The sequence below is a fragment of the Chlorocebus sabaeus genome, chromosome X, assembly GCF_047675955.1.
Source record: "Chlorocebus sabaeus isolate Y175 chromosome X, mChlSab1.0.hap1, whole genome shotgun sequence".
In the NCBI taxonomy this organism is placed as follows: Eukaryota; Metazoa; Chordata; class Mammalia; order Primates; family Cercopithecidae; genus Chlorocebus; species Chlorocebus sabaeus.
This window is the reverse complement of record NC_132933.1, coordinates 104,610,569-104,665,231: the sequence shown is the minus strand read 5'-3', so window position 1 is coordinate 104,665,231 and position 54,663 is coordinate 104,610,569. Positions and strand designations below refer to the sequence as shown.

The 54,663-nt window shown below is 45.7% G+C and overlaps 2 protein-coding genes and 1 pseudogene across 12 annotated transcripts; 2 read left to right on the top strand and 1 right to left on the bottom strand.

Moving 5' to 3' along the window:
• The first annotated feature begins 12,136 nt into the window (after positions 1 to 12,136).
• On the top strand, positions 12,137 to 20,683 carry LOC140710786 (putative protein SSX6). Of its 5 annotated transcripts, none has more exons than XM_073013246.1 (7): positions 12,137 to 12,780; positions 13,219 to 13,333; positions 14,005 to 14,100; positions 15,944 to 15,993; positions 18,015 to 18,150; positions 19,694 to 19,766; positions 20,537 to 20,683. In XM_073013246.1, the coding sequence occupies exons 1-7, from the start codon at positions 12,712 to 12,714 to the stop codon at positions 20,640 to 20,642; spliced, it is 645 nt and encodes a 214-aa protein (XP_072869347.1). In that variant the 5' UTR covers positions 12,137 to 12,711; the 3' UTR covers positions 20,643 to 20,683. The 5 variants fall into 5 exon arrangements, with proteins under 5 accessions (XP_072869347.1, XP_072869346.1, XP_072869345.1 ...); XM_073013245.1 differs by having other exon boundaries at positions 19,694 to 19,848; positions 20,542 to 20,683; XM_073013244.1 differs by lacking the exon at positions 19,694 to 19,766 and adding an exon at positions 12,941 to 13,075 and having other exon boundaries at positions 20,542 to 20,683.
• Positions 20,684 to 31,391: 10,708 nt separating this feature from the next.
• Positions 31,392 to 46,768, bottom strand: LOC103247830 (putative protein SSX6). 7 transcript variants are annotated; one of them, XM_073013238.1, is made up of 7 exons: positions 46,700 to 46,768; positions 46,155 to 46,269; positions 37,974 to 38,069; positions 36,082 to 36,131; positions 33,925 to 34,060; positions 32,227 to 32,381; positions 31,392 to 31,533 (listed from the first exon to the last, which is right to left on the bottom strand). In XM_073013238.1, the coding sequence occupies exons 1-7, from the start codon at positions 46,766 to 46,768 to the stop codon at positions 31,474 to 31,476; spliced, it is 681 nt and encodes a 226-aa protein (XP_072869339.1). In that variant the 3' UTR covers positions 31,392 to 31,473. The 7 variants fall into 7 exon arrangements, with proteins under 7 accessions (XP_072869339.1, XP_072869340.1, XP_072869338.1 ...); XM_073013239.1 differs by having other exon boundaries at positions 31,392 to 31,538; positions 32,309 to 32,381; XM_073013237.1 differs by lacking the exons at positions 32,227 to 32,381; positions 46,155 to 46,269; positions 46,700 to 46,768 and adding exons at positions 38,745 to 38,859; positions 39,003 to 39,137; positions 39,298 to 40,003.
• A 175-nt stretch (positions 46,769 to 46,943) lies between these two features.
• On the top strand, positions 46,944 to 48,844 carry LOC140710709 (ornithine aminotransferase, mitochondrial-like; annotated as a pseudogene).
• Positions 48,845 to 54,663: the final 5,819 nt, after the last annotated feature.

Here is a 54,663-nt window from a genome sequence, read left to right as displayed (position 1 = left end):
GGCACTGGTGCCCAGGCTCAGCATCTTTTCCAGGTGGATGTTGCGATCTGCACTGCCTGCTGGTAGCGAAATTCAGATGCCACTATCTATCAAATCTTGAATAATTCATCAAGTGCTCTTCCTCCTTTGGCCCAGAAGTTCCCACAGCCCCATTGGTCCTTGGCCTCTGGGGCTAATTCCTTTCAGTCTGCAGAGCTGTAAAGCAAAGTAGCTTAGGCCATCTGCTCAGAAATCTGGGACACAGAGTCGTCCCCTGTGTCCTTTGAACCTGCTAATGCAGCTGGTACCTCCTGGTACCTGGGGGAAGAGGGTTGGACAAAACCACCTGCTGAGACACAAACAGCATAGGGAGGGGTCACTTTCTGAAGCCCAGTCCCAAGTGTATCAGATGTGGGTCCCTCATTCCTGCCCTGCAGATATGTCTGTTGCTCTTGGGCAGAGAAGGCAGTTTCTCTGCTTCCCTTAGCCCCTTCCCAGTCTTCCTGAGGCCTGTCCAGTGGGAGGGAAGCATTAGCCTGCAGTTCCTGACTTTTTGCCTTGTGAGGGCTCTCCGTGGATTCCATTAGGCATGTGAATTTGTCCTGGAGGAAGGACAGTGAGGGGTCTCAGTGGGACTGATGGCAGGGCAAGGGGTCATCTAGAGAGAGGCAAGAGTAGCCAGATCCCTGACTTAGATCCTCATTGATTCCACTCCAGTTTCACCTGTGAGTTGGGTGGGTGTGCCTCAGGCAGGCGACTCTCCATCCCTGTCTCACCAAGTGGCCCACTCTCTCTCTGCCTTTTATCTGCTCCTTCCTTCCTTCCTTCCTTCCTTCCTTCCTTCCTTCCTTCCTTCCTTTCTTTCTTTCTTTCTTTCTTTCTTTCTTTCTTTCTTTCTTTCTTTTCTTTCTCTTTCTCTCTTTCTCTTTCTTCTTCTTTTTTTTTTTTTTTTTGTTGTTGTTTTTGACAGTGTCTCACTCTCACCCAGGCTGGAGTCCAGTGGCGTGATCTTGACTCACTGCACTCGGCTCACTGAATTCCGCCTCCCAGGTTCAAGCAATTCTCCTGCCTCAGCCTCCCGAGTAGCTGGGATTATACACGTGTGCCACCATGCTTGGTTAAATTTTGTATTTTTCGTAGAGACGGGGTTTTACCATGTTGGCCAGCCTAGTCTTGAACTCCTGACCTCAGGTGATCCGCCTGCCTTGACCTCCCAAAGTTCTGGGATTACAGCCACCATGTCCGGTCCAGATGGTGTTTTTTTAACTAAAATACATGAGTTAAAAAAATTTTCCTCTAAATTAAATTTAGTTAATTATGGAAAAAAAAAAAAAAAAAAAAAAACCTTTACAATCTTTGTTTCCCAAAAGTGAAAAGCTTGTAGGTGTCAGTAGAGAAACATCTTTATGAAAACCTGCAGCATTGCAGGGGTTAGGGGTGATGGGGAGGGCTGAGCAGATGGGCCCTTTCCAGTTCAGGAACCTTGGTCCGGAGCAGAAATACATACAAGAAAGTATAAGTTGGCCAGGCTTGGTAGCTCACACCTGTATTCCCAACACTTTCAGAGGCTGAGGAGGGAAGATTCCTTGAGACCAGGAGTTGAGACCTGCATGGGCAACATAGCAAGACCCTGTCTCTACAAAAAATAAAAATGTATGTAAAGAAAAGGATGAAAGTCTAAGTTATTGAACCTTAAAACTGACAGATATATTTTTCTTTTACTTTTATTTTATTTTTTTCTGTGAGATGGAGGCTTGCTCTGTCACCCAAGCTGGAGTGCAGTGGCGTGATCTTGGCTCACTGCAACCTCCGCCTCCCAGGTTCAAGCAATTCTCCTACCTCAGCCTCCCGAGCAGCTGAGATTACAGGCGCCCTCCACCACACCCGGCTAATTTTTGTATTTTTAGTAGAGACGGGGTTTCAACATGTTGGCCAGGCTGGTCTCAAACTCCTGGCCTCAGGGGATCTGCCTGCCTCAGTCTCCCAAAGTGCTGGGATTACTGGTGTGAACCACTGTGCCCGGCATGACAGAGATATTTTGCTGATGTCATACTCAACAGCAATGGTTTACCTTGAGGAAGATAACACCATCTCCCACATCTTGGGTTTTCCCACTCTTTTTAGGTGATATAGTTGTGATTTGTGCAATATTTCATCAATGTAAAGTTTCCTTTTTTTTTTTTTTTTGAGACAGGATCTTGCTTTGTTGCCTAGGCTGGCGTGTAGTGGTGCAATCTCGGCTCACTGCAGCCTTCGCTTCCCGGGTTCAAGCGATTCTCCTGCCTCAGCCTCCCGAGTAGCTGGGACTACAGGCGTGTGCCACCACACCTGGCTAATTTTTGTATTTTTAGTAGAGACAGTGTTTCACCATGTTGGCCAGGCTGGTCTTGAACTCCTGACTTCAGGTGATCCGCCTGCCTCGACCTCCCAAAGTGCTGGGATTACAGGCTTGAGCCACTGTGCCTGGCCGAAGTTTACTTCTTAAAAAAAAATAACTGAGAATATACTATGGAGTGAAATAATTTGGGACTCAATGACCAATATTCTTGGGTAATCATGGGGAACCCCAGGAACCACATTATGCTGGCCTTTCTTTTGTTTTTTAAAGATGGGGTCTCGCCATGTTGGCCAAGCTGGTCTCGAACTCCTGGGCTCAAGTGATCTGCCCACCTCGGCCTCTCAAAGTGCTGGGGGATTACAAGTATGAGCCACCATGCCCAGCTAATGTTAGCCTTTTCATCCACCCATCCTTGGGTCAGAAGGTCCACAGCATCCCAAGGTAGGCCCTGCCCTCACACAGAGGTTTGTCGCCACCACCAGTGCAGAGGGTCTCTGATGTTCTCTGTGGAAAAGTGCTGCACACACAGACCTCCAACATTCTGGTTTCTCACACCACAGTCTGCAGCTCTGACAGTCAGCAAGTCCCTCCACACAGCTGGCCGCAGACTTTCCTGCCTGCAGATGTGTCCCTGTCATTTACACATGCTCTCTGTAGGCACTGGCATTTAGAATCTCCTATGGTGGAGAGCAGAGCTGTGGGGAAGGATCAGCCAGACAGGGTCTTTGTCCTTCCTCTATTATTTGTTGACTGTCTAAGTTTGGACAAATCTTAGCCTCTGAGTCTACATCTGTGGCATGGGGCAATAAGGCCATCTACATTGCATGTTTCTGGGGAGTATGTTTTACGACTCCCTGTGAACCTGGAACAGAGCAGACACAGAGTAAATGCATAGCATTATTCTCATCATGTTTGTGGTTTAATAACAACAGCTAATTGTTTTTTGATCACTCACAATGTGCCCAGCCCTATGCTAAGTGCTTTCAAAGCACACCTTAGAATAGCCCTGTGTGGGAAGTGCAATCATTACCTCATTTCAGAGGAGGGACTGGAGGGCCTGGGAGGTCAGGTGACCTGTCCAAGGTCATCAAGTGTTGGGGCTGGGAAGTGAACTCAAGTCTGTGTGACTACAGAGCTCATATCCCTCCAGTATTAGTCTGTTCTCACACTGCTCTAAGGACATACCTGAGATTGGATAATTTATAAAGGAAAGAGGTTTAATTGACTCACAGTTCCTCAGGGCTGGGGAGGCCTCACAATCATGGTGGAAGGGGAAGGAGAAGCAAAGTCACATCTTATATGGTGGCAGGCAAGAGAGCACGTGCAGGGGAACTCCCCTGTATAAAACCAGCAGAACTTGTGAGACTTATTCACTATCATGAGAACAGCACAGGAAAAACCCGCCCCCCTTGATTCAATTACCTCCCACCGGGTCCTTCCCATGACACATGGGGATTATGGGAGCTACAATTCAAGATGAGATTTGGGTGAGGACACAGCCAAACCACATCATTTCTCAATAGGCTGGACTGCTTACCACCCCATGTGACCTCAAAGAGCTCCAGTCACTCCTTTACAAATCCAATCACCCTAGAACTTTGGAACAAAATTTCTGACTTACTCCTTGTAATAGGCTAAATAATGACTCCCAAAGATATTAGGGTTTAATCCCCAGAATCTATAAATATTACCTTATTTGGAAAATTATTCTTAGCAGATGTGATTAAGTTAAGGATATTGAGATGCAGAGATTATCCTAGATTATCTAGACTATCTGGATGGATGTATTGGCCAGGGTTCTTCAGAGGACAGTGCCAATAGGATATATGTATATATAAAAGGAAGTTAATTAGGGAGAATTGGCTCACATGATTACAAGGTGAAGTCCCACGATAGGCCGTCTGCAAACTGGGGAAAGAGAGAAGCTAGTTGTGTGGCTCAGTCCAAATCCGAAAGCCTCAAAACTAGAGAAGCTGACAGTACAAGCCCTAGTCTGAGACCAAAGTTCCAAGAGCCCCTGAGAGGCTGCTGGTGCAAGTCCCAGAGTCCAAAGGTCAACAAACCTGAAGTCTGGTGTCCAGAGGCAGGAGGAGAGGAAGCAGAGAGGAAGAGAGAGAGCAAACAGACTCAGCAAGAAAGCTGCTGTTCTTCCACCTGTTTTGTTCTAACCATGCTGGCAGCCAATTGCATGGTGCCCATCCACACTGAGGGTGGATCTTCCTCTAACAAACAGTCAAACACTGACTCAAATGTCAATCTCCTCTGGCAACACCCTCACAGACACACCCAGGAACAATGCTTCACCAGCCATTTATGCAACCCTCAATCCAGTCAAGGTGACACCTAATATTAACCATGACAGTGAGCTCTAAATGTAATCACATGTATCCTTATTAAAAAAAAAGAGGCAGAGGGAGATTTGAAGAACTATACAGAGGAGAAGACAATGTGAAGATGGAGGAGAGTGAAATTTGGCCATCAAGACTGGAGTCATTGATATAGTTTGGATGTTTATCCCCTCCAAATCTCAGGCTGAAATGTGATTCTTGATGCTGGAGGTGGGACTTCGTAGGAGGTGCTTGGGTCATGGGGGCAGATCCCTCATGACTGGCTTCATGCCCTCCCCACGGTAATGAGTGAGTTCTCACTCTGTTAGTTCACATGAGACCTGGTTGTTTAAGACAGCATGGCATCTCTCTTGCTCCCTCTCTTTGCCATGTGACATGCCTCCTCCCCTTCACCTTTTACCATGATTGGAAGCTTCCTGAAGCCCTCACTAGAAGCAGATGCTGGTGCTATGCTTGCACAGTCTGCAGAACCGTGAGCATCAATAAACTTCTTTTCTTTATAAATTAACCAGTCTCAGTATTCCTTTATAACAATGCAAAACGGACTAATAGGGTAATGCCGCCAGAAGCCAAGGAATGCCAACAGCCATCAAAAGCTGGAAAAGGCAAGAAAGGATTCTCACCAGGCATATGGTGGCTCACACTTGTAATCCCAGCACTTTGGGAGGCCGAGGCAGGTGTATTGCCTGAGCTCAAGAGTTTGAGCAAATAATACTAAATAATATTAACCATGACAGTGGACTCTAAATGTAATCACATCTATCCTTATATTAATAAGGATTAATAAGGATTAATATTACCTGAGCTCAAGAGTTTGAGACCAGCCTGGGAAACATACCAAAAATACAAAAAAAATTAGCCTTGTGTGTTAGTGCATGTCTGCGGTCCCAGGTACTCAGGAGGCTGAGGTGGGAAAATCACTTCAGCCTGGGAGGCAGAGGTTGCAGCGAACCGAGATTGTGCCATTGCACTCTAACCTGGGTGACAGAGTGAGACCCCCATCTCAAAATAAAAAAAAAAAGAAGAAGAAGAAGAACGGATTCTTCCTAGAGCCTGAGAAGGGAGCATGGCCCTTCTGACATCTTGGTTTTGGCCTAGTAATACTGTTTTCAGACCTCTGACCTCGAGAACTCTGAGAAAATATGTGTGTTGTTTTCTGCCACCAAGTTTGCGGCAATTTGTTACAGCAGCCACCAGAAGTTCATACCAATTTTGGCACCTAGAGGGGAAGCGCTACTGTAGCAAATACCTAAAAATGTGAAAGTGGCTTTAAAATTGAATAATAGGTAGGTAGGGACCAGAAGAATGTTGAAGAACTTGATAGAAAAAGCCTCCATTTACATGAACAGACTGTTAGGAGAAATGTAAACATTGAAGGCAGTTCTGATGAGGACTCAGAAAGAAGTGAGGAACATGGGAGAGAAAGCCAATATCATCTTTGAGAATACATAGATCATCATAAGCAGAATGCCGGTAGAAATATAAATATTAAAGGTGCCGTTAGTGGCTGGATGCGGTGGCTCACGCCTATAATCCCAGCACTTTGGGAGGCCGAGGCGGGCGGATCACCTGAGATCGGGAGTTCGGGACCAGCCTGACTAACATGGAGAAACTCCGCCTCTACTAAAAATACAAAAAATTAGCCGGGCGTGGTGGTGCATGCCTGTAATCCCAGCTACTTAGGAGGCTGAGGCAGGAGAATCTCTTGAACCCGGGAGGCAGAGGTTGCGGTGAGCCGAGATCACGCCATTGAACTCCAGCCTGGGCAACAAGAGCGAAACTCCATCCCCCTCCCAAAAAAGGTGCCATTAGTAAAGGCTCAGAAGGAAATGAGGAGTATGTTATTGGAAACTAGAGGAAAGGCAATTCTAGTTACATACTGGTAGAAAACTTAATTGATTTATGTCCTCCAGTTATGTGGAAAGTAGAAATTGCAAGCAATGTGTGTTATTTATCTAAAACCCAAACAAACAAACAAAAAAAGACAGATCGTAAGCAATGTACTTGGATATTTACCTAAAGAGGTATTACAAGCAAAGTGTTAAGGGTATGGCCTGATTTCATCTTGCTGCTTTTAATAAAATGTGAGAGTAAAGAGATAAACGGAGGAAAGGACTGTTAAGCAAAAAGGATCCAGGACTTGATGATTTGGGAAATTCTCAGCCTATCAAGATTGCAAAAGACACTAAAATTAGGAGAGGCACTGTCAGGAAGGTATGCTCTAGAGAGAAAGTCAAGAATGGGGCCATGTTTGCTAGTGCTGAAGAGATTAGGCACGTGACTCAAGGAGCTCTTCCACTATGCTCCGCCATAGCTGGTAATAGAAATGATATTACCTGGGAAAGATCCACAAAGGACCTGCTGGTCTAAAGGTGTGAATCACTATGACATACATTCTGAGAGGAGGGCTATGGGACCAGAGGGGAGAGCTTCAAGCTACAGAGGATTTTTCTGAGTCCTTGAAGCCAAATGGAATTTGTCCTGCTAGATTTCAAAATGGTTGGAAGCAGCGACTCCTTCCTTTCTTCCATTTTCTCCCATTTGAAATGGAAACATCTGTAACTATTATCCTACACCTGTCCCGCCACTGTATTTTTGGAACAGATAACTTGTTTTCTAGTGTCACGAATTCACAGCAGGAGAATTTTGCCCCAGGATGTTTCATAACCAGAGTCTCATCCATATCTGTTTTAGATGAGGAGACTTGGTACTTCTGAACTGATCTTATTTGGATAAGATGTCGGACTTCAGCAAATGTTGTACGGTTTGAGACATTTGAGGATTTGGGGACGGGGTGCATGTATTTTGCATGTGGGAGAGATGTGAATCCTCGGGGACCAGAGGGCAAACTCTGGTAGACTGAACAATGTCCCTCCAAAAGATAGCCACATGGTAACCCCTGGAACCCGTGAGTGTTAACTTACAACAAAAAAAGTGATTATGTTGGTCAGGTGTGGTGGCTCGCACCTGTAATCCCAGCACTTTGGGAGGCCAAGGCGGGTGGGTCACGAGGTCAGGAGTCCAAGACCAGCCTGGCCAAGATGGTGAAACCCCATCTCTACTAAAAATACAAAAATTAGCTGGGCATGGTGGTGGGCGTCTGTAATCCCAGCTACTCAGGAGGCTGAGGCAGAGAATTGCTTGAACTCGGGGGGCAGAGGTTGCAGTGAGCCGAGATCACACCACTGCACTCCAGCCTGGGTGACAGAGTGAGACTCCGTCTCAAAAAAAAAAAAAAAAGTAATTATGTTAAAGATCCTGAGATGGGGGAGATTCTCCTGGATTATCTGGGTGGACCCTAAATGTAATAATGAGTGTCCTTATCAGATTGAGACAGGGAGATCTGACACAGACAGAAGAGAAGAAGGCAGTATGACTGCCATGGTTTGAATGTCCCCACCAAAACTTGTGCTGAAATGTAATTGCTATTGTAACACTATTAAGAGGTGGGGCTGTCGGGAAGTGATTAATGCCATTGTCATAAGAGTGGATTAGTTATCACGAGACTGGGTTTGTTATAAAAGGGAGTTTAGCCACATTTTCTCTGTCTGTCTCCTGCACTTGCTTTTACCTTTCATCCTTCCACCGTGGCACAACCCTCACCAGATGCCAGCGCCATGCTCTTGGACTCCCAGCCTCAAGAACTGTACACCAAATAAATGTCTCTCCTTTATAAATTACCCAGTTTGTGGTATTCCATTATAGTAACGAAACAAATGAAGGCAATGACCGTGGACATAGAGATTAGAGTGATGCAGCCATGTATTAGTCTGTTCTCACACTGCTATAAAGAACTGCCCGAGACTGGCCAATTTATAAAGGAAAGAGATTTAGTTGACTCACAGTTCTGCATGGCCTCATTGAAATTTTTCTTTCTTTCTTTGGCCTCAGGAAACAATCACGGCCAAAGGTGAAGAGGAAGCAAAGACTTTCTTCACATGGTGGCAGGAGACAGAAGTGCAAGCAGGGGAAATGCCAGATGCTTATAAAACCATCAGATCTCCTGAGAACTCACTGTCACAAGAACAGCATGGGGAAAACCGCTCCCATGGGGATTTTTAATCCGTGGGGATTGCAATTCGAGATGAGATTTGGGTGGGGACACAGAGCCAAACCATATCAAGCCACAAGCCAAGAAATGCTGGCAATCACCGGAAGCTGGAAGAGGCAAGGAACAGATTCTCTCCTAGAGCCTCTAGAAGAGTACAGCCCTGCTGACAACTTGATTTCAACTCAGTGAAACTGATTTCAGATTTCTGGCCTCCAGACTTGTGAGAGAATAAATTTATGTTGTTTATGCTACAAAGTTTGTGGTAATTTGTTACAGCAGCCAGAGGGAATTTGGGGTGGTTGTAAGGAGTGATGTAAATTATGTTAAAGAACCTTTGCAGTTGTAAGGTACATTCATTCATTCAACAAACAGTCGAGGCAATATAGAAGAGTAATTAAAAGCACAGACTTTGAGGCTGGGCGTGGGGTGGTTCACCCTTATAATCCCAGTGTTTTGGGAAGCCAAGGCAGGAGAATTGCTTGAGGCTAGGAGTTACTTCCAGATCAGCGGGGACAACACGGCAAGATCCCATCTCTTAAAAAAATTGCTTTAATTAAAAATAAATACATACATTTAAAATTGTATACATTTTAATGTATACATTAAAAATACATACATCCAAAGCACAGACTTTGGACTCCATTCACCTTGGGGGTGAATCCCAGCTCTGTCACCCACTGACTATGTGACCTCGAGCAGACTGCTTTATTCTCTGAGCCTCAGTCTCAACATCTGCACACTGGGGATGATAATAGTATTTAACTTAAGAGAAAGTTGTGAAAATTAATGGGAAGATGCACATAAAGGGCTTTGTGCTGGGCTCAAGGGCCATTGCCCTGTCCCTGCCTTAATAGAGCTCACTGTCATTTTGGGAGGATCTTAGAGAGATCAGGGCTGTAGATGGAAAGCCCAGAGAGGAACGGGGACGTGTTGGAGGTACCAGGGATGGGGGTAGGGGAAACTTCTTAGAGAAATTGACTTATGAGCTCCCTGAAGAACACAGTGGGCCCTAATTACATACTCTTTTTACTACTATTATTGCAAATATTATTAATATCAATAGGTAAAACATATTTCTGGTTCTTTGGTCTTCTAGAAAAAAAAATACAGAAGTGTTTTTTAGTTTAAATTTATTTTTAAAAACTTTTTTTTATAGAGGTGGGGGTCTCACTATGTAGCCCAGATTGTTCTGGAACTCCTGGCCTCAAGTGATCCTACTATCTCCTGCCTCAGCCCCTTAAAGTTTTGGGTTTACAGGCGTGAGCCACTGGGACTGGCTCATGGAAATGTTTCTTTCCCTCTCCCTCTCTCTCTGTCTTCTTTTTGTTTAGACAAGATCTTGCTCTGTGGCCCAGGTAGGCAACAGTGGCCGGATCATGGCTCACTGCAACCTCGTACTCCTGGGCTCAAGCAATCCTCCTACCTCAGCCTCCTGAGTAACTGGGACTACAGGCACACTACCTCGCTAATTTTATTTATTTATTTTTATTGTAGAGATAAAAGACAGGGTATCTCTCTGTTGCCCAGGCTGCGGTGCACTGCGTGATCGTGGCTCACTGCAACCTCTGCCTCCCGGGTTCAAGCGATCCACCAGCTGTGGCCTCCCAAAGTGCTGGGATTACAAGGGTGAGCCACTGCGCCCGGCCCAAGTTTCTTACGTTACTACAGAGTTCCTAGGAAAAATCCCATACATGAAAAAGTTAGAAACTGACAGGAAGGATTTGAGATGGCGACCTGCTTCGTATACACTGCTTATTAATACTGGATAACAAATGCACCGCGGGGAATGGTGGGGGAGATAGGAAAAATGGCAAGATAAAAGCAGCCCATGAGTACTCTGATTTTGAAAGAATCTAAAGAGAAAATCAGAGCATGCGTACTCTGAACTTGGAGTAGCCAATCCCAGGGGATGCTTTAGGCAGGAAAATCAGAGTCTCTGCCCTCGCTTTGAGAAGGTTCTGTCCCTGGAGCCTGAGCTGAGAGACCCCACATCAGCTTGGCTTGTCCCGCCTACTGTTCTGACTTCTAATTGGCCAGACGGAGTTCACTGACTGCCCTGATTGGTCCATCATCCTGGGGCAGTGACATCACAGAATATTTTCTCCTCCTCCAGCCACACTTTGTCGCCAACTGCTGCCGACCTCGCCACCACTGCTTTGTCTCTGAGGTAGGTTCTCTTGAAGGGACACCCCAGATGGGCCAATGGGGGCAGATAGAAAAGGAGGAAGCCTCCGCAGGGGCCTCAAGTGCTTGGGCTTCCGAAAATCTTGAGGACTGAAAGACAACTAATGCCTTTCAGGACGATCATCATGGAGGAGCCTCCCGCCTCGGCCTCGCGCCTGCAGGCCTGTGCCATCCCACCCCTAGAAATATTTTTTCATTTTTGTATTTTAATAGAGACGGGGATTCGTTATGTCGGCCAGGCTGGCCTCGACTGCCTGGGCTCAAGTAATCCTCCCGCCTCGGCCTTGGGACTACAGGCACGCACCACCTCGCCCCCACTAATATTTTTTTGTTTTTCATTTTTTAGTTCAGACGGTTTTGCTGTGTTGGCCAGGCTGGCCTAGACCGCCTGGGCTTAAGCAATCCTTCTGCCTCGGCCGCGGGACTACAGAAGGGCACCAGCCTGCCCACCCACGCTTTTTTTTTTTTTTTTTTTTTTAGTAGAAACCGGGTTTCACTATGTTGGCCAGGCTGGCCTCAACATCCTGGGCTCAAGCGATCCTCCCACTTTGGCCTCAGGACTACAGGTGTGTGCCATTCTGCCCCTGCTGGTTTGTTGTTGTTGTTGTTGTTTTTAGTAGAGACGGGGCTTCACTACATTGGCCGGGCTGGTCTTGACCTCCTGGGCTCAAGCGATCCTCCCACCTCGGCCTTGGAACTACAGGCAGGAGCCACCTCACCCATGCTATTATTTTGTTGTTATTGTTGTTGGTAGAAATGGGGTTTTGCTATGTTGGCCAGGCTGGCCTCGACCTCCTGGGCTCCAGAGAGCCTCTTGCCTCAGCCTTGGGACTACAGGCATGCACCACCCTGCCCCCACTAATATTTTTTATGTAATTTTTTTTTTTTTTTTTTTTTTTAGTAGAGAGTTTCGCTAGGTTGGCTAGGCTGGTATCGACCTCGTGGACTCAAGCCATCCGCCCCCCTTGGCCTGCCAAAGGGCTGAGATGTTACAGGCCTGCGCCACCACCCCCAGCTAATTTTCTGTGTGTTTTTCTTTTTTGTTTGTTTGTTTGTTTTTGTAGAGATGGGGGTTTTGCTGTGTTTCCCAGGCTGGTCTTGACCTCCTGGGCTCAAGTGATCTGCACACCTCGGCCTCCCAAAATGCTGGGATTACAGGCATGAGCCACCGAGCCTGGCCGATTGCTGCAAATTGAAATGCCCCCCATTCTCTCTAAGTGATGGAGGGCTCTTGTAGTCTCTGAGATTCTAGCTCTCTTCCTTCTAATAATTTACCAATAACCCAGTAATAGCCTCTAAATCCTTTCATATTAGCGATGCTCATTTCTCTTCAACAGAACAGAACCCCCCATCCCTCTGCCTGATCAGATCCATCACCAGAGAGACCATGTTACCTCTGGGACTCACTTCCCTCCCTTTATTTATTGACTGGGGGTGTCAGAACGCCCCCACTGGATACAATCACACAGTCACGTCCCTGCCTCCCCGACAAGGGTCTGTACATCTTTCAGGGTAAGCCTGGCCCCAGGGAAACTACTAACAACATTAGCCAATCCCGTCCCAAAGACTCAAGGCTGCTATGCCCATAGAACCTGTCATCCCCAATCAATACTTCTCCCAGAGACCCCTGGCTCCCTATTTTCATCTGACTTCTCCCCATGTCTTTACTCACGGACAGATAAGCCCCAGATGCAGAAATGCAACACCTGATTCCAGGTGACTGAGTGTGGCCGGCCTTCACTGATTTCTCCCTCCACAGGACTGGAAAGACTCAGGCTGTTTCTCTTGCAGGTCAGACTGCTCCCGGTGCCATGAATCGAGACGACGCCTTTGCAAAGAGACCCAGGGATGATGCTAAAACATCAGAGAGGAGAAGCAAGGTGAGGTGACCTGGAGGGGACAGAGCAGTGGTCCAGGGGACAGAGTAGGGTGACCAGGTTTCTGAGGAGGGGAGGACAGAGGTACTTGGGACAAGGAGCAGGGTCTCGGGGGAGATCTGGACCCTTGGGAGCCTCCCACCCTTGCTCTGTCATCACCTAGCATCCCTGGAGACAAGTCTGTGGCCGTGCACTACATTTGGTGACTCTCACTCCATTCTGCAAGGTGGGAAGAGAGCCAGCTAGCAGTATTAAAGCCCTACTGTGCGGCAGGGGAGAAGCTGGGGAAGGTTCCCATGTTGTCTCAGTTAGCCATGGCATCAACCAGGACGGATTATCATCCCCACTTCCCAGATCCACCACACAGGAAGCGGCTCCAGTTGAATGGCAGACATGCCTAGCTGAGTCACTGCCAGAATTTCTTTCTTTCTTTTTTCCTAGGCCTTTGGTGATATTGCCAAATACTTCTCTAAGAAAGAGTGGGAAAAGATGAAATACTCGGAGAAAATCAGCTGTGTGCATGTGAAGAGAAAGTATGAGGCCATGACTAAACTAGGTAACAGAAAGTTCTAGGAACAGACAAGTCTGGGGACACATGAGCATCCCTTTTCCTGCCTAGGCTACTTCTTAGGCTGCAGAAAGTACCCCACATTTTCCTTTTGTGCAGGGAAAAAATCACAAGGCAGCTTCTGGGTGTTCTGCTCTTCCGTATCCTGTCAGGGCTGAGGGCAGGGGCTGGCCACAGTGGAGCTCGTACCTAGATCCTGCACGTTTCTCTCCCATAGGCGTCTGATGAGCCCAACTGTCTCTGTGGCATCACAGCACATCTCCCACCCTACCTTCCTCCTTTCGCTCCTTTCGGCTTTTCTCTCTCTCTCTCTCTCTCTCTCTCTCTCTCTCTCTCTCTCTCTTTGAATCAGTCACCTAGGCTAGAGTGCAATAGTGCAATCATAGCTCAATGCAGCCTCGAACTCCTGGGCTCAAGCATTCATCCTGCCCAGCTTATGGAGTAGCTGAGGCTACAGGCACATGCCGCCATGCCCAACTAATTTTATTTTATATTTTGTAGATATGGGAGTCTCTCTATGTTACCCAGGCTCTTCTTGAACTCCTGGCCTCAAGCAATCCTCCCGCCTCAGCCTCCCAAAGCGCTGGTACGACAGACATGAGCCACCGTGCCGGGTCTAAGTTTGTCCCTTAAGGAATAAACATTTTGCTTCTTTCTAGGTTTCAATGTCACCCTCCCACCTTTCATGCGTAATAAACAGGCCACAGACTTCCAGGGGAATGATTCTGATAATGACCGTAACTGCGGGAATCAGGGTGAGTAGATGGGAAGGGGCTAGAAAGGGTCTCCTCAAGCCCAGTTGCTCTTCAGCTCAGCTACCTGGGAAAGATCCTCAGGCATTTGTTCCCTCATACACAGCAGGGCTGAGTGAAAACAAAATTGCATACAGAAAGTTGACTACAGAGGCCATTCATAAAATTCTAAAACATGCAAAACAAGAATATGTATTTTTATGGATAATAAGTAAATGGTAAATGCATGAAAACATGAATGCGAATAAAAAGCCATCAAATTTGAGGAGACTGGCTGTAAATGGAGAAGGAGGGGGGCAGGGATTGGTGAGTGCTGCACAGACAGCTTCAGCCGTGACTTGTTGATAGTGTGTTTTGTTTTGTTTTTGTTTTTGTTTTGAACTGGAGATTTGCTCTTGTTGCCCAGGCTGGAGTGCAGCGGCGCAGTCTCAGCCCACTACAACCTCTGCCTCCTGGGTTCAAGCGATTCTCCTGCCTCAGCCTCCTGAGTAGATGGGATTACAGGCGCCCGCCACCATGCCCACCTAATTTTTGTATTTTTAGTAGAGACAGGGTTTCACCATGTTGGCCAGGCTGCTCTCAAACTCCTGACCTCAGGTGATCCACCCGCCTCAGCCTCCCAAAGTGCTGGGATCACAGGTGTGAGCTACTGCACCCAGCCCGTTTATAGTGTTTCTAATATTCTGAATAAATAAATCAGGCCTAACATAGTCATGGGGTAATGTTGAGATGCGACTGAACTCAATATTATTCCCCATACTTTTCTGTGTGTTTGAAATATTTCTTTTTTAAAGGACTTGTTGTTCTTGCTAAACACTGTTAATGAATCAAAGGACAGTTAAGAAAATGTTAAAAGTGAAAAACAAAAAGAAAATGTTAAAAGTGTAGATCCGCCAAAAACTTCCAGAGTTTTAACAGCATATCGATACTGGATAAATATCTTAAGAGAGAGGGTGATGAACACATGACATAATAAAGATCGCTGTTTCTCTGTATTTTATTAAAACCAAATAGTCTTCTCATTCCCAAACAACCCCAATTCTCCGTGGTGAGCTTGGAAGTGAGTTTGAAAGAGTGATCCCTCATCCAACACAGAGAGCTTTCCCACTTGTCAGTGAGCGGAGATAACAGTGTGTGAAAAAAAAAGACAGGTTCTTGCGTAGAGAGCTTTGTGCATTTCAGGAATATAAAGGGGACACATGTGTTTACTTGCTCTTCTGCTCTGACAATACAATCATAAGACAAGGTCAGAATGTCCAAACTGTCTCCAATAGACCTATTACTTCCCAACAAACAGGCCAGATTCTACAATCTCCCACAATCACTACAAGAGATCTGAAAATCCAGTGCTTGAGTATCTGCCAAGCTTTTGACTTTAAAGGAGTGTCTTTATACTGAAAATATTTCAGAGCCACTGGACTAAATCATCCACGGTTCATCACACATTTAACAGCTTAATTGACGTACTTATGGTATGTACACTTCACCCATTTGAAGTGTACAGTGATTTTTAGTTGTTGCACATCTTGAGTGGATACAGTTCAGTTTCCCAACAAATCAATTTAATTATCTGGGAGAAAGTAAAAGATATGTAATGGAATAAGATGAGACTGTGATGGGGTTTAACCCCCATTTGATAAACTATGAGATGGAAAATTCTGAACTGATGCCACAGATAAGTGAACCAACCATTACTAAACGTAATTCAGAAGCAAATCTCAAATAACTCCTCAACAATGAGTGGACTCATAACCCTCTGCTGCAGAATGCCCTGATGCAACAGAAGTCTCTCTAGAGTTTGGAAATCTTTCCCAACAAATTAAAATTCTGATGTCTTCTCTTTCAGGTGAACGTCCTCAGACGACTTTCGGCAGGTTCCAGAGAATCTTCCCAAAGGTGAGTATCTCTCAAATCTAAAGGACCAGAGAACCTTTGTCTCTCCACGCATGTGAATACAGGTAAGAGTGGGGGAATATCAAAAATGCCCTCATTGCCTCCTTCTCCCCATGTCTATCACAACACCTGATGTTAGCATCGACGGCTTGATAATACTAAGAGCTGTCATCCTTAATACTTCTTTTGTTTTCATAGTGATGCCAGATACTACTTTAAGCAGTTCACATGGATGAATTAATTTAATCCATAAGAAGACCTCTATGACGTTGTTTCTGTTATTATCTCCAAATAATAATGAGTCACACACTTCAGTTGTCATCCATATAAAAGCCATGTGACTTGGTGCAAATCTTCTAAGTTCTCTGAGCTCCAGATTCCTGGTCCATGCAATGGAAATAAGAATCACAGTCCACGTTTTAGATCATGGTTATCAGCAGCATAATAATAAAATGAGGCTATCCGGTACAGAGATGTTAAAGAATTTTCCTGAGGCGCAGTGGCAGGGGTAGTCTAATCTAGAACTCCAAGCCATTTAAAGCTCATTCACGTTTGCATTTGTTTATGAAGTTCAGATGTTGCTCACTAGGGCTTTACCCCATAGGGCCTGCTAGAGCTTCTGTTGAGACACCCACTCTCGCAACAGGAAGGACCAGCTGGCCTCTGCTCTGTTACCGGGGTCGCTTGCATGGCTTAGGAATCGCTTTGACTGTTGACCCCTCCCTACTGTGAGCTCCTTGAGGGCCTTGTCTGCACCTGGGGCATCTGGGAAGCCCCAGTCCCAGTCCAGGGGATCCCTCGGAGGCCCCTGAATGAGTGACCCCACAAGCGCAGATTCAACTCTGGTTTAGAGGGTAAAGGGATCTGGGAGTTGGGTTGCCAGTGTGGAGACCGAATTCAAAGAAGGATCCAGAAAGATATTGTTGTTATTACTACATTTAAACAGTGTTTACAAGCTCAGAGAGGACTTTCCCTTAGCCTATTTTACATGTATTGTTCACTATTTCATAAGCGAGGAAGCTGCGTAAAAAGTACCTTAAGGGCCGGGCGCGGTGGCTCACGACTGTAATGCCAGTCGTGAGCCTTACTTTGGGAGGCCGAGGCAGGCAGATCACAAGGTCAAGAAATCGAGACCATCCTGGCCGACATGGTGAAACCTTATCTCTACTAAAAACACAAAACTTAGTGGGGCGTGGTAGTGCCTGCCTATAGTCCCAGCTACTCGGGAGGCTGAGGCAGGGGAATCACTTGAACCGGGGGAGGGGGAGATTGCAGTGAGCAGAAATCACACCACTGCACTCTAGCCAGGCGACGGAGCAAGTCTCCGTTTCAAAAACCAGAACAAAAACAAAATCAAAACAAAACAAAAACACAAAAATAAAAGAGTAGCTTAATATTGTTGGTCAGTGACACATCCCAATGCAAGCAGAATTGGTATGGGTACCACCTCACTGAATTCCACATTCAATGTTGGTGCCTCGGTAGGGTGGTATGCCATATCTGGTACTGCTTTCTTTGATGTCTGGGTTAATTTCAGCAAACCATTTCTTTCCCTCTCTCTTCCCAGTATTCATTGCCCCACATCATCTTTCCCAGCAGCGTTTTGTCCCCTCTCTATGTCTTTACATTTACTCTCCCAGCAGCAGTCTACAAGCTTATATTGGGATCCCTTGTATTTTATAGAAGCTCTTCCTTTTGTAGACCTCGTGAAGTCTTAGAATGCTATTCTACAAAACTTCTGTACACCACACTCTCAATTACATGGAGATTTCTGCTGTTTGCACAAATGTCAGTCTTGAAAGAGTGTAAAGATAAGCATTCTAGCCCTGGAATTCCACCCCATTCATTTAGGCCATTCCTTTCCCTTCTAACCTCCCAGGTTTCTCCTTATTTAGGTAAGTGTAACTCTCCCAGCGTTGTTGAGAACATTGATTAAGGTAATGCGTGTGAAGACGCTTTGTAAGCTCTAAAGCACTATAGAAATGTGACTGATACTGTTTATCTGTGACCTTCACATTACAAAGATCATGCTCAAGAAGCCAGCAGAGGAAGGCAACGATTCGAAGGGAGTGCCAGAAGCATCTGGCCCACAGAACGATGGGAAACAGCCGTGCCCCCCGGGAAAACCAAGTACCTCTGAGAAGATTAACAAGACATCTGGTAAGAGGAAACAATCCAGGAATAACCCCTCTGGCTTCCCTGGCTATGTTCAGGTGTGGGGACTGGGTGTGTGGCATGGATCCCAGACAAGCCTGGGTCCAGGCTGGGCTGATGAGCTTGCCCAGCTCCAGATGAGATGTTAGACATGACTTCCAGAGACACAGACTGGAGTTGACGTCCGTATAAAAAACCACGTGACTTGGGGCAAGTCTTCCAAATTTTCTCAGCTCCAGATTCCTAGTCCATAAGATGGAAATAAAGAATCATAGTTAATAGATTGTTTGGAGGTATTAAATTAAATATAGAAAGCCTGATGACATGAAAGGTGCTCAAGCAATTCTGCCTGTGATGACCTGGGATCATAGCTTACTCAGCTCAATGCCTGATACCCAACACAGGTGTACTTCAGAGATATTGCAGGTTCGGTTCCAGACCACTACGATAAAGTGAGTCACACACGTTGTTTTTTGTTTGTTTGGCAGCGCATAAAAACATTATGTTTACACAACAGTGTAGTCTACTAAGTGTGCAATAGCGTTATGTCTAAAAATGTACATACCTTAATTTTAAAATAATTCATTGTTAAAGATGCTAACAATCTTCTGAGCCTTCAGTGAGTCACACTCTTTTTGCTGGTGGAGGGTCTTGCCTCGGTGTTGATGGCTGCTGGCTGATCAAGGTGGTGGTTGCTGAAGGGTGGAGTGGCTGTGGCAGTTTCTTAAAAGAAGACGACAATGAAATTTGCCACATCGATTAGCTCTCCCTTTCATGAAGCACATCTCTGTAGTATGTGATGCTATTGGATAGCATTTTACCCACAGTAGAACTTCTTTCAAAGTTGGAGTCAATCCTCTCTAGCTATGAAAGTTTTAGATGGCGTCACCTTCCAATAGAAGGCATTTTATCTATATTGAAAATCTGTTGTTTAGTGTAGCCACCTTCAACAGTGATCTTAGCTAGATCTTCTGGGTAACTTGCTGCAGCTTCTCCATCAGGGTTTGCTGCTACACCTTGCACTTTTATGTTATGGAGACGGCTTCTTTCCTTAAACCTCACAAACCAACCTCTGCTAGTTTCACACGTTTCCTCTGTAGCTTCTTCACCTCTCTCAGCTTTCATGGACTGGAAGAGAGTTTGGGTCTTGCTCTGAATTAGACTCTGGCTTAACGGAGTGTTGTGGCTGGTTTCATCTTCTATCCCGACCACTCAAACTTTCTCTATTTCAGCAGTAACGCAGTTTTGCTTTCTTATTCTTGTGTTCACTGGAGTATTAGTAGTATTATTTTCTTCAAGAACTTTTCCTTTGCAGTGTATACTATTATTTCCTTCAAGAACTTTTCCTTTGCATTCACGGCTTGGCTGTTTGGCGCAAGAGGCAGAGTTTTCAGCCTGTCTTGGCTTTCAGCATGCCTTCCTCACTCAGCTTAGCCATTTCTAGCTTCTGATTTAAAGTGAGAGACATGCGACTCTTCCTTTCATTTGAACACTTAGCGGCCATTGTAGGGTTGTTCACTGTCCTAATTTCAGTATTGCTGTGTCTCAGGAAATAGGGAGGCCCAAGAAAAGGAAGAGAGGCAGGGAAGAGCTCATCCGTGGAGCAGTCAGACCACACACAACATTGATCGGTTACGTTCGTCGTCATCTGTGGGCGCAGTTCCTAGTACCCCCAAAGCATTTACACACAACAGGATGACTATAGTCAATAATAACTTAATCGTACGTTTAAAAATAACTAAAAGAGTGTAATTGGATTGTTTGTAACACAGGAATAAATGGTTGAGGGGATGGATACCCTATTTTCCATCATGTGATTATTACGCATTGCATGCACATATCAAAACATCTCACGTACCGCGTAAGTATATACACCTACTGTGTACCCAAAAAATAAAGAACAAAAATTATTTCAAAAGACTAAAAGACAACAAAGATCATTGCAATGATAACATCAAAGCTCACTGATCACAAATCACCTTAACAGATATAATAATAATGGAAAAGTGTAAAATTGGTGAAAATTTCTAAAAAAAGAAAATGCTGTATCTGCGAAGCACTATGAAAATGAGGTGCCATTAAACAAGGTATGCCTGTGTGCCCTTAACAAATACGTGCAGAGTGAAAGGAGGTATGGGTCAGCGTTCCCGTAAGTGAAGATGTTGGGAATCTAAACCTCACAACGGAAGGAGCCAGAAGCTAAAACTTTAATTGCCATTTGGCCTGTATTGGTGTGGGTCTAAGGTCTCAGCCTCTCTAGCCAGAGAATGTGAAAAACTGGGTAAAGAAGGCCTGTGGGCACTTGGGAGCATGGAGGCATCTCCTGATTTTGAGAAAACAGAGCCTAACACTCTTCAACCTACCCAACCCTCATCTTCCAACTCTTCTCCATCATAGGACCCAAAAGGGGGAAACATGCCTGGACCCACAGACTGCGTGAGAGAAAGCAGCTGGTGATTTATGAAGAGATCAGCGACCCTGAGGAAGACAACGAGTAACTCCGTAAGTGAACCTTCGGCTCATCCCCCACATCCCTGCAGATGTGCTATTCTGTTACGGTACCGGTATCCCATCTTGTCACTTGTTCCCCAAATCATTCCCTTCTCATAATTTTCTAGGGTACAGCATTGAGGCTGAATGATGAGATTTCCCATGCTTCCATGCAGGGAGCTTTCTACTCCCTGCCCTGTATATCCAGGGATCCTCCCTACCCAGGATGCTGTGGGCTCCCAAACCCCAGGTCAGCCCTGAGGTGTGGGCCACACCTTCCTCTAGCCTAGGAATGGATAAACCAGGTGAGGAAGTCACTGTGGCATGAGCGGATGGTTCTCTTCGAGGAACCGTGGAAGGTGTGTGCAGGTCCCGAGGTAGGGCAGAATCAGAGTGTGAAGGGTCTAAAGGTCAGGAGGAGTTGAGACTGAGTGGTCACACGGTGGGAACTCACTGCCACTTACTTTCCTTCTCTCTTCTTGCCTCAGCCTCAGGGATGTGACACATGCCCATGATGAGAAGCAGAACGTGGTGACCTTTCACGAACATGGGCATGGCTGCGGACCCCTTGTCATCAGGTGCATAGCAAGCGAAAGCGAGTGTTCACAACAGTGCAAAGTTGAGCGTCATTTTTCTTAGTGTGCCAAGAGTTCGATGTTAGCGTTTCCGTTGTATTGTCTTACAGTGTGCCATTCTGTTAGATATTATCCTTTTCATTGATGAGCAAGACACGCTTAACACGTATTTCGGTTTGTATATCCATGCATCTACTTAAAAAATAAGTATAGTCAGATATTCTCTGCATAGAACAGCGCTACCCTCCTCTCTCCCCAGATGTGACTACTGAGGGCAGTTCTGAGTGCTTAATTTCAGTTTCCTCTGCATTTACACACACACCACACACACTCGCGCGTGCGCGCGCGCGCACACACACACACACACACAGTCACACCAAGTACCACTATAAGCATCTCCCATCTGCTTTTCCCCAGTGCCATGCGTCCTGGTCAAGCCCCCCTCACTCCGTTTCCTGTTCAGCATGTACTCCTCTCATCCAATTCCCGTGTATCAGTTACTGACAGTTAATAAACCTTTGCAAACGTTCCCCAATTGTTTGCTCCTCTCATTATTGTGCACACAGGTCTGTGCACGTGTGTGAATATTTCTTTAGGAGAGATTCTTAGAAGTGGAATTGCTGTATCAGAGGAGTCATTTATTCAACAAAACACCAATGAGTGCGTACTCCTGCTGAGCGCTGTTCTAGGTGCTGAAGAGACATCAGGGAACAAGGCAGGCAGATGTTCCTGACCACCATTCTAGAGGAGGATGTTTCCAGTTGGTTGGTTGGTTGGTTGGTTTCTAGAGACGGGGTCTTGCTCTGTCCAGGCTGGAGTGCAGTGGCATGATCATAGCTCAATGCAGCCTTGAACTCCTGGGCTCAAGCGATCCTCCCACCTTCGTCTCCTAAAGTACTAGGATTACAGGCTTGAGCCGCCGCGCCTGGCCTCCAGTTTTTATTTTGATAAGGACCGTACACTTCAGTCCTGGAGCAGGATTCTGCAGCAGGTGATTGGGCATCTTGGCCTTCGCCCTCTGAACGAATTTCAAGTTCAAGGTCTGGGACGGTCCATTTGGGAATATGTGGGAGGAGACACAGATGAAATCGTCCTCTGGGTAATGTGGAGGAATGAAGAAGATGCGTGCACTGTAGACCCTGTGATGGACAGGGAATAGAAGAGTCCACTTAGTCTCCATGCAGGGGAGCAACGGTGGGAAAGTCCCCTGGACAGAAGCATGAGACTGCCCATCAAGGGTCTCACCAACCAAGGGCCTGGGGGCTGGGGTGGGGACGATGATTTGGGAATGCGTCAGTTCTTTCTCACAGGTACCACTGCACAGTGCAGAGGGGAAACAGTTGTGGGGAAGGGAAGGGCAGAGGGGAGTCTATTTTAGAACAAATCGTTGTGTGTGATTGGAGACATTAAGGCTGCATTCACACACAACGGACTTGAAACACCAGCCCCAGGTGGAGGCAGGATGAGAGCTGTTTTGACTGTCCACAACCCATCACCTTGGCCTCCTGGTTCTCCCCAGCCTTGGAAGGAGGACACTATCATCATTATGCCTATATGATAGATGAGAGACGGAGTCCCAGACAGATGGTAGGTGTCTTGTCACAGGTCCTACAGCTGGCAGGGGCAGGAGGGGCTGAGTTTGGAGCTCACTGACGTCAGAAACATTAAGGAGGACAAGTGTGTGTGATGGAGGGAGGGAGAATTGAACGAGCCCTTAGAGAGGGAGAGTGCAGGGAGGGAGAGGCAGTCGTGGTCATAGTGGGGACAGTGGGAGACAGAGATATGCAGTGTGGGCAGAAGAGGGTCAGGCAAAGAAGCAGGGGATGCCCAAGGCCAAGTGTGGGCTGTCACAACCACCAGAGGGAGAGGGTACCAGGAAGGAGGTTGTGGGGCTCCAGGAGCAGCAGAGGTTCCCCAGATCTGTGAGCATGCCCTGCCTGGCACTGCAGGAAGAGGTGGCTGCCACCCAGGTCAGTGTGGACGTACCTCTACCTGTGTCTCAGAGGAAACAAATTCTATTTTATCCCAATATAGTTCTGTGTTACACAAATGTAACATTCGGCTACTAAATACCGAGAGCCTTATCCTCCATGCAAATAGAGGAGAGGATACCCTGAAAGAGATACTGAAGGATTTGATTTTTCTTTCTCCCTGGGAAGATGGGATCCATAAGTTGGGTCCCCCAGCCCACAAGACAGGTGCAAGGAAGGGTGGCTGGAAGATTGTGAGTCATGACAGGGAACATTTTTCCTTAGGCTCCTTGGGTGTATAAAGCTCCCGACTAACTGTCTATCATGGACAGATAAAGAGTGAATGTGGTCCCCTCTCCACAAATGTGTTTCTCTCCTTCATTATTACTGTGAAGGGCTGAAGGTCCATCAAGTTTTGACACATTACTTTGGTTTGTCTGTCTGTCTGTTTTTGAGATAGAGTCTCATTCTGTCACCCAGGCTGAAATGCAGTGGCGAGATCTCGGCTCACTGCAACCTCTGCCTACCAGGTTCAAGCCATTCTGCTGCCTCAGCCTCCCGAGTAGCTGGGATTACAGGCTCCTGCCACCATGCCCAGCTAATTTTTGTATTTTTAGTAGAGACGGGGTTTCACCGTGTTAGCCAGGATGGTCTCGATCTCCTGATCTCGTGATCCACTGGCCTCGGCCTCCCAAAGTGCTGGGCGCGATGGCTCATGCCTGTAATCCGAGCACATTGGGATGCCAAGGTCACTTAAGGTCATGAGTTTGAGACCAGCCTGGCCAACATAGTGAAACCACGTCTCTACTGAAAATACAAAAATTAGCCGAGTGTGGTGGTGAGCACCTGTATTGCCAGCTACCCTGGAAGCTGAGGCAGGAGAACCGCTTGAATCTGGGAGATGTTGGTTGCAGTAAGCTGGGATCATGCCGCTGCACTTCATCCTGGACAACAGAGCAATAATCCATTGCAATACATTAATAAACATAAAAATAAGGTAAAATAAAATGAAATAAAACAAACCAATTGCTAGTTATTTTTGTATTATGATCTTTGAGCTCCCGTCTTGTTGCCTAATATTTGTTAAGCCAGTTCTCCCAACAGGATAATGTTGGCCTAGTGCTTCAAGATGATTGCTAACACAGATGGAACTAACAAGATGGAACTTGATGCTGAACTCCAGACAAACATGCCTGATTTTTTTCCCCTTCTGACCTCTTTGTGTCTCAAATGTGGCCCATGTCCCTGATACAGAATCTCTTACCTTTCCCTTGTCATGGGACAAAGACAACCGGCCCAGGTCCATCCTGGCATGGAGTGACAATGAAGCCTCACTTTAAGATGGCTATCAGTGAGGTTTTCAAAGAAAGATGTTGATCAAAAGAGGGAATGTGAAAGCTGATCGTGCGAATGAACCAGCTTCTCCAGGGCCAATGAGCCTCATTCCAAAACAATATGTAACATTTTTCTTTCTAATAAAACTTCCAACTTCTCTCTGTTTGTTGGACATACTGAAGACCACCCTAGTCTGTGTGTATGCCCTGAATTGCAATTTTGTGATTCCCGAATAGAGCATTTGATTTAGGGATTTGTCTCTATAATTTATTTTGACTTTGACACAATTAACCAGTATGATGTGTTGAAAGGCCGCCCCACCCCCTGACAAGGTGAGTATTATACTGAATTTAAAAACTCATTCTTGGCCGAGCCTGGTGACTTGCGTCTGTAATTCTAACAGTTTGGGAGGCCGAGGTGGGTGGATCACCTGGGGTGGGGAGTTCAAGTTCAGCCTGGCTAACATGGTGAAAACCCATCTCTACAAAAAATACAAAATTAGCTGGGCCTGGTGGCACATGCCTGTAATCCCAGCTACTCGGGAGGCTGAAGCAGGAGAATCGCTTGAACTCAGGAGACAGAGGTTGCAGTGAGCTGACATCGTGCCATTGCACTCCAGCCTGGGCAACGAGAGGGAAACTCCGTCACGAAAAAAAAAAGAAAAAAATCATTCTATTATAATCCTGATAATTGATTTGCTTTGCATATTACTATGGACTTGTTGAATATCTAGGTGGTTGTAAATTATGCAGAGAAAGATAAAAACAGCAGTGAAGATAATTAGAAAATTGCAGTGTTACTATAAAATAACAACAATAGGGGGAAACTGTAAGGGTAACTAAACATAAAATTGAGATTTTCCTGTTGCCAAAAGGGCAAGAAGAGACCTTTCCCCATTTCACTTTCCTTAGAGCATTTTCTTGAGAAAATTTGTATTTGTAAATTCTTGCTTTGATATGTAAGCCTCTATCCACCCTATAACCCAGAAATGTCTTGAACTTGAACTCCAGGTCTCAAGTGATCCTCCAGCCTCAGCCTCCCAAAGTGTTGGGATTATGGATGTGAGCCACCATGCCTGGTCCCTAGAAGTGTCTTTCTTCAGGGCCTTGGAGCCGTCTCTTTGAAATACGAACATCAAGGAAATCAAGGAAGATGATGTCCCGGTCTCCCTGTCACCAGCCGACTTTAGCCTAGGTACCTTGCTCCAAGCTGTAAGCACCTGCTTGTCACAGAGATATGAGTTTTATTTTTCCTTCCAATAAAGGCAATTAACTGACAGAGATGGGTACTCCAATTACTTGGTTAACTTAGGACTTGCCTGGGAGTATTTAGTTTTCACCCTTGGTTGCTGCTGTACAACCAGGTCAATTACCTACATACCTGGACTTTCTGGTTTCTGCTACCACCTTTTTGATTTTTGTTTTGTTTTGTTTTGTTTTGTTTTTGAGACAGAGTCTTGCTCTGTCACCCAGGCTGAAGTGCAGTGGTGTGATCTCAGCTCGCTGAAAGCTCTGCCTCCCAGAGTCAAGCAATTCTCCTGCCTCAGCCTCCCAAGTAGCTGAGACTGCAGGCTCGTACCACCATGCTGGGCCAATTTTTTATTTTTAGTAGAGACAGGGTTTCACCATGCTCGCCAGGCTAGTATTGAACTCCCGACCTCATGATCCTCCCGCCTTGGCCTCCCAAAGTGCTAGGATTAGAGGGATGAGCCACCAAGCCTGGCCTCTGCTACCACTTTTGGATTGTATGAAACACTTCAAAGTGTGGGATCTGGCTTCCCAGACAGCTGCCAAAGGGGCAGGTGATGCAATCTAGAAGTGTGGAAGAGTTTGTGCCGGTGGGGTAAATTTTGACCAATAAGAAAAAGAACCAGGAGTGAAAGCCAGGTACGTAAATTCCCTCTCCTCTCCCCATGCACCGTTCCAAGCATGGTTTCTCAGTATAGTCTGTCTAGAGGTGTCCTGTATGGCCCAAAGCCTGTTTCCTTGGGAACCTGAGCTAAAGTAATGGGAATTCACACACTTGAAGACAGTGTTAAGTGTTGTGGAGGACCCAGATCTGGGCAGAGGAAAATTATTCCAATAAGGAAAAGCACAATTTGAGGATTTGGAATAGAGGGAAGGACTAAAAGAGCCAGTAGTAGAATAGCTTATGGCTAATATTTTTGGAGAAAAAGGCAGTTCTGGTGATTTTTGCAGTGAACTGCTCAGCTCTGGAAAATGTATACGTCCTTTCTTTCCATCAGTATCCCCTATGAAATCATCCATAAATTATTCCTTTATTGCTCTCTATTACCTGTGAAGTGAATTTTCTTTTTTTCTTTTTCTTTTTATTTAGAGATAAGAGTCTCTATCCACCAGGCTGGAATGCAGTGGTGCCACCTCGGATCACTGCAATCTCTGCCTCCTGAGTTCAAATGATCCTGCCGCCTCAGCTGCCCTAGTAGCTGGGACTATAGGCATGCACCACCAATGCCCGGCTAATTTTGTGTGTGTGTGTGTGTGTGTGTGTGTGTGTGTGTGTTATTAGTAGAGATGGGGTTTCATCATCTTGGCCAAGCTGATCTCGAACTCCTGACCTCAGGTGATCCACAACCCTTGGCCTCCCAAAGTGCTGGAATTAGAGCTGTGAGCCACCACACCCAGCCTGTCAGCTTTCTTTTGGAGAATAAAACAGACTGGGTCTTGCGCCAAAATTCAGGGGAAGCTGCACCCAGACAGGTAACAAAATATTATATACATTCAATAATAGATAGGGTTTTTACATGCCAATAATAACCATTTAGAAAACCAAAATTGAGAAAAATTACACATATGTAGTGACAAAAGTACATAAAATATCTAAAACCAGATGATTAGAGCAAGACGGCAGATAGATCCCGTACCCCACTCAACATCCATCCAACTGGGAAGAAAATGTTTTCAAGGATCAATTCTTAACAGTAGAGGAAAATAAGAAAACGTTGTCAGTGGTCCACCAGAAATATTGAGACATTCCTGGGAGATAGAGTAGATGGGATCAGACTGATGGAGAAACCCAAGGAGACAAGACCACAGCTCAAATCACTGCAGGCAAGAGATGCTGTTTGTCTTTTGAGACAGACTTACTCTGTCACCCAGGCTGAGTGCAGTGGCATGATCTTGGCTCCCTGCACTCTCTGTCTCCCAGGTTCAAGTGATTCTCTTGCCTCAGACCCCGCAGTAACTGGGATTCACAGGCACCCGCCACGATGGCCGGCTAATTTTTGTATTTTTACTAGAGATAGGGGTTTCGCCATGATGGCCAGGCTGGTCTCAAACTCCTGACCTCAAGTGATCTGCTTGCCTCTGTCTCCCAAAGTGTTGGGATTACAATGTCAGTCACTGTGCCTGGCGAGGAGATGCTCTTTCTAACAAAACCCCTTAAAAACTCCAAATCCAGAATCAAAAAAAAAAAACCAAAACAACAACAACAAAAACAAAACAAAACAAAACAAAAAACACCACACAGAACGGGAAGGGGTCTTAGCATAATCATCGGGTAGGTTAATTTAAAATTGCAGTTGAAACATCTGAATCAGCCAGGTTCCCCTGCAACACCACACTCAGATTGGCTGGCAGTAGCCACTTTCGCCTGTAAGATGAAACTGCTAATCATTCATTAAAGAAAGTGAAGGCTGGCGAGGTGGCTAACGCTTGTAATCCCAGCACTTTGGGAGGCCGAGGCCAGTGGTTCGCAAGGTCAGGAGATCGAGACCATCCTGGCTAACACAGTGAAACCCCGTCTCTACTAAAAATACAAAAATTAGCTGGGCATGGTGGCAGGAGCCTGTAATCCCAGCTACTCGGGAGGCTGAGGCAGCAGAATGGCTTGAACCTGGTAGGCAGAGGTTGCAGTGAGCCGAGATCTCGCCACTGCATTTCAGCCTGGGTGACAGAATGAGACTCTATCTCAAAAACAGACAGACAGACAAACCAAAGTAATGTGTCAAAACTTGATGGACCTTCAGCCCTTCACAGTAATAATGAAGGAGAGAAACACATTTGTGGAGAGGGGACCACATTCACTCTTTATCTGTCCATGATAGACAGTTAGTCGGGAGCTTTATACACCCAAGGAGCCTAAGGAAAAATGTTCCCTGTCATGACTCACAATCTTCCAGCCACCCTTCCTTGCACCTGTCTTGTGGGCTGGGGGACCCAACTTATGGATCCCATCTTCCCAGGGAGAAAGAAAAATCAAATCCTTCAGTATCTCTTTCAGGGTATCCTCTCCTCTATTTGCATGGAGGATAAGGCTCTCGGTATTTAGTAGCCGAATGTTACATTTGTGTAACACAGAACTATATTGGGATAAAATAGAATTTGTTTCCTCTGAGACACAGGTAGAGGTACGTCCACACTGACCTGGGTGGCAGCCACCTCTTCCTGCAGTGCCAGGCAGGGCATGCTCACAGATCTGGGGAACCTCTGCTGCTCCTGGAGCCCCACAACCTCCTTCCTGGTACCCTCTCCCTCTGGTGGTTGTGACAGCCCACACTTGGCCTTGGGCATCCCCTGCTTCTTTGCCTGACCCTCTTCTGCCCACACTGCATATCTCTGTCTCCCACTGTCCCCACTATGACCACGATTGCCTCTCCCTCCCTGCACTCTCCCTCTCTAAGGGCTCGTTCAATTCTCCCTCCCTCCATCACACACACTTGTCCTCCTTAATGTTTCTGACGTCAGTGAGCTCCAAACTCAGCCCCTCCTGCCCCTGCCAGCTGTAGGACCTGTGACAAGACGCCTACCATCTGTCTGGGACTCCGTCTCTCATCTATCATATAGGCATAATGATGATAGTGTCCTCCTTCCAAGGCTGGGGAGAACCAGGAGGCCAAGGTGATGGGTTGTGGACAGTCAAAACAGCTCTCATCCTGCCTCCACCTGGGGCTGGTGTTTCAAGTCCGTTGTGTGTGAATGCAGCCTTAATGTCTCCAATCACACACAACGATTTGTTCTAAAATAGACTCCCCTCTGCCCTTCCCTTCCCCACAACTGTTTCCCCTCTGCACTGTGCAGTGGTACCTGTGAGAAAGAACTGACGCATTCCCAAATCATCGTCCCCACCCCAGCCCCCAGGCCCTTGGTTGGTGAGACCCTTGATGGGCAGTCTCATGCTTCTGTCCAGGGGACTTTCCCACCGTTGCTCCCCTGCATGGAGACTAAGTGGACTCTTCTATTCCCTGTCCATCACAGGGTCTACAGTGCACGCATCTTCTTCATTCCTCCACATTACCCAGAGGACGATTTCATCTGTGTCTCCTCCCACATATTCCCAAATGGACCGTCCCAGACCTTGAACTTGAAATTCGTTCAGAGGGCGAAGGCCAAGATGCCCAATCACCTGCTGCAGAATCCTGCTCCAGGACTGAAGTGTACGGTCCTTATCAAAATAAAAACTGGAGGCCAGGCGCGGCGGCTCAAGCCTGTAATCCTAGTACTTTAGGAGACGAAGGTGGGAGGATCGCTTGAGCCCAGGAGTTCAAGGCTGCATTGAGCTATGATCATGCCACTGCACTCCAGCCTGGACAGAGCAAGACCCCGTCTCTAGAAACCAACCAACCAACCAACCAACTGGAAACATCCTCCTCTAGAATGGTGGTCAGGAACATCTGCCTGCCTTGTTCCCTGATGTCTCTTCAGCACCTAGAACAGCGCTCAGCAGGAGTACGCACTCATTGGTGTTTTGTTGAATAAATGACTCCTCTGATACAGCAATTCCACTTCTAAGAATCTCTCCTAAAGAAATATTCACACACGTGCACAGACCTGTGTGCACAATAATGAGAGGAGCAAACAATTGGGGAACGTTTGCAAAGGTTTATTAACTGTCAGTAACTGATACACGGGAATTGGATGAGAGGAGTACATGCTGAACAGGAAACGGAGTGAGGGGGGCTTGACCAGGACGCATGGCACTGGGGAAAAGCAGATGGGAGATGCTTATAGTGGTACTTGGTGTGACTGTGTGTGTGTGTGTGCGCGCGCGCGCACGCGCGAGTGTGTGTGGTGTGTGTGTAAATGCAGAGGAAACTGAAATTAAGCACTCAGAACTGCCCTCAGTAGTCACATCTGGGGAGAGAGGAGGGTAGCGCTGTTCTATGCAGAGAATATCTGACTATACTTATTTTTTAAGTAGATGCATGGATATACAAACCGAAATACGTGTTAAGCGTGTCTTGCTCATCAATGAAAAGGATAATATCTAACAGAATGGCACACTGTAAGACAATACAACGGAAACGCTAACATCGAACTCTTGGCACACTAAGAAAAATGACGCTCAACTTTGCACTGTTGTGAACACTCGCTTTCGCTTGCTATGCACCTGATGACAAGGGGTCCGCAGCCATGCCCATGTTCGTGAAAGGTCACCACGTTCTGCTTCTCATCATGGGCATGTGTCACATCCCTGAGGCTGAGGCAAGAAGAGAGAAGGAAAGTAAGTGGCAGTGAGTTCCCACCGTGTGACCACTCAGTCTCAACTCCTCCTGACCTTTAGACCCTTCACACTCTGATTCTGCCCTACCTCGGGACCTGCACACACCTTCCACGGTTCCTCGAAGAGAACCATCCGCTCATGCCACAGTGACTTCCTCACCTGGTTTATCCATTCCTAGGCTAGAGGAAGGTGTGGCCCACACCTCAGGGCTGACCTGGGGTTTGGGAGCCCACAGCATCCTGGGTAGGGAGGATCCCTGGATATACAGGGCAGGGAGTAGAAAGCTCCCTGCATGGAAGCATGGGAAATCTCATCATTCAGCCTCAATGCTGTACCCTAGAAAATTATGAGAAGGGAATGATTTGGGGAACAAGTGACAAGATGGGATACCGGTACCGTAACAGAATAGCACATCTGCAGGGATGTGGGGGATGAGCCGAAGGTTCACTTACGGAGTTACTCGTTGTCTTCCTCAGGGTCGCTGATCTCTTCATAAATCACCAGCTGCTTTCTCTCACGCAGTCTGTGGGTCCAGGCATGTTTCCCCCTTTTGGGTCCTATGATGGAGAAGAGTTGGAAGATGAGGGTTGGGTAGGTTGAAGAGTGTTAGGCTCTGTTTTCTCAAAATCAGGAGATGCCTCCATGCTCCCAAGTGCCCACAGGCCTTCTTTACCCAGTTTTTCACATTCTCTGGCTAGAGAGGCTGAGACCTTAGACCCACACCAATACAGGCCAAATGGCAATTAAAGTTTTAGCTTCTGGCTCCTTCCGTTGTGAGGTTTAGATTCCCAACATCTTCACTTACGGGAACGCTGACCCATACCTCCTTTCACTCTGCACGTATTTGTTAAGGGCACACAGGCATACCTTGTTTAATGGCACCTCATTTTCATAGTGCTTCGCAGATACAGCATTTTCTTTTTTTAGAAATTTTCACCAATTTTACACTTTTCCATTATTATTATATCTGTTAAGGTGATTTGTGATCAGTGAGCTTTGATGTTATCATTGCAATAATCTTTGTTGTCTTTTAGTCTTTTGAAATAATTTTTGTTCTTTATTTTTTGGGTACACAGTAGGTGTATATACTTACGCGGTACGTGAGATGTTTTGATATGTGCATGCAATGCGTAATAATCACATGATGGAAAATAGGGTATCCATCCCCTCAACCATTTATTCCTGTGTTACAAACAATCCAATTACACTCTTTTAGTTATTTTTAAACGTACGATTAAGTTATTATTGACTATAGTCATCCTGTTGTGTGTAAATGCTTTGGGGGTACTAGGAACTGCGCCCACAGATGACGACGAACGTAACCGATCAATGTTGTGTGTGGTCTGACTGCTCCACGGATGAGCTCTTCCCTGCCTCTCTTCCTTTTCTTGGGCCTCCCTATTTCCTGAGACACAGCAATACTGAAATTAGGACAGTGAACAACCCTACAATGGCCGCTAAGTGTTCAAATGAAAGGAAGAGTCGCATGTCTCTCACTTTAAATCAGAAGCTAGAAATGGCTAAGCTGAGTGAGGAAGGCATGCTGAAAGCCAAGACAGGCTGAAAACTCTGCCTCTTGCGCCAAACAGCCAAGCCGTGAATGCAAAGGAAAAGTTCTTGAAGGAAATAATAGTATACACTGCAAAGGAAAAGTTCTTGAAGAAAATAATACTACTAATACTCCAGTGAACACAAGAATAAGAAAGCAAAACTGCGTTACTGCTGAAATAGAGAAAGTTTGAGTGGTCGGGATAGAAGATGAAACCAGCCACAACACTCCGTTAAGCCAGAGTCTAATTCAGAGCAAGACCCAAACTCTCTTCCAGTCCATGAAAGCTGAGAGAGGTGAAGAAGCTACAGAGGAAACGTGTGAAACTAGCAGAGGTTGGTTTGTGAGGTTTAAGGAAAGAAGCCGTCTCCATAACATAAAAGTGCAAGGTGTAGCAGCAAACCCTGATGGAGAAGCTGCAGCAAGTTACCCAGAAGATCTAGCTAAGATCACTGTTGAAGGTGGCTACACTAAACAACAGATTTTCAATATAGATAAAATGCCTTCTATTGGAAGGTGACGCCATCTAAAACTTTCATAGCTAGAGAGGATTGACTCCAACTTTGAAAGAAGTTCTACTGTGGGTAAAATGCTATCCAATAGCATCACATACTACAGAGATGTGCTTCATGAAAGGGAGAGCTAATCGATGTGGCAAATTTCATTGTCGTCTTCTTTTAAGAAACTGCCACAGCCACTCCACCCTTCAGCAACCACCACCTTGATCAGCCAGCAGCCATCAACACCGAGGCAAGACCCTCCACCAGCAAAAAGAGTGTGACTCACTGAAGGCTCAGAAGATTGTTAGCATCTTTAACAATGAATTATTTTAAAATTAAGGTATGTACATTTTTAGACATAACGCTATTGCACACTTAGTAGACTACACTGTTGTGTAAACATAATGTTTTTATGCGCTGCCAAACAAACAAAAAACAACGTGTGTGACTCACTTTATCGTAGTGGTCTGGAACCGAACCTGCAATATCTCTGAAGTACACCTGTGTTGGGTATCAGGCATTGAGCTGAGTAAGCTATGATCCCAGGTCATCACAGGCAGAATTGCTTGAGCACCTTTCATGTCATCAGGCTTTCTATATTTAATTTAATACCTCCAAACAATCTATTAACTATGATTCTTTATTTCCATCTTATGGACTAGGAATCTGGAGCTGAGAAAATTTGGAAGACTTGCCCCAAGTCACGTGGTTTTTTATACGGACGTCAACTCCAGTCTGTGTCTCTGGAAGTCATGTCTAACATCTCATCTGGAGCTGGGCAAGCTCATCAGCCCAGCCTGGACCCAGGCTTGTCTGGGATCCATGCCACACACCCAGTCCCCACACCTGAACATAGCCAGGGAAGCCAGAGGGGTTATTCCTGGATTGTTTCCTCTTACCAGATGTCTTGTTAATCTTCTCAGAGGTACTTGGTTTTCCCGGGGGGCACGGCTGTTTCCCATCGTTCTGTGGGCCAGATGCTTCTGGCACTCCCTTCGAATCGTTGCCTTCCTCTGCTGGCTTCTTGAGCATGATCTTTGTAATGTGAAGGTCACAGATAAACAGTATCAGTCACATTTCTATAGTGCTTTAGAGCTTACAAAGCGTCTTCACACGCATTACCTTAATCAATGTTCTCAACAACGCTGGGAGAGTTACACTTACCTAAATAAGGAGAAACCTGGGAGGTTAGAAGGGAAAGGAATGGCCTAAATGAATGGGGTGGAATTCCAGGGCTAGAATGCTTATCTTTACACTCTTTCAAGACTGACATTTGTGCAAACAGCAGAAATCTCCATGTAATTGAGAGTGTGGTGTACAGAAGTTTTGTAGAATAGCATTCTAAGACTTCACAAGGTCTACAAAAGGAAGAGCTTCTATAAAATACAAGGGATCCCAATATAAGCTTGTAGACTGCTGCTGGGAGAGTAAATGTAAAGACATAGAGAGGGGACAAAACGCTGCTGGGAAAGATGATGTGGGGCAATGAATACTGGGAAGAGAGAGGGAAAGAAATGGTTTGCTGAAATTAACCCAGACATCAAAGAAAGCAGTACCAGATATGGCATACCACCCTACCGAGGCACCAACATTGAATGTGGAATTCAGTGAGGTGGTACCCATACCAATTCTGCTTGCATTGGGATGTGTCACTGACCAACAATATTAAGCTACTCTTTTATTTTTGTGTTTTTGTTTTGTTTTGATTTTGTTTTTGTTCTGGTTTTTGAAACGGAGACTTGCTCCGTCGCCTGGCTAGAGTGCAGTGGTGTGATTTCTGCTCACTGCAATCTCCCCCTCCCCCGGTTCAAGTGATTCCCCTGCCTCAGCCTCCCGAGTAGCTGGGACTATAGGCAGGCACTACCACGCCCCACTAAGTTTTGTGTTTTTAGTAGAGATAAGGTTTCACCATGTCGGCCAGGATGGTCTCGATTTCTTGACCTTGTGATCTGCCTGCCTCGGCCTCCCAAAGTAAGGCTCACGACTGGCATTACAGTCGTGAGCCACCGCGCCCGGCCCTTAAGGTACTTTTTACGCAGCTTCCTCGCTTATGAAATAGTGAACAATACATGTAAAATAGGCTAAGGGAAAGTCCTCTCTGAGCTTGTAAACACTGTTTAAATGTAGTAATAACAACAATATCTTTCTGGATCCTTCTTTGAATTCGGTCTCCACACTGGCAACCCAACTCCCAGATCCCTTTACCCTCTAAACCAGAGTTGAATCTGCGCTTGTGGGGTCACTCATTCAGGGGCCTCCGAGGGATCCCCTGGACTGGGACTGGGGCTTCCCAGATGCCCCAGGTGCAGACAAGGCCCTCAAGGAGCTCACAGTAGGGAGGGGTCAACAGTCAAAGCGATTCCTAAGCCATGCAAGCGACCCCGGTAACAGAGCAGAGGCCAGCTGGTCCTTCCTGTTGCGAGAGTGGGTGTCTCAACAGAAGCTCTAGCAGGCCCTATGGGGTAAAGCCCTAGTGAGCAACATCTGAACTTCATAAACAAATGCAAACGTGAATGAGCTTTAAATGGCTTGGAGTTCTAGATTAGACTACCCCTGCCACTGCGCCTCAGGAAAATTCTTTAACATCTCTGTACCGGATAGCCTCATTTTATTATTATGCTGCTGATAACCATGATCTAAAACGTGGACTGTGATTCTTATTTCCATTGCATGGACCAGGAATCTGGAGCTCAGAGAACTTAGAAGATTTGCACCAAGTCACATGGCTTTTATATGGATGACAACTGAAGTGTGTGACTCATTATTATTTGGAGATAATAACAGAAACAACGTCATAGAGGTCTTCTTATGGATTAAATTAATTCATCCATGTGAACTGCTTAAAGTAGTATCTGGCATCACTATGAAAACAAAAGAAGTATTAAGGATGACAGCTCTTAGTATTATCAAGCCGTCGATGCTAACATCAGGTGTTGTGATAGACATGGGGAGAAGGAGGCAATGAGGGCATTTTTGATATTCCCCCACTCTTACCTGTATTCACATGCGTGGAGAGACAAAGGTTCTCTGGTCCTTTAGATTTGAGAGATACTCACCTTTGGGAAGATTCTCTGGAACCTGCCGAAAGTCGTCTGAGGACGTTCACCTGAAAGAGAAGACATCAGAATTTTAATTTGTTGGGAAAGATTTCCAAACTCTAGAGAGACTTCTGTTGCATCAGGGCATTCTGCAGCAGAGGGTTATGAGTCCACTCATTGTTGAGGAGTTATTTGAGATTTGCTTCTGAATTACGTTTAGTAATGGTTGGTTCACTTATCTGTGGCATCAGTTCAGAATTTTCCATCTCATAGTTTATCAAATGGGGGTTAAACCCCATCACAGTCTCATCTTATTCCATTACATATCTTTTACTTTCTCCCAGATAATTAAATTGATTTGTTGGGAAACTGAACTGTATCCACTCAAGATGTGCAACAACTAAAAATCACTGTACACTTCAAATGGGTGAAGTGTACATACCATAAGTACGTCAATTAAGCTGTTAAATGTGTGATGAACCGTGGATGATTTAGTCCAGTGGCTCTGAAATATTTTCAGTATAAAGACACTCCTTTAAAGTCAAAAGCTTGGCAGATACTCAAGCACTGGATTTTCAGATCTCTTGTAGTGATTGTGGGAGATTGTAGAATCTGGCCTGTTTGTTGGGAAGTAATAGGTCTATTGGAGACAGTTTGGACATTCTGACCTTGTCTTATGATTGTATTGTCAGAGCAGAAGAGCAAGTAAACACATGTGTCCCCTTTATATTCCTGAAATGCACAAAGCTCTCTACGCAAGAACCTGTCTTTTTTTTTCACACACTGTTATCTCCGCTCACTGACAAGTGGGAAAGCTCTCTGTGTTGGATGAGGGATCACTCTTTCAAACTCACTTCCAAGCTCATCACGGAGAATTGGGGTTGTTTGGGAATGAGAAGACTATTTGGTTTTAATAAAATACAGAGAAACAGCGATCTTTATTATGTCATGGGTTCATCACCCTCTCTCTTAAGATATTTATCCAGTATCGATATGCTGTTAAAACTCTGGAAGTTTTTGGCGGATCTACACTTTTAACATTTTCTTTTTGTTTTTCACTTTTAACATTTTCTTAACTGTCCTTTGATTCATTAACAGTGTTTAGCAAGAACAACAAGTCCTTTAAAAAAGAAATATTTCAAACACACGGAAAAGCATGGGGAATAATATTGAGTTCAGTCGCATCTCAACATTACCCCATGACTATGTTAGGCCTGATTTATTTATTCAGAATATTAGAAACACTATAAACGGGCTGGGTGCAGTAGCTCACACCTGTGATCCCAGCACTTTGGGAGGCTGAGGCGGGTGGATCACCTGAGGTCAGGAGTTTGAGAGCAGCCTGGCCAACATGGTGAAACCCTGTCTCTACTAAAAATACAAAAATTAGGTGGGCATGGTGGCGGGCGCCTGTAATCCCATCTACTCAGGAGGCTGAGGCAGGAGAATCGCTTGAACCCAGGAGGCAGAGGTTGTAGTGGGCTGAGACTGCGCCGCTGCACTCCAGCCTGGGCAACAAGAGCAAATCTCCAGTTCAAAACAAAAACAAAAACAAAACAAAACACACTATCAACAAGTCACGGCTGAAGCTGTCTGTGCAGCACTCACCAATCCCTGCCCCCCTCCTTCTCCATTTACAGCCAGTCTCCTCAATTTGATGGCTTTTTATTCGCATTCATGTTTTCATGCATTTACCATTTACTTATTATCCATAAAAATACATATTCTTGTTTTGCATGTTTTAGAATTTTATGAATGGCCTCTGTAGTCAACTTTCTGTATGCAATTTTGTTTTCACTCAGCCCTGCTGTGTATGAGGGAACAAATGCCTGAGGATCTTTCCCAGGTAGCTGAGCTGAAGAGCAACTGGGCTTGAGGAGACCCTTTCTAGCCCCTTCCCATCTACTCACCCTGATTCCCGCAGTTACGGTCATTATCAGAATCATTCCCCTGGAAGTCTGTGGCCTGTTTATTACGCATGAAAGGTGGGAGGGTGACATTGAAACCTAGAAAGAAGCAAAATGTTTATTCCTTAAGGGACAAACTTAGACCCGGCACGGTGGCTCATGTCTGTCGTACCAGCGCTTTGGGAGGCTGAGGCGGGAGGATTGCTTGAGGCCAGGAGTTCAAGAAGAGCCTGGGTAACATAGAGAGACTCCCATATCTACAAAATATAAAATAAAATTAGTTGGGCATGGCGGCATGTGCCTGTAGCCTCAGCTACTCCATAAGCTGGGCAGGATGAATGCTTGAGCCCAGGAGTTCGAGGCTGCATTGAGCTATGATTGCACTATTGCACTCTAGCCTAGGTGACTGATTCAAAGAGAGAGAGAGAGAGAGAGAGAGAGAGAGAGAGAGAGAGAGAGAGAGAAAAGCCGAAAGGAGCGAAAGGAGGAAGGTAGGGTGGGAGATGTGCTGTGATGCCACAGAGACAGTTGGGCTCATCAGACGCCTATGGGAGAGAAACGTGCAGGATCTAGGTACGAGCTCCACTGTGGCCAGCCCCTGCCCTCAGCCCTGACAGGATACGGAAGAGCAGAACACCCAGAAGCTGCCTTGTGATTTTTTCCCTGCACAAAAGGAAAATGTGGGGTACTTTCTGCAGCCTAAGAAGTAGCCTAGGCAGGAAAAGGGATGCTCATGTGTCCCCAGACTTGTCTGTTCCTAGAACTTTCTGTTACCTAGTTTAGTCATGGCCTCATACTTTCTCTTCACATGCACACAGCTGATTTTCTCCGAGTATTTCATCTTTTCCCACTCTTTCTTAGAGAAGTATTTGGCAATATCACCAAAGGCCTAGGAAAAAAGAAAGAAAGAAATTCTGGCAGTGACTCAGCTAGGCATGTCTGCCATTCAACTGGAGCCGCTTCCTGTGTGGTGGATCTGGGAAGTGGGGATGATAATCCGTCCTGGTTGATGCCATGGCTAACTGAGACAACATGGGAACCTTCCCCAGCTTCTCCCCTGCCGCACAGTAGGGCTTTAATACTGCTAGCTGGCTCTCTTCCCACCTTGCAGAATGGAGTGAGAGTCACCAAATGTAGTGCACGGCCACAGACTTGTCTCCAGGGATGCTAGGTGATGACAGAGCAAGGGTGGGAGGCTCCCAAGGGTCCAGATCTCCCCCGAGACCCTGCTCCTTGTCCCAAGTACCTCTGTCCTCCCCTCCTCAGAAACCTGGTCACCCTACTCTGTCCCCTGGACCACTGCTCTGTCCCCTCCAGGTCACCTCACCTTGCTTCTCCTCTCTGATGTTTTAGCATCATCCCTGGGTCTCTTTGCAAAGGCGTCGTCTCGATTCATGGCACCGGGAGCAGTCTGACCTGCAAGAGAAACAGCCTGAGTCTTTCCAGTCCTGTGGAGGGAGAAATCAGTGAAGGCCGGCCACACTCAGTCACCTGGAATCAGGTGTTGCATTTCTGCATCTGGGGCTTATCTGTCCGTGAGTAAAGACATGGGGAGAAGTCAGATGAAAATAGGGAGCCAGGGGTCTCTGGGAGAAGTATTGATTGGGGATGACAGGTTCTATGGGCATAGCAGCCTTGAGTCTTTGGGACGGGATTGGCTAATGTTGTTAGTAGTTTCCCTGGGGCCAGGCTTACCCTGAAAGATGTACAGACCCTTGTCGGGGAGGCAGGGACGTGACTGTGTGATTGTATCCAGTGGGGGCGTTCTGACACCCCCAGTCAATAAATAAAGGGAGGGAAGTGAGTCCCAGAGGTAACATGGTCTCTCTGGTGATGGATCTGATCAGGCAGAGGGATGGGGGGTTCTGTTCTGTTGAAGAGAAATGAGCATCGCTAATATGAAAGGATTTAGAGGCTATTACTGGGTTATTGGTAAATTATTAGAAGGAAGAGAGCTAGAATCTCAGAGACTACAAGAGCCCTCCATCACTTAGAGAGAATGGGGGGCATTTCAATTTGCAGCAATCGGCCAGGCTCGGTGGCTCATGCCTGTAATCCCAGCATTTTGGGAGGCCGAGGTGTGCAGATCACTTGAGCCCAGGAGGTCAAGACCAGCCTGGGAAACACAGCAAAACCCCCATCTCTACAAAAACAAACAAACAAACAAAAAAGAAAAACACACAGAAAATTAGCTGGGGGTGGTGGCGCAGGCCTGTAACATCTCAGCCCTTTGGCAGGCCAAGGGGGGCGGATGGCTTCAGTCCACAAGGTCGATACCAGCCTAGCCAACCTAGCGAAACTCTCTACTAAAAAAAAAAAAAAAAAAAAAAAAAAAAAAAAAAAAATTACATAAAAAATATTAGTGGGGGCAGGGTGGTGCATGCCTGTAGTCCCAAGGCTGAGGCAAGAGGCTCTCTGGAGCCCAGGAGGTCGAGGCCAGCCTGGCCAACATAGCAAAACCCCATTTCTACCAACAACAATAACAACAAAATAATAGCATGGGTGAGGTGGCTCCTGCCTGTAGTCTGTAGTTCCAAGGCCGAGGTGGGAGGATCGCTTGAGCCCAGGAGGTCAAGACCAGCCCGGCCAATGTAGTGAAGCCCCGTCTCTACTAAAAACAACAACAACAACAACAAACCAGCAGGGGCAGAATGGCACACACCTGTAGTCCTGAGGCCAAAGTGGGAGGATCGCTTGAGCCCAGGATGTTGAGGCCAGCCTGGCCAACATAGTGAAACCCGGTTTCTACTAAAAAAAAAAAAAAAAAAAAAAAAAAAAAAGCGTGGGCAGGCTGGTGCCCTTCTGTAGTCCCGCGGCCGAGGCAGAAGGATTGCTTAAGCCCAGGCGGTCTAGGCCAGCCTGGCCAACACAGCAAAACCGTCTGAACTAAAAAATGAAAAACAAAAAAATATTAGTGGGGGCGAGGTGGTGCGTGCCTGTAGTCCCAAGGCCGAGGCGGGAGGATTACTTGAGCCCAGGCAGTCGAGGCCAGCCTGGCCGACATAACGAATCCCCGTCTCTATTAAAATACAAAAATGAAAAAATATTTCTAGGGGTGGGATGGCACAGGCCTGTAGGCGCGAGGCCGAGGCGGGAGGCTCCTCCATGATGATCGTCCTGAAAGGCATTAGTTGTCTTTCAGTCCTCAAGATTTTCGGAAGCCCAAGCACTTGAGGCCCCTGCGGAGGCTTCCTCCTTTTCTATCTGCCCCCATTGGCCCATCTGGGGTGTCCCTTCAAGAGAACCTACCTCAGAGACAAAGCAGTGGTGGCGAGGTCGGCAGCAGTTGGCGACAAAGTGTGGCTGGAGGAGGAGAAAATATTCTGTGATGTCACTGCCCCAGGATGATGGACCAATCAGGGCAGTCAGTGAACTCCGTCTGGCCAATTAGAAGTCAGAACAGTAGGCGGGACAAGCCAAGCTGATGTGGGGTCTCTCAGCTCAGGCTCCAGGGACAGAACCTTCTCAAAGCGAGGGCAGAGACTCTGATTTTCCCGCCTAAAGCATCCCCTGGGATTGGCTACTCCAAGTTCAGAGTACGCATGCTCTGATTTTCTCTTTAGATTCTTTCAAAATCAGAGTACTCATGGGCTGCTTTTATCTTGCCATTTTTCCTATCTCCCCCACCATTCCCCGCGGTGCATTTGTTATCCAGTATTAATAAGCAGTGTATACGAAGCAGGTCGCCATCTCAAATCCTTCCTGTCAGTTTCTAACTTTTTCATGTATGGGATTTTTCCTAGGAACTCTGTAGTAACGTAAGAAACTTGGGCCGGGCGCAGTGGCTCACCCTTGTAATCCCAGCACTTTGGGAGGCCACAGCTGGTGGATCGCTTGAACCCGGGAGGCAGAGGTTGCAGTGAGCCACGATCACGCAGTGCACCGCAGCCTGGGCAACAGAGAGATACCCTGTCTTTTATCTCTACAATAAAAATAAATAAATAAAATTAGCGAGGTAGTGTGCCTGTAGTCCCAGTTACTCAGGAGGCTGAGGTAGGAGGGTTGCTTGAGCCCAGGAGTACGAGGTTGCAGTGAGCCATGATCCGGCCACTGTTGCCTACCTGGGCCACAGAGCAAGATCTTGTCTAAACAAAAAGAAGACAGAGAGAGAGAGAGGGAAAGAAACATTTCCATGAGCCAGTCCCAGTGGCTCACGCCTGTAAACCCAAAACTTTAAGGGGCTGAGGCAGGAGATAGTAGGATCACTTGAGGCCAGGAGTTCCAGAACAATCTGGGCTACATAGTGAGACCCCCACCTCTATAAAAAAAAGTTTTTAAAAATAAATTTAAACTAAAAAACACTTCTGTATTTTTTTTTCTAGAAGACCAAAGAACCAGAAATATGTTTTACCTATTGATATTAATAATATTTGCAATAATAGTAGTAAAAAGAGTATGTAATTAGGGCCCACTGTGTTCTTCAGGGAGCTCATAAGTCAATTTCTCTAAGAAGTTTCCCCTACCCCCATCCCTGGTACCTCCAACACGTCCCCGTTCCTCTCTGGGCTTTCCGTCTACAGCCCTGATCTCTCTAAGATCCTCCCAAAATGACAGTGAGCTCTATTAAGGCAGGGACAGGGCAATGGCCCTTGAGCCCAGCACAAAGCCCTTTATGTGCATCTTCCCATTAATTTTCACAACTTTCTCTTAAGTTAAATACTATTATCATCCCCAGTGTGCAGATGTTGAGACTGAGGCTCAGAGAATAAAGCAGTCTGCTCGAGGTCACATAGTCAGTGGGTGACAGAGCTGGGATTCACCCCCAAGGTGAATTGAGTCCAAAGTCTGTGCTTTGGATGTATGTATTTTTAATGTATACATTAAAATGTATACAATTTTAAATGTATGTATTTATTTTTAATTAAAGCAATTTTTTTAAGAGATGGGATCTTGCCGTGTTGTCCCCGCTGATCTGGAAGTAACTCCTAGCCTCAAGCAATTCTCCTGCCTTGGCTTCCCAAAACACTGGGATTATAAGGGTGAACCACCCCACGCCCAGCCTCAAAGTCTGTGCTTTTAATTACTCTTCTATATTGCCTCGACTGTTTGTTGAATGAATGAATGTACCTTACAACTGCAAAGGTTCTTTAACATAATTTACATCACTCCTTACAACCACCCCAAATTCCCTCTGGCTGCTGTAACAAATTACCACAAACTTTGTAGCATAAACAACATAAATTTATTCTCTCACAAGTCTGGAGGCCAGAAATCTGAAATCAGTTTCACTGAGTTGAAATCAAGTTGTCAGCAGGGCTGTACTCTTCTAGAGGCTCTAGGAGAGAATCTGTTCCTTGCCTCTTCCAGCTTCCGGTGATTGCCAGCATTTCTTGGCTTGTGGCTTGATATGGTTTGGCTCTGTGTCCCCACCCAAATCTCATCTCGAATTGCAATCCCCACGGATTAAAAATCCCCATGGGAGCGGTTTTCCCCATGCTGTTCTTGTGACAGTGAGTTCTCAGGAGATCTGATGGTTTTATAAGCATCTGGCATTTCCCCTGCTTGCACTTCTGTCTCCTGCCACCATGTGAAGAAAGTCTTTGCTTCCTCTTCACCTTTGGCCGTGATTGTTTCCTGAGGCCAAAGAAAGAAAGAAAGAAAAATTTCAATGAGGCCATGCAGAACTGTGAGTCAACTAAATCTCGATATGACAGCCCACACTAGGCCTTGGGTCTCCCCTGCTTCTTTGCTTGTCCCTCTTCTGCCCACCCTGTATATCTCTGTCTCCCACTGTCCCCACTATGACCACGATTGCCTCTCCCTGCCTGCACTCTCCCTCTCTGAGGGCTCCTTGTCTTGGGTAAATGAACCCACAGGTTATGAGTCCACTCACTGTTAAGTAGTTGAGATTTGCTTCTGAATTATGTTTAGTCATGGTTGGTGCATTTGTCTGTGGCATCAATTCAGAATTTTCTATCTCGTGGTTTATCAAATGGGGGTTAAACCCCATCACAGTCTCAACTTATATCATTACATATCTTTTACTTTTGCCCAAATAATTAAGTTGATTGGTTGGGAATCTGAACTCTATCCACTCAAGATGTACAATAACTGAAAATCATTGTACACTTGAAATGGGTGAATCTTATGGTATGTGAATTAAGCTGTTAAATGTGTGATGAACCATGGATGATTTATTCCAGTGGCTCTGAAATATTTTCAGTATAAAGACACTCCTTTAATGTCAAAAACTTGGCAGATACTCAAGCACTGGATTTTCAGATCTCTTATAGTGATGGTGGGACACTGTAGAACCTGGCCTGTTTCGTTGGGGAGTAATAGGTCTATTGGAGACGGTTTGGATATTCTGACCTTGTCTTATAATTGTGTTGCCAGAGCAGAAGGGCCAGTAAACACATACGTCCTCTTTATATTCCTGAAATGTACAAAGCTCTCTACCCAGTAACCTGTCTTTTTTTTCACCCTATGTTATCTCTGCTCTCTGAGAAGTGGGAAAGCTCTCTGTGTGTTGGATGAGGGATCACTCTTTCAAACTCTCTTCCAAGCTCATCATGGAGAATCGGGGTTGGTTGGGAATGAGAAGACTATTTGGTTTTGACAACATACAGAAAAACAGCGATCTTTATTACATAATGGGTCATCACCCTCACTCCTAAGATACTTATCCAATACCTACATGCTGTTAATGAGACAAACTCTGGAAGTTTTTGGCGGATCTATAGTTTTAATAGTTTCTTTCTTTTTTCTTTTTTTTTTCACTTGTAACACTTTCTTAACTGTCCTTTGATTCATTAACAGTGCTTAGAAGAACAATACGTCCTTTAAAAAAGAAATATTTCAAACACACAGAAAAGTATAGGGAATAATATTGAGTTCAGTCGGGTCTCAACATCACCCCACAGCTATGTTAGGTCTGATTTATTTATTCAGAATATTAGAAATACTACAAACAGGCCGGGTGTGGTAGCTCACACTTGTAATCCCAGCACTTTAAGAGGCTGAGGCGGGTGGATCACCTGAGGTCAGGAAGTTTGAGACCAGCCTGGCTAACATTGTGAAACCCCATCTCTATCAGAAATTTAAAAATCAGCTGGGTGTGGGGGCGCATACCTGTAACTCCAGCTACTTGGGAGGCTGAGGCAGGAGAATCACTTGAACCCAGCAGGTGAAAGTTGGAGTGAGCTGAGATTGCCTTATTGCACTCCAACCTGGGCGACAAGAGCTAAACTCCGTCTTGAAAACAAAAACAAACAAAACACACTATCAAGAAGTCACGGCTGTAGCTATCTGTGCAGCACTCACCAATCCCTGCCCTCCCTCCTCCACTTACAGCCAGTCACCTTAATTTGATGACTTTTTATTCACATTCATGTTTCTATACATTTACCATTTACTTATTTTCCATAAAAATATATATTCTTATTTTGCATGTTTTAAAATTTTATATGAATAGCCTCTGTAGTTAACTTTCTGTATGCATTTTTTTTTTCACTCAGCCCTGATGTGTATAAGGGAAAAAACGCCTGAGGATCTTTCCCAGGTAGCTGAGCTGAAAAGTAGCTGGGCTTGAGGAGACCCTTTCCAGCCCCTTCCCATCTACTCACCCTGATTCCCACGGTTACAGTCATTATCAGAATCATTCCCCTGGAAGTCTGTGGCCCGTTTATTACGCATGAAAGGTGGGAGGGTGACCTTGAAACGTAGAAAGAAGCAAAGTGTTTACTGCTTAAGAGAGAAGCTTAGGCCTGGAACAGTGGCTCACGTCTATAGTACCAGCACTTTGGGAGGCTGAGGTGGGAGGATTACTTGAGGCCAGGAATTCAAGGCTGCAGTGAGCTATGATTGCACTACTGCACTCTAGGCTAGGTGACAGACTGAGACTCTGACTCAAAAAAGAAAGAAAGAGAGAGACAAACCGAGAGAAGGAAGGTGGGGGTGGGGAGCGGTGGGGGGTGCCGGGATGCCACAGAGACGGTTGGGCTCATCAGAACAGACGTCTATGGGAGAGAAACATGCAGGATCTAGGTACGAGCTCCACTGTGGCCAGCCCCTGCCCTCAGCCCTGACAGAATACAGAAGAGCAGAACACCCAGAAGCTGCCTTGTGACTTTTCCCTGAACAAAGGAAGATGTGGGGTACTTTCTGCAGCCTAAGAAGTAGCCAAAGCAGAAAAAGGGATGCTCATATGTCCCCAGACTTGTTGTACCTAGAACTTTCTGTTACCTAGTTTAGTCATGGCCTCATACTTTCTCTTCATATACACATAGATGATTTTCTCTGAGGTTTTCATCTTTTCCCAGTCTTTCTTAGAGAAGTATTTGGCAATATCATCAAAAGCCTAGAAAAAAAAAAAAAGGAATTCTGGCAGTGACTCAGCTAGGCATGTCTGCCATTCAGCTGGAGCCACTTCCTGTGTGCTGGATCTGGGAAGTGGGGATGATAATCCGTCCTGGTTGATGCCATGGCTAACTGAGACAACATCGGGGACCTACCCTAGCTTCTTTCCTGCCACACAGTAGGGCTTTAATACTGCTGGCTGGCTCTCTTCCCACCTTCCAGAATGGACTGAGAGTCACCAAATGAAGTGCAAGGTCACAGACTTGTCTCCAGGATGCTAGGTGATGACAGAGTGAGGGTAGGGGGCTCCCAAGGCTCCAGATCTCCCCGAGACCCTGCTCCTTGTCTCCAGTATCTCTGTTCACCCCTCCTCAGAAACCTGGTCACCCCACACTGTCCCCTGGGTCACTACTCTGCCCCCTCCAGGTCACCTTTTGTATCTTCTCTGGTGTTTGAGCATCATCCCTAGCTCTCTTTGCACAGTCTTCATCTCTGTTCATGGCACCGGGACCAGTCTGACCTGCAAGAGAAACTGCCTGAGTCTTTCCAGCTGCAGGACCTTTGGTCCTGTGGAGGGAGAAATCTGTAAAGGCCGGTCACACTCAGTCACCTGGAATCAGGTGCTGCATTTCTCCATCCGGGGCTTATCTGTCCGTGAGTAAGGGGAGAAGTCAGATGAAAACAGGGAACCAGGGGTCTCTGGGAGAAGTATTGATTGGGGATAACAGGTTTCCTATGGGCGAAGCAGCCTTGTGTCTTTAGGAGGAGGTTGGCTACTCTTGTTAGTAGTTTCCCTAGAGCTAGGCTTACCCTGAAAGCTGTGCAGACCCTTGTTGTGGAGGCAGGGATGTGACTGTGTAATTGTATTGAGTGGGGGCGTTCTGACCCTGCCACTCAATAAATAAAGGAAGGGAAGTGAGTCCCAGAGATAACATGGTCTCTCTGGTGATGGATCTGATCAGGCAGACGGATGGGGGGTTCTGCTCTGTTGAAGAGAATTGAGCATGACTACTATGAACGGATTTAGAGGCTATTACTGGGTGATTTGTAAATTATTAGAATGAAGAGAGCTAGAATTTCTGAGACTAAAAGAGCCCGCCAACACTTAGAATGTGGGGCGTTTCAAGATGTAACAATCCGCCAGGAGTGGTGGTTCATGCCTGTAATCCCAGCACATTGGCCAATCCTCCCACCTTGATCTCAGGAGTATGGGCATGCACCACTCCGCCCCCACTAATATTTTTATTTTTGTTTTTTAGTACAGATGGTTTTGCTATGTTGACAAGTTGGTCTTGACCTCTTGGGCTCAAGCGATACTCCCGCCTTGGCTTTGGGACTGCAGGCATGCACCACCTTGCCTTTTGCTATATTTCCCAGGCTGGTCTTGACCTCCTGGGCTCACTCAATGATTTGAACCCAGGAAGCAGAGGTTGCATAGAGCTGACATCATACCACTGCACTCCAGCTTGGGCGACAGAGCAAGATTGTCAAATAAATAAATAAATGGAAGAAAGAAAGAAAGAAAGAAAGAAAGAAAGAAAGAAAGAAAGAAAGAAAGAGAAAGAAAGAGGGAGAGAGAGAAAGAAAAAAGGAAAGAAAGAAGGAAAGAAAGAAAGAAAGAAGAAAGAAAGACCAGTTGAAACTCTGTAAGAACAATAAGCTTTGTGGTATTTTTACTTACCCTCGTCCCATCTCATGTTCCCAGCTTGGTACTGTTCATTGTTGATGAAATACAGATAGGACTGGCCAAAAATGGTAGATGGCTGGCTATTGATCATGAAAATGTCAGACCTGATATAGTCCTCCTTGGAAAGGCCCTTTCTAGGGGTTGATACTCTGTGACTGCGGTGCTGTGGGACGATGGCATAATACTGACCATTAAACCAGGGGAACATGGTTACACATATGGTGGCAATACACTAGGCTGTTACACATTGCAGCCCTTGAGGTTTTAGAAGAAGAAAACCGTGCTGAAAATGCAGAAAAAAATGGATACTATCTTGAGAAATGAACCCATGAAGCTACCTTCTGATGCTGTAACTGCCGTAAGAGGAAAATGATTGCTTTATTTATTCATTTAGTTATTTTTTTGAGTCAGAGGTTCACTCTGGTTACCCAGGCTGGAGTGCAATGGTGCGATCTTGGCTCACTGCAGCCTCTGCCTCCTGGGTTCAAGCGATTCTCCTGCCTCAGCCTCCTGAGTAGCTGGGATTACAGGCATGTGCCCCTGTGCCCAGCTAATTTTTGTATTTTTAGTAGAGATGGGATTTCACCATGTTGGCCAAGCTGGTCTTGAACTCCTGACCTCAGGTAATGCACCTGCCTCAGCCTACCAAAATGTTGGGATTACAGGCATGAGCTACTGTGCCCAGGAGGAAAAGAATTTTAAACGCAATTGTTATTCAAGACAACAAAGGTTGTGATGCTTGGAAGGTATGTCTACGACTTCGAGATTGTGGACTTCTGGCCGAGCCAATCCATGATGACATCATGAGGTTTCGCCTCTGCTAGTAGTCAAGGAGGATGACATTCGAGAGTCCAGTGAAATCATTAACAAGACTATCTTGTCGTTCTAAGTGTAGCAGCTGTTTTCAGTGGTGCTTGGGAGCCGGCTGCAGACAGGTGGTCCTGTAAAAGCTCTGCTCTTAATGCAGGCACATTCCACTCCCATGTGTCTTCAAAACCTTTTTCTGGAATATATGTTTTTTTTTTTTTCAGTTGATACATAATAGAACAACGTTTATGAAGCTCCCTTTTGCTTTGTAACATAATAGAATGTAATGACATCTACATTCAGTGAAACTGTTTTGATGTGCAGAACATGGCCGGGTACAGTGGTTCATGCTTGTAATCCCAGCATTTTGGGAGGGCGAGGTGGGCGGATCACTTGAGGTCAGGAGTTTGAGACCAGCCTGGCCAACATGGAGAAACCCCATCTCTACTAAAAATACAAAAATTAGCTAGGTGAGTTGGTGGGTGCCTGTAGTCCTAGCTACATGGGAGGCTGAGACAGGTGAATCACTGGAACCCGAAAGGCAGATGTCGCAATGAGCCGAGATCATGCCACTGCATTCCAGCCTAGGTGACAGAGGGATAATCCCTCTTGGGGGAGAAAATAAAAGGTACAGAACATTTCCATCACCACAATGCTATCCCTTGTGCTACTCATTTTTAGTAATACTCACTCTCCTCCCATCCACCATCCCTACCCCCTGGCAACCACTAATCTGTTTTTCATTTCCACAATTTTGTCTTTTCTACAATGCTGTACAAATGAAATATATAGTATATGACATTTTAAGGGCTTATTTCACTCAGCATAAATACCTGGAGATTCACCCAAGATATTAATATTTGTGTATCAATAGTTCATTGTTGCTGTTGTTGTTGAGACAGTCTCACTCTGTCTCCTAGGCTGGAGTGTGGTGGTAGATTACAGGCATGCATCATCATGTCGGTCTAATTTTTGTATTTTTAGTAGAGATGGGTTTCCCATGTTGCCCAGACTGGTCTCGAACTCCAGGCCTCAAAGGATCTGCCCTCCATCCACCTCGACCTTTCAGTGCGCTGGGATTACAACGCTCAGCCTACCATTGAGTTTTGAGAGTACTATACATATCCATTATATATTCTGAATGTGAGTCCTGTCTTGGATATGTGGTTTGCAAATATTTTCTCCTAGTCAAGACCGTGTTTTTTCATCCTTTTAACAGGGTTTCTTGCAGAGCACAAGTTTTAAATTGGGTGAAATCTAATTTATTTGTTTTCCTTATGGATTATGCTTTTTGTATCATTCACTATGCCCTAGACCTCAGACGTTTGTCCTATGCTTTCTTGTAAAAGTTTTTTTTTTTTTTTAGTTTTATATTTTAGATTTAAATTTATGACCCACTTCAGGTTTTTTTGTATAAAAACATGAAGATTAGGTCTGGTTTTTTTTTTTTTTTTTTTTTTTTTTTTTTTTTTTTTTTAGCCTATGGCTCTGCAACTGCTCCAGGACCATTTGTTCAGCAGATGATCTTTCCTTCTTTTTGTCTCTTTGTAAAAAATCAGTGTGGGGATATTCATAGGTTCTCTATTTTGTTACAGTGATCTGAGTGTCTATTCTTCTCCCAATACTATACAGTCTTGATTCCCGTAGCTATATAAGAAGTATTGAAATATGGTAGAGCCATTCCTCCCACCTTATTCTTCCTTTTCAAAAATTGTCTTAGCTATATACACACACACACACACACACACACACACATATATACAAACATATATATATATTTTTTTGAGATGCAGTCTGACTTGTGTTGCCGAAGCTGGAGTGCAGTAGGGTGATCTCGGCTCACTGCAACCTCCGCCTCCTGGGTTCAAGTGATTCTCCTCTCTCGGCCTCCCTAGTAGCTGGGATTACAGGCGTGTGCCACCAAACCTGGCTAATTTTTGTATTTTTAATAGAGAGGGGGTTTTGCCATGTTGGCCAGGCTGTCCTTGAACTCCTGACCTCAAGCAATCTGCCCGTCTCAGCCCCCCAAAGTGCTGGGATTACAGGCATGAACCACCGGGCCCAGCATTGTCTAAGCTGTTGAAAATTTGTTACAGCAGCAATCAAAAATGAAAACACATGGAAACATTTATTAGTGAAACAAAAGAGAAAGTTAAGAAACAGACTAATCTATATGCAAACTTCAGCATGCATTTCCAAATGGGGCGAAAGATGATGGGTTGTATAATAAATGATTGCTTGACAAGTGTCTATCCATTTGAAAAAACGAAGATTAAATCCTTACTGTGAACCACATAAAATAACAAATTCTAAAAATTCAGTGACGTAAATGTGAAAACATGAAATCATAAAGAACTAGATGAAAATGTGGTAAAAGATTACAGTGTAAGACATCTTGAGTTGGCATAGGCACTTCCTGACATTACACCAACGCTATAAACAATGAATCTGACATAAAGATGTAAAAATTAAAGTATCATCTAATTCAGAAGACACCATAAACAACTGTTTAAAAAGGTAAATTTTGGGGAAGTTGGTGAAGCATCCACAATAAATCAACAGTAACCATCTCTAATATAAAACAAAGCTTTTGCATATCAACAAGAGAAACCGGAACAACCCAATGAAAACATGTGTTCAGGCATGGCACTACTTCACCGTATAGCAGAAAAGGATTACAAAATAGAAAGTATGAAAGGAAAATAATAAAGGAAATGGAGAATAGATCCCAGAAGTTTCAACGTTCATCCAATAGAAGTTCCAGAGATAGGCCAGGCGCAGTGACTCATGCCTATAATCCCAGCCCTTTGGGAGGCTGAGGTGGGCAGATCACCTCAGGTCACAAATTTGAGACCAGCCTGGCCAACATGGTGAAACTACATCTCTACCAAAAATACAAAAATTAGCTGGGCATGGTGGCACATGCCTGTAATCCTAGCTACTAGCAGCACTGAGGCAGGAGGATCACTTGGACCTGGGAGGCAGAGGTTGCAGTGAGCCGAGATCATGCCACTGCACTCCAACCTGGGCAACAGAGTAAGACTCCATCTCGAAAAAGAAAAAGTTCCAGAAGTAGAGACAGAGAATAGAAGGACTGGGCCTGGCACCATGGCTCAGGCCTGTAATCCTAGCATTTTGGGACGCCGAGGCAGGCAGATCACCTGAGGTCGGGAGTTTGAGACCAGCATGGCCAACAGGGTGAAACCCCATCTTTACTAGGGGTTGGTGGTGGGCACCTGATATCCCAGCTATTGAGGAGTTCAGAGCAGTTCCCAGTAAGAAAACCCTTGATGGTTTGGCCCCACTGGGGGATGACATGTCTTCAAGTGGGAAAAGGTCAGAGGCCACAGATGGAGGATCAGCCCAGGTGGAGCTTTCTAAGTTGCATTCTTTTTTCTCCTTGTTTTCTGGAAGGCTTATTACCTGTTCTGTGAACATACAGAGCAGACACTTGGCAGGGCTGGCCCAGTGCTAGCCCAAAGTGGCGTGATAACATTAAGGAACAGGGGACTTGGAAAGCTCCTAGAAAAAGTGCAGACTCATCAAAGCTGGCCAGTAACTGAGCATTCCTTTCCTACCTCTCCCTCTGACCTCTGAGCTAGACAACTACAACCAATATCACTCACCCATAGACTCCCTCCACACTGTAAGGCAGAAATCCTGTAAGCGTCTCTGGGGGCTCATAGTCTAGGGACTGGAAAGAAGAATTGGCTCAGTTCAGCTCTAGAGGCTCCGTATCCTACGACCTATCAATCCAGAAACCCTGAAACTCACGTGGAGTGTCTGGGCTGACACATCTTCCCAGGCACAAAGAGTTATATAGAAAAACTGTCAGATAGGCCAGGCGCAATGGCTCATGCCTGTAATCCCAGTACTTTGGAAGGCTGAAGCGGGAGGATCCCCTGAGGTCAGCAGTTTGAGACCAGCCTGGCCAACATGTCGAAATCCCATCTCTACTAAAAATACAAAATTAGCTGGGCATGGAGGTGCACGCCTGTAACCCCAGCTACTCAGGAGGCTGGGGCAGGAGAATCACTTGAACCTGGGAGGCGGAGGTTGCAGTGAGGTGAGATCACACCATTGCACTTCAGCCTGGGCAATAGTGAAACCGTCTTAACAACAACAACAACAAAAGGCTGGGCATGGTGGCTCACGCCTGTAATCCCAGCACTTTGAGAGGCTGAGGCAGGCGGCTCACCTGAGATCAGGAGTTCGAGACCAGCCTGGCCAACATGGTGAAACCCCGTCTCTATTAAAAATACAAAAATTAGCCTGGCCTAGTGTCACACGCCTGTGGTCCCAGTTACTCAAAGGGCCAAGGCAGGAGAATTGCTTGGACTCAGGAGGCAGAGGTGCAGTGAGCCAAGATAGAGTCACTGCACTCCAGCCTGGGCGAAAGAGCAAGACTCTGTCTCAAATAAATAAATAGAAAGAAAACCTATTGGATAGATTCGATATGAAAACATTAACTGCTCAAATAAATAATTCAGTGGAATAGATTCGATATTAAAACGGATATAGTTGAAAAGGCAATTACTGAGCTGAGGAAATGAGTTTGAAGAATTCATAAAAGTAATGGTAATGGATAGAGATGAAGTAAATGAAAGAAAAGTTAATTAATAGGGAGGATAGAAGAATAAATGTCGAAACACATCTAATAGTAGCCTTATAAGAAGAGAATATAGTCATTAAAAAGGAGAGTGTACTTTAATAAGTAATGGATGAGAATTTCTCAGATTTAGACAAATGTCTTAAGATTTAAAGGGATCATCATACACACACACAGATACACACACACACAGGAACAGTGAAACGAAAAATTGTGGAAGACAAAGAAAAAATATTTTTAAAATGATCAGAGAAATAGCAGGTTACTTACAAGGAAAAATATTTAAACCTTCATCCGATCTCTCAAACACCACACCGGAGGCAAGGATATAATGGTGTAATAACTCCAAAGTGTTGAACGAAAGGAATTTTTATTTTTTTTTAGACAGAGTCTCACTTTGCCACCCAGGCTGACTTGCAGTGGCATGATCTCGGCTCACTGCAACCTCTACCTCCCAGTTTCAAGCGATTCTCCTCCACAGCCTCCTGAGTAGCTGGGACTATGGGTGCACAGCACCACACCTGGCTAATTTTTGTACTTTTAGTAGAGATGGGGTTTCGCCATGTTGGAGAGGCTGATCTCGAACTCCTGACCTGAGGTGATCTGCCCGCCTTGGCCTCCCAATGTGCTGGGATTATAGGGTCAAGCCACTGTGCCCAGTGAAAGAAAGGAATTTTTATATTTGCTGGAATACGGCAATGTCAAGCATATAACACTTCAGGAGACTGAAGACATAGGGAAATGTTAAAGCAAACAAGTATTTATTGCACTTATTAAAGACTGTAAGGAAGGGCCAGCTGCAGTGACTCATGCCTGTAATCCCAGCACTTTGGGAGCCCGAGGCAAGAGGATTGGCTGAGCCCAGGAATTCAAGACCAACCTGGGAAACACGGTGAAACCCAGTCTGTACAAAAAATACAAAAATTAGGCGGGCATATCAAGTTCCTGGGTCTGTAGAGAATTAAAAAAAAAAAAAAAAAAGCTGGTTTTGGTGGTGCGTACCTGTAGCCCCAGCTAGTTGGGAGGCTGGAGCAGGAAGATTGCTTGGACCCTGGAGTTTGAGGCTGCAGTGAGCTAGGATTGGGTCACTGCACTCCAGCCTGAGTGACAGAGTGAGACTTTGTCTCTGAAAATATAAAAAAGATCATAAGGACGATTTTATTCAGAGCGGGGACTACTGTGCTAGGTACAGGGACCACTGCAATGGGCTCTTGCGGTGGGATCGTGATATTAGGATCGACTTCAACTCCACCAAGGACAAGTGAGGATTTGTAGTCAGGGATTAGGAGCAG

Coding starts and splice junctions, on each gene's coding strand:
- LOC140710786 (XM_073013244.1), top strand. CDS start 12,712: ATGAATCGAGACGACGCCTTTGCAAAGAGACCCAGGGATGATGCTAAA. Junction 13,076..13,218: donor AAGCTGGGGAAGGTTCCCAT/GTTGTCTCAGTT, acceptor CTTTTTTCCTAG/GCCTTTGGTGATATTGCCAA. Junction 18,151..20,541: donor GAAGATTAACAAGACATCTG/GTAAGAGGAAAC, acceptor TCTCCATCATAG/GACCCAAAAGGGGGAAACAT.
- LOC103247830 (XM_073013237.1), bottom strand. CDS start 39,366: ATGAATCGAGACGACGCCTTTGCAAAGAGACCCAGGGATGATGCTAAA. Junction 38,860..39,002: donor AAGCTGGGGAAGGTTCCCAT/GTTGTCTCAGTT, acceptor CTTTTTTCCTAG/GCCTTTGGTGATATTGCCAA. Junction 31,534..33,924: donor GAAGATTAACAAGACATCTG/GTAAGAGGAAAC, acceptor TCTCCATCATAG/GACCCAAAAGGGGGAAACAT.